Below are 72089 nucleotides of genomic sequence, written 5' to 3'. Positions count from 1 at the left end.
GGTGTCTCTGCTTCCCGGTGTCTCTACTTCCCGGTGTGTCTGCTTCCCGGTGTCCCTGCTTCCCGGTGTCTCTGCTTCCCGGTGTCTCTGCTTCCCAGTGTCTCTGCTTCCCAGTGTCTCTGCTTCCCAGTGTCTCTGCTTCCCGGTGTTTCTGCTTCTCAGTGTCTCTGCTTCCCAGTGTCTCTGCTTCCCAGTGTATCTGCTTCTCAGTGTCTCTGCTTCCCAGTGTCTAAGCTTCCCGGTGGCTCTGCTTCCCAGTGTCTCTGCTTCCCGGTGTCTCTGCTTCCCGGTGTCTCTGCTTCCCGGTGTCTCTGCTTCTCAGTGTCTCTGCTTCCCAGTGTCCCTGCTTCCCGGTGTCTCTGCTTCCCGGTGTCTCTGCTTCCCGGTGTCTCTGCTTCCCGGTGTCTCTGCTTCCCAGTGTCTCTGCTTCCCGGTGTCTCTGCTTCCCAGTGTCTCTGCTTCCCAGTGTCTCTGCTTCCCAGTGTCTCTGCTTCCCGGTGTCTCTGCTTCCCGGTGTCTCTGCTTCCCGGTGTCTCTGCTTCCCGGTGTCTCTGCTTCCCGGTGTCTCTGCTTCCCAGTGTCTCTGCTTCCCAGTGTCTCTGCTTCCCAGTGTCTCTGCTTCCCAGTGTCTCTGCTTCCCAGTGTCTCTGCTTCCCAGTGTCTCTGCTTCCCAGTGTCTCTGCTTCCCAGTGTCTCTGCTTCCCAGTGTCTCTGCTTCCCAGTGTCTCTGCTTCCCAGTGTCTCTGCTTCCCAGTGTCTCTGCTTCCCAGTGTCTCTGCTTCCCAGTGTCTCTGCTTCCCAGTGCTTCCCAGTGTCTCTGCTTCCCAGTGTCTCTGCTTCCCAGTGTCTCTGCTTCCCAGTGTCTCTGCTTCCCAGTGTCTCTGCTTCCCAGTGTCTCTGCTTCCCTGCTCTGCTTCCCGGTGTCTCTGCTTCCCGGTGTCTCTGCTTCCCGGTGTATCTGCTTCTCAGTGTCTCTGCTTCCCAGTGTCTCTGCTTCCCGGTGTCTCTGCTTCCCGGTGTCTCTGCTTCCCGGTGTCTCTGCTTCCCGGTGTCTCTGCTTCCCGGTGTCTCTGCTTCCCGGTGTCTCTGCTTCCCAGTGTCTCTGCTTCCCAGTGTCTCTGCTTCAAAGTGTCTCTGCTTCCCGGTGTCTCTGCTTCCCGGTGTCTCTGCTTCCCGGTGTCTCTGCTTCACAGTGTCTCTGCTTCCCGTTGTCTCTGCTTCCCGGTGTCTCTGCTTCCCAGTGTCTCTGCTTCCCGGTGTCTCTGCTTCCCAGTGTCTCTGCTTCCCAGTGTCTCTGCTTCCCGGTGTCTCTGCTTCCCAGTGTCTCTGCTTCCCAGTGTCTCTGCTTCCCAGTGTCTCTGCTTCCCAGTGTCTCTGCTTCCCGGTGTCTCTGCTTCCCAGTGTCTCTGCTTCCCGGTGTCTCTGCTTCCCAGTGTCTCTGCTTCCCAGTGTCTCTGTTTCCCAGTGTCTCTGCTTCCCAGTGTGTCTGCTTCCCAGTGTCTCTGCTTCCCAGTGTCTCTGCTTCCCAGTGTCTCTGCTTCCCAGTGTCTCTGCTTCCCAGTGTCTCTGCTTCCCAGTGTCTCTGCTTCCCAGTGTCTCTGCTTCCCAGTGTCTCTGCTTCCCAGTGTCTCTGCTTCCCAGTGTCTCTGCTTCCCAGTGTCTCTGCTTCCCAGTGTCTCTGCTTCCCAGTGTCTCTGCTTCCCAGTGTCTCTGCTTCCCAGTGTCTCTGCTTCCCAGTGTCTCTGCTTCCCAGTGTCTCTGCTTCCCAGTGTCTCTCTTCAGTGTCTCTGCCCAGTGTCTCTGCTTCCCAGTGTCTCTTCTTCCCAGTGTCTCTGCTTCCCGGTGTCTCTGCTTCCCAGTGTCTCTGCTTCCCAGTGTCTCTGCTTCCCGGTGTCTCTGCTTCCCGGTGTCTCTGCTTCCCAGTGTCTCTGCTTCCCAGTGTCTCTGCTTCCCAGTGTCTCTGCTTCCCAGTGTCTCTGCTTCCCAGTGTCTCTGCTTCCCAGTGTCTCTGCTTCCCAGTGTCTCTGCTTCCCAGTGTCTCTGCTTCCCAGTGTCTCTGCTTCCCTCTGTTTCCCAGTGTCTCTGCTTCCCAGTGTCTCTGCTTCCCAGTGTCTCTGCTTCCCAGTGTCTCTGCTTCCCGGTGTCTCTGCTTCCCAGTGTCTCTGCTTCCCAGTGTCTCTGCTTCCCAGTGTCTCTGCTTCCCAGTGTCTCTGCTTCCCGGTGTCTCTGCTTCCCGGTGTCTCTGCTTCCCGGTGTCTCTGCTTCCCTGTGTCTCTGCTTCCCAGTGTCTCTGCTTCCCAGTGTCTCTGCTTCAAAGTGTCTCTGCTTCCCGGTGTCTCTGCTTCCCGGTGTCTCTGCTTCCCGGTGTCTCTGCTTCCCGGTGTCTCTGCTTCCCGTGTCTCTGCTTCCCAGTGTCTCTGCTTCCCAGTGTCTCTGCTTCCCAGTGTCTCTGCTTCCCAGTGTCTCTGCTTCCCAGTGTCTCTGCTTCCCAGTGTCTCTGCTTCCCAGTGTCTCTGCTTCCCAGTGTCTCTGCTTCCCAGTGTCTCTGCTTCCCAGTGTCTCTGCTTCCCAGTGTCTCTGCTTCCCAGTGTCTCTGCTTCCCAGTGTCTCTGCTTCCCAGTGTCTCTGCTTCCCAGTGTCTCTGCTTCCCAGTGTCTCTGCTTCCCAGTGTCTCTGCTTCCCAGTGTCTCTGCTTCCCAGTGTCTCTGCTTCCCAGTGTCTCTGCTTCTCTGCTTCCCGGTGTCTCTGCTTCCCAGTGTCTCTGCTTCCCGGTGTCTCTGCTTCCCAGTGTCTCTGCTTCCCGGTGTCTCTGCTTCCCAGTGTCTCTGCTTCCCAGTGTCTCTGCTTCCCAGTGTCTCTGCTTCCCAGTGTCTCTGCTTCCCAGTGTCTCTGCTTCCCAGTGTCTCTGCTTCCCAGTGTCTCTGCTTCCCAGTGTCTCTGCTTCCCAGTGTCTCTGCTTCCCAGTGTCTCTGCTTCCCAGTGTCTCTGCTTCCCAGTGTCTCTGCTTCCCAGTGTCTCTGCTTCCCAGTGTCTCTGCTTCCCAGTGTCTCTGCTTCCCAGTGTCTCTGCAGTGTTCCCAGTGTCTATGCTTCCCAGTGTCTCTGCTTCCCAGTGTCTCTGCTTCCCAGTGTCTCTGCTTCCCAGTGTCTCTGCTTCCCAGTGTCTCTGCTTCCCAGTGTCTCTGCTTCCCAGTGTCTCTGCTTCCCAGTGTCTCTGCTTCCCAGTGTCTCTGCTTCCCAGTGTCTCTGCTTTCCGATGTCTCTGCTTCCCGGTGTCTCTGCTTCCCGGTGTCTCTGCTTCCCGGTGTCTCTGCTTCCCAGTGTCTCTGCTTCCCAGTGTCTCTGCTTCCCAGTGTCTCTGCTTCCCAGTGTCTCTGCTTCACGGTGTCTCTGCTTCCCAGTGTCTCTGCTTCCCAGTGTCTCTGCTCTCCAGTGTCTCTGCTTCCCGGTGTCTCTGCTTCCCAGTGTCTCTGCTTCCCGGTGTCTCTGCTTCCCAGTGTCTCTGCTTCCCAGTGTCTCTGCTTCCCAGTGTCTCTGCTTCCCAGTGTCTCTGCTTCCCGGTGTCTCTGCTTCCCGGTGTCTCTGCTTCCCAGTGTCTCTGCTTCCCAGTGTCTCTGCTTCCCAGTGTCTCTGCTTCCCAGTGTCTCTGCTTCCCAGTGTCTCTGCTTCCCAGTGTCTCTGCTTCCCAGTGTCTCTGCTTCCCAGTGTCTCTGCTTCCCAGTGTCTCTGCTTCCCAGTGTCTCTGCTTCCCAGTGTCTCTGCTTCCCAGTGTCTCTGCTTCCCAGTGTCTCTGCTTCCCAGTGTCTCTGCTTCCCAGTGTCTCTGCTTCCCAGTGTCTCTGCTTCCCAGTGTCTCTGCTTCCCAGTGTCTCTGCTTCCCAGTGTCTCTGCTTCCCAGTGTCTCTGCTTCCCAGTGTCTCTGCTTCCCAGTGTCTCTGCTTCCCAGTGTCTCTGCTTCCCAGTGTCTCTGCTTCCCGGTGTCTCTGGTTCCCGGTGTCTCTGCTTCCCGGTGTCTCTGCTTCCCAGTGTCTCTGCTTCCCAGTGTCTCTGCTTCCCGGTGTCTCTGGTTCCCGGTGTCTCTGCTTCCCGGTGTCTCTGCTTCCCGGTGTCTCTGCTTCCCGGTGTCTCTGCTTCCCGGTGTCTCTGCTTCCCAGTGTCTCTGCTTCCCAGTGTCTCTGCTTCAAAGTGTCTCTGCTTCCCGGTGTCTCTGCTTCCCGGTGTCTCTGCTTCACGGTGTCTCTGCCCAGTGTCTCTGCTTCCCGGTGTCTCTGCTTCCCAGTGTCTCTGCTTCCCAGTGTCTCTGCTTCCCGGTGTCTCTGCTTCCCAGTGTCTCTGCTTCCCAGTGTCTCTGCTTCCCAGTGTCTCTGCTTCCCAGTGTCTCTGCTTCCCAGTGTCTCTGCTTCCCAGTGTCTCTGCTTCCCAGTGTCTCTGCTTCCCGGTGTCTCTGCTTCCCAGTGTCTCTGCTTCCCAGTGTCTCTGCTTCCCAGTGTCTCTGCTTCCCAGTGTCTCTGCTTCCCAGTGTCTCTGCTTCCCAGTGTCTCTGCTTCCCAGTGTCTCTGCTTCCCAGTGTCTCTGCTTCCCAGTGTCTCTGCTTCCCAGTGTCTCTGCTTCCCAGTGTCTCTGCTTCCCAGTGTCTCTGCTTCCCAGTGTCTCTGCTTCCCAGTGTCTCTGCTTCCCAGTGTCTCTGCTTCCCAGTGTCTCTGCTTCCCAGTGTCTCTGCTTCCCAGTGTCTCTGCTTCCCAGTGTCTCTGCTTCCCAGTGTCTCTGCTTCCCAGTGTCTCTGCTTCCCAGTGTCTCTGCTTCCCAGTGTCTCTGCTTCCCAGTGTCTCTGCTTCCCAGTGTCTCTGCTTCCCAGTGTCTCTGCTTCCCAGTGTATCTGCTTCCCAGTGTCTCTGCTTCCCAGTGTCTCTGCTTCCCAGTGGCTCTGCTTCCCAGTGTCTCTGCTTCCCGGTGTCTCTGGTTCCCTGTGTCTCTGCTTCCCGGTGTCTCTGCTTCTCAGTGTCTCTGCTTCCCAGTGTCTCTGCTTCCCGGTGTCTCTGCTTCCCGGTGTCTCTGCTTCCCGGTGTCTCTGCTTCCCGGTGACTCTGCTTCCCGGTGTCTCTGCTTCCCGGTGTCTCTGCTTCCCAGTGTCTCTGCTTCCAAGTGTCTCTGCTTCAAAGTGTCTCTGCTTCCCGGTGTCTCTGCTTCCCAGTGTCTCTGCTTCACAGTGTCTCTGTTTCCCAGTGTCTCTGCTTCCCAGTGTCTCTGCTTCCCAATGTCTCTGCTTCCCAGTGTCTCTGCTTCCCAGTGTCTCTGCTTCCCGGTGTCTCTGCTTCCCAGTGTCTCTGCTTCCCAGTGTCTCTGCTTCCCAGTGTCTCTGCTTCCCAGTGTCTCTGCTTCCCAGTGTCTCTGCTTCCCAGTGTCTCTGCTTCCCGGTGTCTCTACTTCCCGGTGTGTCTGCTTCCCGGTGTGTCTGCTTCCCGGTGTCTCTGCTTCCCGGTGTCTCTGCTTCCCAGTGTCTCTGCTTCCCAGTGTCTCTGCTTCCCAGTGTCTCTGCTTCCCTGTGTTTCTGCTTCCCGGTGTCTCTGCTTCACAGTGTCTCTGCTTCCCAGTGTCTCTGCTTCACAGTGTCTCTGCTTCCCAGTGTCTCTGCTTCCCAGTGTCTCTGCTTAACAGTGTTTCTGCTTCCCGGTGTCTCTGCTTCCCAGTGTCTCTGCTTCCCAATGTCTCTGCTTCCCAGTGTCTCTGCTTCCCAGAGTCTCTGCTCTCCAGTGTCTCTGCTTCCCGGTGTCTCTTCTTCCCAGTGTCTCTGCTTCCCAGTGTCTCTGCTTCCCAGTGTCTCTGCTTCCCAGTGTCTCTGCTTCCCAGTGTCTCTGCTTCCCAGTGTATCTGCTTCCCAGTGTCTCTGCTTCCCAGTGTATCTGCTTCCCAGTGTCTCTGCTTCCCAGTGGGTTTGCTTCCCAGTGGCTCTGCTTCCCAGTGTCTCTGCTTCCCGGTGTCTCTGGTTCCCGGTGTCTCTGCTTCCCGGTGTCTCTGCTTCTCAGTGTCTCTGCTTCCCGGTGTCTCTGCTTCCCAGTGTCTCTGCTTCCCAGTGTCTCTGCTTCCATGTGTCTCTGCTTCCCGGTGTCTCTGCTTCCCGGTGTCTCTGCTTCCCGGTGTCTCTGCTTCCCAGTGTCTCTGCTTCCCAGTGTCTCTGCTTCAAAGTGTCTCTGGTTCCCGGTGTCTCTGCTTCACAGTGTCTCTGTTTCCCAGTGTCTCTGCTTCCCAGTGTCTCTGCTTCCCAATGTCTCTGCTTCCCAGTGTCTCTGCTTCCCAGTGTCTCTGCTTCCCGGTGTCTCTGCTTCCCAGTGTCTCTGCTTCCCAGTGTCTCTGCTTCCCAGTGTCTCTGCTTCCCAGTGTCTCTGCTTCCCGGTGTCTCTGCTTCCCAGTGTCTCTGCTTCCCAGTGCCTCTGCTTCCCAGTGTCTCTGCTTCGCAGTGTCTCTTCATCGCAGTGTCTCTGCTTCCCGGTGTATCTGCTTCCCAGTGTGTCTGCTTCCCGGTGTCTCTGCATCCCAGTGTCTCTGCTTCACAGTGTCTCTGCTTCCCAGTGGCTCTGCTTCCCAGAGTCTCTGCTTCCCAGTGTCTCTGCTTCCCAGTGTCTCTGCTTCCCAGTGTCTCTGCTTCCCGGTGTCTCTGCTTCCCAGTGTCTCTGCTTCCCAGTGTCTCTGCTTCTCGGTGTCTCTGCTTCCCAGTGTCTCTGCTTCCTAGTGTCTCTGCTTCCCGGTGTCTCTGCTTCCCAGTGTCTCTGCTTCCCAGTGTCTCTGCTTCCCAGTGTCTCTGCTTCCCAGTGTCTCTGCTTCCCAGTGTCTCTGCTCTCCAGTGTCTCTTCTTCCCGGTGTCTCTGCTTCCCAGTGTCTCTGCTTCCCAGTGTCTCTGCTTCCCAGTGTCTCTGCTTCCCAGTGTCTCTGCTTCCCAGTGTCTCTGCTTCCCGGTGTCTCTGCTTCCCAGTGTCTCTGCTTCCCAGTGTCTCTGCTTCCCAGTGTCTCTGCTTCCCAGTGTCTCTGCTTCCCAGTGTCTCTGCTTCCCAGTGTCTCTGCTTCCCAGTGTCTCTGCTTCCCAGTGTCTCTGCTTCCCAGTGTCTCTGCTTCCCAGTGTCTCTGCTTCCCAGTGTCTCTGCTTCCCAGTGTCTCTGCTTCCCAGTGTATCTGCTTCCCAGTGTCTCTGCTTCCAAGTGTCTCTTCTCCCCAGTGTCTCTGCTTCCCAGTGTCTCTGCTTTCCGGTGTCTCTGGTTCCCGGTGTCTCTGCTTCCCGGTGTCTCTGCTTCCCTGTGTCTCTGCTTCCCAGTGTCTCTGCTTCCCGGTGTCTCTGCTTCCCGATGTCTCTGCTTCCCGGTGTCTCTGCTTCCCGGTGTCTCTGCTTCCCGGTGTCTCTGCTTCCCGGTGTCTCTGCTTCCCGGTGTCTCTGCTTTCTGGTGTCTCTGCTTTCTGGTGTCTCTGCTTCCCAGTGTCTCTGCTTCCCAGTGTCTCTGCTTCCCAGTGTCTCTGCTTCCCAGTGTCTCTGCTTCCCGGTGTCTCTGCTTCCCTGTGTCTCTGCTTCCCAGTGTCTCTGCTTCCCGGTGTCTCTGCTTCCCGATGTCTCTGCTTCCCGGTGTCTCTGCTTCCCGGTGTCTCTGCTTCCCTGCTTCCCAGTGTCTCTGCTTGCCCGGTGTCTCTGCTTCTCACTGGTAGGCGGGATTCCCCAGTGGAAGTAGGTCCTTCCCAAAGAGATGGGTTAGTTGTAGTAGTAGTTGTCGTAGTCGTGAAGGTTATCTACATGTCCTCAGAATTAAGATTCCATTATGTTGCAGTGTCTGACAAGTTGTGTACGAATGGTATATAATACCGACAAGATGAGAGTAAGACACATGTGCAACATCTGGGTATCATTATTGTAGACGTTTCGCCATCCAGTGGCTTTATCAATACAAATTCTAGGACATAACTTGAAGACAGTAGAACTATGTACAGAAGATGAGGTAATCAGTCCCTCAACCTAGGAGTAGGTGCGAACAGCACCATAGTCGTGGAGATTCTGAAGCAGAAGAAAGAATCCTGGCGCTTATATAGTAACGTCAGGTGTAGCAGACGAGGGCATATTCACTGGTAGGCGGGATTCCCCAGTGGAAGTAGGTCCTTCCCAAAGATATGGGTTAGTTGTAGTAGTAGTTGTCGTAGTCGTGAAGGTTATGTACATGTCCTCAGAATTAAGATTCCATGATATTGCAGTGTCTGACAAGTTGTGTACGAATGGTATATAATACCGACAAGATGAGAGTAAGACACATGTGCAACATCTGGGTATCTTTATTGTAGACGTTTCGCAATCCAGTGGCTTTATCAATACAAATTCTAGGACATAACTTGAAGACAGTAGAACTATGTACAGAAGATGAAGTAATCAGTCCCTCAACCTAGGAGAAGGTGCGAACAGCACCATAGTCGTGGAGATTCTGAAGCAGAAGAAAGAATCCTGGCGCTTATATAGTAACGTCAGGTGTAGCAGACGAGGGCATATTCACTGGTAGGCGGGATTCCCCAGTGGAAGTAGGTCCTTCCCAAAGAGATGGGTTAGTTGTAGTAGTAGTTGTCGTAGTCGTGAAGGTTATCTACATGTCCTCAGAATTAAGATTCCATTATGTTGCAGTGTCTGACAAGTTGTGTACGAATGGTATATAATACCGACAAGATGAGAGTAAGACACATGTGCAACATCTGGGTATCTTTATTGTAGACGTTTCGCCATCCAGTGGCTTTATCAATACAAATTCTAGGACATAACTTGAAGACAGTAGAACTATGTACAGAAGATGAGGTAATCAGTCCCTCAACCTAGGAGTAGGTGCGAACAGCACCATAGTCGTGGAGATTCTGAAGCAGAAGAAAGGATCCTGGCGCTTATATAGTAACGTCAGGTGTAGCAGACGAGGGCATATTCACTGGTAGGCGGGATTCCCCAGTGGAAGTAGGTCCTTCCCAAAGAGATGGGTTAGTTGTAGTAGTAGTTGTCGTAGTCGTGAAGGTTATGTACATGTCCTCAGAATTAAGATTCCATGATGTTGCAGTGTCTGACAAGTTGTGTACGAATGGTATATAATACCGACAAGATGAGAGTAAGACACATGTGCAACATCTGGGTATCTTTATTGTAGACGTTTCGCCATCCAGTGGCTTTATCAATACAAATTCTAGGACATAACTTGAAGACAGTAGAACTATGTACAGAAGATGAGGTAATCAGTCCCTCAACCTAGGAGTAGGTGCGAACAGCACCATAGTCGTGGAGATTCTGAAGCAGAAGAAATAATAATGGCGCTTGTATAGTAACGTCAGGAAAAACAGATGAGGGCATATTCACTGGTAGGCGGGATTCCCCAGTGGAAGTAGGTCCTTCCCAAAGAGATGGGTTAGTTGTAGTAGTAGTTGTCGTAGTCATGAAGGTTATGTACATGTCCTCAGAATTAAGATTCCATGATGTTGCAGTGTCTGACAAGTTGTGTACGAATGGTATATAATACCGACAAGATGAGAGTAAGACACATGTGCAACATCTGGGTATCTTTATTGTAGACGTTTCGCCATCCAGTGGCTTTATCAATACAAATTCTAGGACATAACTTGAAGACAGTAGAACTATGTACAGAAGATGAGGTAATCAGTCCCTCAACCTAGGAGTAGGTGCGAACAGCACCATAGTCGTGGAGATTCTGAAGCAGAAGAAAGGATCCTGGCGCTTATATAGTAACGTCAGGTGTAGCAGACGAGGGCATATTCACTGGTAGGCGGGATTCCCCAGTGGAAGTAGGTCCTTCCCAAAGAGATGGGTTAGTTGTAGTAGTAGTTGTCGTAGTCGTGAAGGTTATGTACATGTCCTCAGAATTAAGATTCCATGATGTTGCAGTGTCTGACAAGTTGTGTACGAATGGTATATAATACCGACAAGATGAAAGTAAGACACATGTGCAACATCTGGGTATCTTTATTGTAGACGTTTCGCCATCCAGTGGCTTTATCAATACAAATTCTAGGACATAACTTGAAGACAGTAGAACTATGTACAGAAGATGAGGTAATCAGTCCCTCAACCTAGGAGTAGGTGCGAACAGCACCATAGTCGTGGAGATTCTGAAGCAGAAGAAAGGATCCTGGCGCTTATATAGTAACGTCAGGTGTAGCAGACGAGGGCATATTCACTGGTAGGCGGGATTCCCCAGTGGAAGTAAGTCCTTCCCAAAGAGATGGGTTAGTTGTAGTAGTAGTTGTCATAGTCGTGAAGGTTATGTACATATCCTCAGAATTAAGATTCCATGATGTTGCAGTGTCTGACAAGTTGTATACGAATGGTATATAATACCGACAAGATGAGAGTAAGACACATGTGCAACATCTGGGTATCTTTATTGTAGACGTTTCGCCATCCAGTGGCTTTATCAATACAAATTCTAGGACATAACTTGAAGACAGTAGAACTATGTACAGAAGATGAGGTAATCAGTCCCTCAACCTAGGAGTAGGTGCGAACAGCATCATAGTCGTGGAGATTCTGAAGCAGAAGAAAGAATCCTGGCGCTTATATAGTAATGTCAGGTGTAGCAGACGAGGGCATATTCACTGGTAGGCGGGATTCCCCAGTGGAAGTAGGTCCTTCCCAAAGAGATGGGTTAGTTGTAGTAGTAGTTGTCGTAGTCGTGAAGGTTATGTACATGTCCTCAGAATTAAGATTCCATGATGTTGCAGTGTCTGACAAGTTGTGTACGAATGGTATATAATACCGACAAGATGAGAGTAAGACACATGTGCAACATCTGGGTATCTTTATTGTAGACGTTTCGCCATCCAGTGGCTTTATCAATACAAATTCTAGGACATAACTTGAAGACAGTAGAACTATGTACAGAAGATGAGGTAATCAGTCCCTCAACCTAGGAGTAGGTGCGAACAGCACCATAGTCGTGGAGATTCTGAAGCAGAAGAAAGAATCCTGGCGCTTATATAGTAACGTCAAGTGTAGCAGACGAGGGCATATTCACTGGTAGGCGGGATTCCCCAGTGGAAGTAGGTCCTTCCCAAAGAGATGGGTTAGTTGTAGTAGTAGTTGTCGTAGTCGTGAAGGTTATGTACATGTCCTCAGAATTAAGATTCCATGATGTTGCAGTGTCTGACAAGTTGTGTACGAATGGTATATAATACCGACAAAATGAAAGTAAGACAGATGTGCAACATTTGGGTATCTTTATTGTAGACGTTTCGCCATCCAGTGGCTTTATCAATACAAATTCTAGGACATAACTTGAAGACAGTAGAACTATGTACAGAAGATGAGGTAATCAGTCCCTCAACATCATGGAATCTTAATTCTGAGGACATGTACATAACCTTCAACGACAACTACTACTACAACTAACCCATCTCTTTGGGAAGGACCTACTTCCACTGAGGAATCCCGCCTACCAGTGACTATGCTCTCATCTGCTTCACCTGACGTTACTATACAAGCGCCAGGCTCCTTTCTTCTTTCTCCTTTCAGAATCTCCACGACTACGGTGCTCTTCGCACCTACTCCTAGGTTGAGGGACTGATTACCTCATCTTCTGTACATAGTTCTACTGTCTTCAAGTTATGTCCTAGAATTTGTATTGATAAAGCCACTGGATGGCGACACGTCTACAATAAAGATACCCAGATGTTGCACATGTGTCTTAATTTCATCTTGTCGGTATTATATACCATTCTTACACAACTTGTCAGACACTGCAACGTCATGGAATCTTGATTCTGAGGACATGTACATAACCTTCACGGCTACGACAACTACTACTACAACTAACCCATCTCTTTGGGAAGGACCTACTTCCACTGGGGAATCCCGCCTCCCAGTGACTATGCTCTCATCTGCTTCACCTGACGTTACTATATAAGCGCCAGGCTCCTTTCTTCTTTCTCCTTTCAGAATCTCCACGACTACGGTGCTCTTCGCACCTACTCCTAGGTTGAGGGACTGATTACCTCATCTTCTGTACATAGTTCTACTGTTTTCAAGTTAAGTCCTGGAATTTGTATTGATAAAGCCACTGGATGGCGAAACGTCTACAATAAAAATACCCAGATGTTGCACATGTGTCTTAATTTCATCTTGTCGGTATTATATACCATTCTTACACAACTTGTCAGACACTGCAACATCATGGAATCTTGATTCTGAGGACATGTACATAACCTTCACGGCTACGACAACTACTACTACAACTAACCCATCTCTTTGGGAAGGACCTACTTCCACTGGGGAATCCCGCCTACCAGTGACTATGCTCTCATCTGCTTCACCTGACGTTACTATATAAGCGCCAGGCTCCTTTCTTCTTTCTCCTTTCAGAATCTCCACGACTACGGTGCTCTTCGCACCTACTCCTAGGTTGAGGGACTGATTACCTCATCTTCTGTACATAGTTCTACTGTCTTCAAGTTATGTCCTAGAATTTGTATTGATAAAGCCACTGGATGGCGAAACGTCTACAATAAAGATACCCAGATGTTGTTAGGTAAGACACATATGCAACAGTTAGGTATCTTTATTATGAAACGTTTCGCCTACACAGTAGGCTTCTTCAGTCAAGTACAGAAAAGTTGATAGAAGCAGAAGATACTTGAAGACGATGTAATCAGTCCATCACCCTTAAAGTTTTGAGGTGATGGGACTGACCACCTCAAAACTTTAAGGGTGATGGACTGATTACATCGTCTTCAAGTATCTTCTGCTTCTATCAACTTTTCTGTACTTGACTGAAGAAGCCTACTGTGTAGGCGAAACGTTTCATAATAAAGATACCTAACTGTTGCATATGTGTCTTACCTAACAACCTGTCGGTATTTTATACCATTTTAATGTTCTACCCAGATGTTGCACATGTGTCTTAATTTCATCTTGTCGGTATTATATACCATTTGTAGATGAATGGTTCAGAGAACCGACATGTTGATAAATTAGACACATGTGCAACTCTTGGGTATCTTTATTGAGGAAACGTTTCGCCACACAGTGGCTTCATCAGTCCATACAAAGGAGAATCTTGAAGAACAGGAGGAGAATGAGGTAATCAGTCCCTCAACCTTGAGTGGATGTGGTCAGTCCATCAATCTTGAATAGAATACGGCATACGTGCTGAGAAGGAGCTTATAAACCGTTGGCAGGAGAGGTGCAGAAGTCATAGGTCGTGTAACATTTGTTCAATGTTGAAGTAGGTCGTGCCCAAGAATTAGGCAAGCGAAGAATTCCCTAGTATTAAGATCCCAAGAAGTTGCAGTGTCTGACAGGTTTGTAGATGAATGGTTCAGAGAACCGACATGTTGATAAATTAGACACATGTGCAACTCTTGGGTATCTTTATTGAGGAAACGTTTCGCCACACAGTGGCTTCATCAGTCCATACAAAGGAGAATCTTGAAGAACAGGAGAAGAATGAGGTAATCAGTCCCTCAACCTTGAGTCGATGTGGTCAGTCCATCAATCTTGAATAGAATACGGCATACGTGCTGAGAAGGAGCTTATAAACCGTTGGCAGGAGAGGTGCAGAAGTCATAGGTCGTGTAACATTTGTTCAATGTTGAAGTAGGTCGTGTAACAAATGTTACACGACCTATGACTTCTGCACCTCTCCTGCCAACGGTTTATAAGCTCCTTCTCAGCACGTATGCCGTATTCTATTCAAGATTGATGGACTGACCACATCGACTCAAGGTTGAGGGACTGATTACCTCATTCTCCTCCTGTTCTTCAAGATTCTCCTTTGTATGGACTGATGAAGCCACTGTGTGGCGAAACGTTTCCTCAATAAAGATACCCAAGAGTTGCACATGTGTCTAATTTTTCATTATATACCATTCTTACACAACTTGTTAGACACTGCAACATCATGGAATCTTGATTCTGAGAACATGTACATAACCTTCACGGCTACGACAACTACTACTACAACTAACCCATCTCTTTGGGAAGGACCTACTTCCACTGGGGAATCCCGCCTACCAGTGACTATGCTCTCATCTGCTTCACCTGACGTTGGAAATAAATGGTATAAAATACCGACACAATGGCAATATAAACACAAATGCAGTATAATGTGATCCTTTATTGACTACGTTTCGCCCACACAGTGGGCTTTTTCAAGTCACAAACAGTTCTGTTTGTGACTTGAAAAAGCCCACTGTGTGGGCGAAACGTAGTCAATAAAGGATCACATTATACTGCATTTGTGTTTATATTCACCTGACGTTACTATATAAGCGCCAGGCTCCTTTCTTCTTTCTCCTTTCAGAATCTCCATGACTACAGTGCTCTTCGCACCTACTCCTAGGTTGAGGGACTGATTACCTCATCTTCTGTACATAGTTCTATTGTCTTCAAGTTATGTCCTAGAATTTGTATTGATAAAGCCACTGGATGGCGTAACGTCTACAATAAAGATACCCAGATGTTGCACATGTGTCTTAATTTCACATAGGAAACTATTGGTTTGGAAATAGGGTAGTTGATGAGTGGAACAGTCTACCTAGTTGGGTTATTGAGGCTAGGACTTTGGGTAGTTTCAAATTTAGGTTGGATAAGTACATGAGTGGGAGGGGTTGGATTTGAGTTGGACTTGCACATCAGAGCTTGTTTCTAGGGTGGCATTGAAAATTGGGTTGGTCAAATGTTTGTTAGTGGGATGAATTGTAAAGGACCTGCCTAGTATGGGCCAACAGGCCTGCTGCAGTGTTCCTCCTTTCTTATGTTAAAGCTACCCAAGAAATAACTCCCGTACCCCATGACACTAATCAAACCCAGCCCCTCCCACTCATATATTTGTCCAGTCTCTTCTTAAAGCTACCCAAGGTCCTAGCATCTATCACCCCACTGGGAAGACTGTTCCACGCATCTACAACTCTGTTAGAAAACCAGTACTTACCTATGTCGGAAATATAAACACAAATGCAGTATAATGTGATCCTTTATTGACAACGTTTCACCCACACAGTGGGCTTTTTCAAGTCACACACGGATCTGATGGTATAAAATACCGACAGGTTGTTAGGTAAGACACATATGCAACAGTTAGGTATCTTTATTATGAAACGTTTCGCCTACACAGTAGGCTTCTTCAGTGAAGTACAGAAAAGTTGATAGAAGCAGAAGAGACTTGAAGACGATGTAATCAGTCCATCACCCTTAAAGTTTTGAGGTGGTCAGTCAATGCTGCATCTGATGATCTACCGGGTGGGGTTATAGAGTCTTGGGTAGCTTGGCAGGGGTATTGGACAAGTTGTGAGTAGACCTTCTGAGTTTGCTTACCAATAGAAAGCAGAGAGTTATAATTAATGGAGTGAAATCTGAGTGGGGATTAGTCACTAGTGGCGTTCCACAAGGATCAGTTTTAGGCCCTCTCCTGTTCATAATTTACATTAGTGACCTTGATGAAGGGATTACTAGTGACATGAGTAAGTTTGCTGATGATACAAAGATAGGCCGTATAATTGTGATGAATGGTTTGAAAAACCGACAAGTTGAAGATTGAGACACTTATGCAGCATATGGGAATCTTTATTCAGGAAACGTTTCGCCACACAGTGGCTTCTTCAGTCCAATACAAAGAGGAAGGCGTAAGGAGAGGAGGAGAATGAGGTAATCAGTCCCTCAACCTGGAGTCGATGTGTTCAGTCCATCAATCTTGTAGAATGTACAGCATAGGGCCGTAGAAGTGGCTTATATACTGAAGAGATGTGAGGTGAAGCAGGCGGAGGCGGGGTCATAGTGGTACCATCCACTAGTCGAAGTAGGTCTTCGTCCAAAGGTTGAACAAGTGTTGAAGAATTCTTTGTAACAAGATCCCATAATGCTGCAGTGTCTGACAGTTGTGATGAATGGTTTGAAAAACCGACAAGTTGAAGATTGAGACACTTATGCAGCATATGGGAATCTTTATTCAGGAAACGTTTCGCCACACAGTGGCTTCTTCTTGGACTGAAGAAGCCACTGTGTGGCGAAACGTTTCCTGAATAAAGATTCCCATATGCTGGCTTCTTCTTGGACTGAAGAAGCCACTGTGTGGTGAAACGTTTCCTGAATAAAGATTCCCATATGCTGCATAAGTGTCTCAATCTTCAACTTGTCGGTTTTTCAAACCATTCATCACAACTGTCAGACACTGCAGCATTATGGGATCTTGTTACAAAGAATTCTTCAACACTTGTTCAACCTTCGGACGAAGACCTACTTCGACTAGTGGATGGTACCACTATGACCCCGCTTCCGCCTGCTTCACCTCACATCTCTTCAGTATATAAGCCACTTCTACGGCCCTATGCTGTACATTCTACAAGATTGATGGACTGAACACATCGACTCCAGGTTGAGGGACTGATTACCTCATTCTCCTCCTCTCCTTACGCCTTCCTCTTTGTATTGGACTGATGAAGCCACTGTGTGGCGAAACGTTTCCTGAATAAAGATTCCCATATGCTGCATAAGTGTCTCAATCTTCAACTTGTCGGTTTTTCAAACCATTCATCACAACTGTCAGACACTGCAGCATTATGGGATCTTGTTACAAAGAATTTTTCAACACTTGTTCAACCTTTGGACGAAGACCTACTTCGACTAGTGGATGGTACCACTATGACCCCGCCTCCGCCTGCTTCACCTCACATCTCTTCAGTATATAAGCCACTTCTACGGCCCTATGCTGTACATTCTACAAGATTGATGGACTGAACACATCGACTCCAGGTTGAGGGACTGATTACCTCATTCTCCTCCTCTCCTTACGCCTTCCTCTTTGTATTGGACTGAAGAAGCCACTGTGTGGCGAAACGTTTCCTGAATAAAGATTCCCATATGCTGCATAAGTGTCTCAATCTTCAACTTGTCGGTTTTTCAAACCATTCATCACAACTGTCAGACACTGCAGCATTATGGGATCTTGTTACAAAGAATTCTTCAACACTTGTTCAACCTTTGGACGAAGACCTACTTCGACTAGTGGATGGTACCACTATGACCCCGCCTCCGCCTGCTTCACCTCACATCTCTTCAGTATATAAGCCACTTCTACGGCCCTATGCTGTACATTCTACAAGATTGATGGACTGAACACATCGACTCCAGGTTGAGGGACTGATTACCTCATTCTCCTCCTCTCCTTACGCCTTCCTCTTTGTATTGGACTGAAGAAGCCACTGTGTGGCGAAACGTTTCCTGAATAAAGATTCCCATATGCTGCATAAGTGTCTCAATCTTCAACTTGTCGGTTTTTCAAACCATTCATCACAACTGTCAGACACTGCAGCATTATGGGATCTTGTTACAAAGAATTCTTCAACACTTGTTCAACCTTTGGACGAAGACCTACTTCGACTAGTGGATGGTACCACTATGACCCCGCCTCCGCCTGCTTCACCTCACATCTCTTCAGTATATAAGCCACTTCTACGGCCCTATGCTGTACATTCTACAAGATTGATGGACTGAACACATCGACTCCAGGTTGAGGGACTGATTACCTCATTCTCCTCCTCTCCTTACGCCTTCCTCTTTGTATTGGACTGAAGAAGCCACTGTGTGGCGAAACGTTTCCTGAATAAAGATTCCCATATGCTGCATAAGTGTCTCAATCTTCAACTTGTCGGTTTTTCAAACCATTCATCACAACTGTCAGACACTGCAGCATTATGGGATCTTGTTACAAAGAATTCTTCAACACTTGTTCAACCTTTGGACGAAGACCTACTTCGACTAGTGGATGGTACCACTATGACCCCGCCTCCGCCTGCTTCACCTCACATCTCTTCAGTATATAAGCCACTTCTACGGCCCTATGCTGTACATTCTACAAGATTGATGGACTGAACACATCGACTCCAGGTTGAGGGACTGATTACCTCATTCTCCTCCTCTCCTTACGCCTTCCTCTTTGTATTGGACTGAAGAAGCCACTGTGTGGCGAAACGTTTCCTGAATAAAGATTCCCATATGCTGCATAAGTGTCTCAATCTTCAGGCCGTATAATTCACTCTGAGGAGGATATCAATGAACTCCAGGACGATTTGAACAAATTAAAGTCTTGGTCTGAAAAGTGGCAGATGGGGTTCAATGTGGATAAGTGTAGGGTACTTGCCCTTGGTAATGAAAATAACCCTCGAAGCTATAATCTAGGTGAAGTAGAGCTTGGTCATACAGAATGTGAAAAGGACTTGGGAGTCGTGGTGAGCAGAAATCTAAAGCCAAGACAGCAGTGCCTTAGTGTGCGCGACAAGGCCAACAGATTACTTGGATTTATCTCAAGAGACCTCCAAACACGTATTTCAGAACACCAATATGCAAGCAGGACTGACGATACAAGGAATGCCTGTGTACAACATCGCAATTCACACAACCATTTAATTAACTACAGAAACTCAAGATTTATAGCCACTGAAGACAACACTCAATACAGAAGAATCCTGGAATCATCGCTCATCTCTACAACCAACAATTTCAACCAGAACAATGGCTTCTATAACATAGCTGAACCACTCGCCAAGAAACTTCTTCATCGCTATCCCACATAAGAACATAGAACACTGCAGAAGGTCTACTCACAACTTGTCCAATACCCCTGCCAAGCTACCCAAGACTCTATAACCCCACCCGGTAGATCATCAGATGCAGCATTCTCCACCTGACCTCAACATTCTGAACATGACTATAAATACTCTCGTACCTTCCAACCCCAGGTTGGACCGTGAGGGTCATGACTTCAAGAATTGCACTACTGCTTCACCAACTAAATGCTTGAACTGCAAGAATGACCACCATACTCTTGCTGCCAGGTGCCCTACCAGAAGAGACATACTCAAGAAACAACAACAACAACAAAAGAAACCCAACCCACAAGCAACCACATATTCTGCTATCGCCAAGCTTCAAGCAGACACTACCAAGATACTACATGCCACGCAAGCTGCTCCCACCACTTCCCTGCCAGCACCTACTGCCGACTCCACCAAGATTCTTTGTTGCATTATGTATGCTCATGTACAGAATGCAGCTGAGCCTGGTTCCTTCAACACCACCATCAATGAACTTTTCAAACTAAATAATATGCCTGGCCTCACATTCCCTGCATCACCACCTTCCACTGAGATCCTAAAATCTACTGCAAATATTACCAGCATCACCGCTGCTCCACCGCTGTCACAACCTCCACTAGACACAGAGATGGACCAATCAGAGACCACTGAGACGTCGGCAAACCCCACTAATGAGAGTCCACTACCGCTTTCATCCACTGCTAGAGCAACTGACCAGTCGGAAATCTCGCCTTCACCAGTTCAGCCAGCAGCCAAGAAAGCAAAAACACAAGACACTGCGGATGCACCCCACGGTGCCACTGCCACTGACACTGCTGCACCACAACAAGTTCGATATCTGAAGGGTGTATACTTCTACACAACCAAGCAGTATAAGAACACAATGCTGTCTTCAGAAATCCATCATCACCTCCAGGACGGAACAGTCAAGTATACCTACGACCAAACTGCTACATACACCACTGCAGACATGACCAGACTACTCACTGCCAACACCCAACACCTTGTGGAAGTCGAGTACACCTCAAAGAGGAAATTCAGGATGCTTCAGAATGGGGACCTTGAAGACGGTACCCTCGTCTAGCACGACTATCCATGACCATTCACCCAGCACTTTGCTGTCCGCTAAAGCTGGGGTGTGGCTCCAATCGACCCTGTAACTGCTGCCTCTGCCCGACTGCGCTTCTCTTTGGGGAAGTCAGCGCAAGATAGAAGAAGATGACATCCTCCAAACGGAGGGCCAAGAAAGAAGAAAGATGATTATCGTCACCCCTCACCCGGGGGGCCACTGCCGGGTCACCATCTGGAGAAGACCTGGGCCAGAAGGACCTGCGAATCAACATGAATGAAAATGAACACCAACACACGACACTCCACACAGGAGAGCACAGCGCTAGCACGATCGACACCATGCATTGCCCTTCTAGGGCATGGTTGGTGCCAGAGCCCGAGTTTGTAGCTCACAAGATGAGGGGGGTACTTGTGCCTCCTCCCATGGGAGACATAGGTCTCAGACACTCCCTAGACAGGGAGCCAGTGCCGGGCCACCACTTGGAAGGGCCCGGGCCGGGAGAACACCGGCGAATCTTTAACAACAACAACAACAACCCCAGGTAGATCCGTGTGTGACTTGAAAAAGCCCACTGTGTGGGTGAAACGTTGTCAATAAAGGATCACATTATACTGCATTTGTATTTATATTTCCATTGTGTCGGTATTTTATACCATTTATTTCCATCTTTTCTGTACTTGACTGAAGAAGCCTACTGTGTAGGCGAAACGTTTCATAATAAAGATACCTAACTGTTGCATATGTGTCTTACCTAACAACACATGGGAATCTTTATTGAAGAAACGTTTCGCCACACAGTGGCTTCATAAGTCCAATACAAAGTAGAAATGGGTAAGGAGAGTAGAAGTATGAGGTAATCAGTCCCTCAACCTGGATTCGATGTGTTCAGTCCATCACTCTTGTAGTAAGTGCAGCATAGGGCCAGAGTGCCCTGTGCTGCACTTCCTACAGCACAGGGGCATCTTGGTTCAGTCCACGGGAGCACACAAGACACTTCTTCACAGAGTTAAGTACAGGTCACCACTGAGTTAAGTACAGGTCACCATTGAGAATTAAGTACAGGTCACCACTGAGAGTTAAGTACAGGTCACCACTGAGGTTAAGTACAGGTCACCACTGAGATGGTTTAGAAAGACACGTAAGCAAACACTATAACATATTTATTAGAAAACGTTTCGGTCCTGGGACCTTGATCACTTCTGACTATGATGAGGACGGGTAGACGATGAAATCACGTGACTCCTGTGTTGTTGGGATGGTGCTGCTTAAGTATCATGTATGCCAATGTTTTTGAAATTTTGTAGTTTCCAGTGTTGCGTTCTATAGTGTCGGTGACTGCGATTAGTGAGGCTTCTAGGCACCGTCGGCGTCTGAGGTCTGGTTCGGTGAGAACGAGTTGTGCCTCATCGTCACATCTCACTCTCCGCCTATATATATTATGTCTTTCTACCTCTGTATGTTAGAAGTGATCAAGGTCCCAGGACCGAAACGTTTTCTAATAAATATGTTATAGTGTGTGCTTACGTGTCTTTCTAAACCAAGAGAATAATTATCCCAGCGCTCTTATATGGGTATGAAACATGGGTGGTGAATGTTGCAACATGGAGAAAGCTGGAGGCATGGCAGATGTCATGTCTGAGGGCAATGTGTGGTGTGAATATAATGCAGTGAATTTGTAATTTGGAAATTAGGAGGAGGTGCTGGATTACCGGCATCTCCTATTATCCAGAGGGTTGAGGAGGGGTTGTTGAGGTGGTTCAGACATGTAGGGAGAGTGAATTAAAATAGAATGACTTCGAGTGTGTATAAATCTGTAGTGGAGGGAAGGCGGGGTAGGGGTCGGCCTAAGAAAGGCTGGAGGGAGGGGGTAGAGGGGTAGAGGAGATTTTGTGTGCGAGGGGCTTTGACTACTAGCAAACATGTGTGAACGTGTTAGATAGGAGTGAATGGAGACAAATGGTTTGTAGGACATGCCCTGCTGTTTGAATGTATGCAAGGAAACATTTATGAAGGGATTTAGGGAAACCGGCAGGCCGGACATAAGTCCTGGAGATGGGAAGTACATTGTCTGCACTCTGAATGAGGGGAGATAATGTTGCAGGTTCATAACTCTAGAGTAAGAGCGCTTCTGGCAAGCCAGTGGAGTGAATGATGATGAATCTTTTTCTTTTTCGGGCCACCTACCTTTGTGGTAGACGACCGATGTGTTAATAAATAAAAAAATACTACTCTTAACTCCTTAACATATAGTGGAGGTGAATTTTGTTATGAGATCCTTGAAAAGTTTTACACATTGTACTAGATCAATAAGTCTATAATCGTCCCTCACTATCCTGTCAGTAATTGTTTAGCTGAAAGGATACATAAGAGAGTATTCGAAGCCTTGCGAGCAACGATTAATCTTAACAGTGATACCTAAGATGAAATAATTCTTAAAGGTCAGCATGCGATCAATTCCCCATATAATGGCTTTATAAGCGATTCCCAGCATTATGCTCTGTATGATATAGACACTCGCCTACTCTACGAGTTGTTATATTATTTTCCAAAATCTAGTTAAAATGACGATGACCATGTAATAATTAGTAGTTGTTTAGCTCAAACTATTTTTAAACAAATCAAAGACACATTTCGAAACTCAACAGCGGAATTTAATAAAAATCACAGATGCTCGAACAAAGTCAACCACAGTTAAAGTCGGCTTGAGATTCAACAGCATATCTGCAATATCGAAATTTGACCAAAAGTTTGTTGGTATCTATCGATATGTTGAACATATAAGTGGTAATAATTCAAAAGTTAGAGAAATTATCAGTGACCAGTACAGAAAGTCACATCTAAATCACATTTAGTTAGTTTATGATATAAGATTTCCGGCACCCAGACTGGTGAGACAGACCTTGGCTTTCCTTTTGACCACGAACGGTCCACCTTTAAGCACCTGACTGGCTTACGATGCACCTTAAGAACACGACATCTCAAGTTTCAGCCAATACATTATTATTATAATCAAAAAGAAGCGCTAAGCCACAAGGGCTATACAGCGCTGCAGGGTAGGGAAGGAAGCAAGGGAATTGGATGGCAGAAGGGAGGGGGGATGATCAGCAGGTTACAGAAAACAGCGGGGCAGGGGATAGTACGGGGGTAGAGGGTAGCAAGAGATTCAAGTAGAAAGGGCTGAAAGTATCAGAATTTGTGAAGTAAGTCAGTCGTTGTCAAAAAGTCAATGAGAGAGTCCGGATGAAAGGTGGGTCCATCAGCGAGAAGGGAAGGTAAAGAGAGAGCAGCGGGGCGAAGACGACGACAGAGGTAAATTCTGCGTGCTCGTTGATAAAGTGGGCAGTCCAACAGAATGTGGCTGACTGATAATGGAGCTTGGCAATTCTCACAGAGAGGAGCAAGACGCCTCTCCATGAGATATCCATGAGTAAGACGAGTATGGCCAATGCGAAGACGGGAGAGAGTAGTCTCCCAACCTCGACACTGGTGATAAGAAGACGGCCAGTAACCTATACTCGGTTTAATAGACTGAAGTTTGTTGCCGAGCATAGTAGACCAACGTTGTTGCCAACGGGTGTGAAGGTGGGAAGATATTACAGCAAAATAGTCCGTACATGGAATACCTCTATAAGAAACTGGTAGGTCATGTACTGCTGACCGCGCAGCAGTGTCTGCCTGTTCATTGCCCTGTACGTCGACATGACCAGGGACCCAACAAAAAACAATATCTTTATGCTTAGTAAAGATGCGGCGTAGCCAAAGTTGGATACGGAGGACTAAGGGGTGAGGTGTATCAAATTTTTGTATAGCCTGTAAAGCACTAAGGGAGTCTGAGACAACCACAAATGATGACACAGGCATAGATGCAATACGGATAAGCGCTGTAAGGATGGCATATAATTCAGCAGTAAAAATACTAGCTGAAGATAGTAAATGCCCTTGTACGACGCTGTCCGGAAACACTGCTGCGAATCCTACGCCGTCAGAAGACTTAGAGCCATCTGTGTACACAGCAATGGCATGAGAATGAGAGTGAAAGTGGTCAAGAAAAAGAGAGCGGGAAGCGACCGTAGACAGTTGGGCTTTCGAGCAAGGGAGGGAGAAAGAACAGACTTGAACAGCTGGAACTTCCCAGGGGGGTAGGGAAAAGTGAGATGCTACATGTACATAGAAAGGTGGTAGTTGAAGAGAAGACAAGAGCGAATGAAGGCGAAGAGAGAAGGGACGGAGTAAGCAGGGGCGGCGAACAAATAAAGAATGTCTACTAATATCAGTGACCATTCTATAAATGGAAGGATTGCGGAGATCATGAGAGCGTACATAGTAGCGCAGGCAATGGGCATCACGGCGATCGGATAAGGATGGAACGTTCGCTTCTGCATAGAGGCTTTCGACAGGGGAAGAGCGAAAAGCACCAAGGCATAAACGTAATCCTTGGTGATGAATGGGGTTAAGGCTAGAGAGAGTAGCAGGAGATGCCGCTGAATAGATCTGGTCACCATAATCAAGTTTCGATAAAATAAGGGTGGAATGTAGGTGAAGGAGGGTTCGACGATCAGCTCCCCACGAAAGATGAGCAAGGGTTTTAAGAAGGTTCAGCCGGCTGTGACAAGTTGCCTTCAGAGAGGTAATGTGAGGTTTCCAGGATAACCTACGATCAAAGAGGAGGCCCAGAAACTTGACTGTATCACGTTCAGGGATACGTGAGCCATAGAGGTACAAAGGATGATCGGAGATGACAGAGCGTCTAGTGAAAGTGATTTGGTGGGTTTTAGTGCTGGAAAATTTAAACCCATGTGTGGTGGCCCAATTGGAAACACGGTCGACTGCATGCTGGAGAAAAACTGTAAGGAGGTGACAGTCAGCGCCTGCACAGGCAATAGCGAAGTCATCAACATAGAGTGATGACCAAATATTTGATGGAAGACTAGAGGCCAAATCATTAATAGCAAGGAGAAAAAGTGTTGTGCTCAGAACACATCCCTGGGGGACACCTTCAGCTTGGATAAAGTCCGGGGAGAGCACATTATTAACCCGAACACGGAAATGCCTGTCAGTTAAAAAGTTCTTAAGGAAGGATGGTAGATTGCCTCGAAGGCCTAAGGAGTGGGCTTGGGCTAAAATATTATACCTCCAAGTTGTGTCATATGCCTTCTCAAGGTCAAAAAATATGGCAATAACTGAGTGGTTATTCGCAAAGGCATTACGAACATACGTATCCAAGCGCAGTAAGGGGTCTATGGTAGAACGTCCCTTACGAAAGCCATATTGACGAGTGGAGAGACTGTTGTGTGTCTCTAAATACCACACTAAACGTCTATTTACTAGACGTTCCATTACTTTGCAAACTGCACTGGTAAGAGCAATGGGACGATAGTGGGAGGTTTCATGTCCCGTAGTGCCTGGTTTGCGGAAAGGGAGAACAATGGCGGATTTCCACAGCTGTGGAAGAACTCCTTGTGACCAAATAAGATTGTAAAGGCGTAATAGGACTGCAAGGGCTGACTGATGTAAATGTTGTAGCATACGAATATGAATGTCGTCGGGCCCAGCTGCCGATGATCGACAAGCTGAGAGTGTTGCCTCCAGTTCTTGAAGTGTAAAAGGCACATTATACTGTTCTTCTCTGAGAGAAGAAAAGTCCAAGGGTGCTAACTCTCTGGCAGACTTTGAGGAAAGAAATGAGGGGCATAGATGGAGTCCCTGAGAAATACGGACCAGATGATTGCCAATTTCATTGGCAACATCTAGTGGGTTTGCTATATCAACACCGGCAACCCGCAGAACAGGAGCCGGGTCAGGAGAATATTTACCACTCAGTTTTCGTACTTTTTTCCAGACTGCACTCATAGAGGAAGCAGAGGTGATGGTGGAGACATAATCTCGCCAGCAAGTGCGTTTAGCGTCACGGATGACACGGCGAGCGATCGCACGCTTCTGTTTAAAATCAAGGAGTCGCTCTGTGGTTCTATTGTACCGGTACCTGCCCCATGCAGCGCGTTTCAAACGTACTGCACGAGCACAAGCAGGAGACCACCAAGGCACGCATTTCTGAGAATGCCTGCCCGAAGTTTGGGGTATAGAATGAGAAGCTGCGGTGAAAACGGAGGACGAGAAGAGGTGTAAAAGCTCATCGATGGAGGACGAAGAAGGAACCTCTTTAAAAACAGTCAGGTGTGAGTAAAGGTTCCAATTTGCCCGATTAAATTGCCAGCGTGGGGTGCGAAGAGGTGGCGAATATGAAGGGGAAGTAAGAATGATTGGGAAATGATCACTGTCATGTAAGTCCGGGAGAACAGACCAAGTAAAGTCTAATGCGGTGGAGGAAGAGCAAACTGAGAGATCGATGCAAGAGAGAGTATGAGTCCGAGGATCAAAATGGGTGTGAGTACCTGTATTTAAAACATGGAGGGGGTGGGTGGCAAGAAAAGCCTCTAACTGAATTCCTCGGGAATCACAGTGAGACCCTCCCCAGAGGAAATGGTGGGCATTAAAATCACCAAGTAACAGAATCGGTGGCGGTAATGACGAAACAAGGAAGGCAAAATCCGGAATAGATAATGCCCGAGAAGGAGAGAGATATAAAGAACAGAGCGTATACCACCTATGTAAGTGGATACGGGCTGCTGTGTAATGCAGCGAAGTATGAACAAATAGCTGATGGTACGGAATATCAGTGCGGAGAAGAAGGGCACTTTCATTAAAGGTCCCATCAGGAAAAGGATCTGGAGAATACAATAAATTATAGCCTGAGATGTGAGAAATAACAGCAGAGTGTAATTTTGGTTCTTGTAAGCAAACACCAACAGGGGCAAACTGGGAGAGTAACATCTGAAGCTCACCCCGATTACCCCTGAGGCCGCGTATATTCCACTGTAAAAAGGCCATGATTGGCAATGATAGAGATACTTGAAATCCGCAGGTAAGGGTTCCTACGGACTAGAAGGGTTAGAAAAGTCCACATGCGGAGGCAGTGGAAAATGTTCAAGCAGCGAAGGAACGGTGCACTGTGAAGAAAGGAGTTGCGCAGATGGAGCAGAGGAGAGAGAAAGAGCGGAAGGTGGATCAGTGTCCATTGATGGTTTGGTCTCTGCAATATATTCAGAGATTGCTTCAAGTGTTTCGGAATTCAGAGATGTCGTATGGGAGACAATATTGGGAATGGTAGGGGGAGGATGAGTAAAGATTGGAACTGTATTGGACTGTACCAAGGTAGGGGGGGGCGAAAGGGTGGAGGGAACTGGAGAAGCGTGGCAGGGGACAGAAGAGACAGGAACCTGGGAGGTGGCAGAAGAGGAAGAAACTTGGGAGGGAACAGGGGAGGAAGGTACATTACGAGGAGGAGGGTGAACCTCTGCACTTGTAACTGAGCCAGTGAGAGGGGAAGAACTAGGGACAGAGACAGGGAGGGTAAAATGAGGAGGTGGAAGATGGGTAGGAGGTGTTACCGGACCTTTTTTTGACTTTTGAGAAGTAGAGGGACGATTGGGAAGAGGTGTCGTACGAGGTCTCGTCGATACTGAGGCTTGTAAGAGAGAACTCGAAGAAGCGAGATTAGACTGAGGCATTGAAGTAGGGACGTCTGAGCCGAGGACAGCAAAAGGATTAGATACAGGAGTGATTATGGGAGAGGTAACCACAGAGGTGGGTGTAGAAGATGGGATACCAGAAGTGGGGGGACGTTTTGAAACACGGGAATAAGAAACACGTGGGAGTCTCCCTTGGAGGCGGAGATGAGAAACTGCCATGGCATAAGGGAGACCTTCTGTCTCTTTGAGGTAACGGATTTCCCGCTCGTTTAAATAGACCTGACAACGGCGAGAGTACGAAGGGTGAGCCTCGTGACAGTTAAGGCAAGAGGGAGATCGATTGCAAGACGTATTAGAATGGTCATCGGCACCACAGACTGGGCATTCGGCGATAGATCTGCAATATTTCGCTGGATGGCCAAATCGCCAGCAATTTCTACACTGTTGTGGTGTAGGGATCACCTTTCGAACTTGTAACCGATGTCCTGCTATATAAACTGAGAATGGGAGTTCTCGGCTGTCAAAAGTTAAACGAGCCACATTGCTAGGGTATCGTCTCCGCCCACGGGCAGGAAGAACGTAAGTGTCTACCTTGAGGATTGGGAGATCTTGGAGTTCCAGCTGTTCTAGAATGTCGGTGCCACATGTCTGGAAATTTTGTTGAACAATGGTATGGGGCAGAATAACGGTACCACTACAAGAATTGAGGGAATGATGTTTTTCAAGGGTGACAGGAACAGTATCTATATGGGAAAGACGAGAGAGCTCACGAGCCTGGGTAGCATTCTGTACGGTAATGATGCGCGTACCGCTCTTAAGAGCATGAAAAGAAATATCTTTACCAACATGGCGTAGGAGTGCCTTGCCAATACTATGGTCAGAAAGATAGGCAGTAGAGGAAGTTGGTCGTAAAGTGAAGAATTTAGTCCACTGTTCAGTCTGAAACTGAGCGTGGAAAGGTAGTGAAGGACGTGTCGATCGTTTCTGAGAAGAACGAGAAGGTGAAGGTGGAGAAGTATCATCAGCAGGTAATTGTCGTTGACGTTTAGGCGTGGGACCAGAGTTGGTCCGACGTGGAACGGGTCGGCGATTTGAAAATTGCCGCACCGTAGAGGGAGAGGCCGGAAGCATAGTCAGAGGAGAGCGAAGGTCTGATAAATCGAAGGAGTCAGTCGAGGCCTCAGTACCTGAAGCGGGTGAGGAAACAGCACCGGCAATAGGTACAGAGGCATGAGGAATGTCTGAAGAGTGGTCCAAAGACGAGGCGGGGTCAGAACGGGGTGCGGTATCAAGAAGGGGCCCGGGGGTACCAGGTTCATGGACTAGGGCTGCCATGGTTAGGTTACTTCTTTCTTTTTGTTTTTAAGAAAAAAAAAGAAAGAAGAAAAGAAAATAAAAATAAAAAAAAGAAAAAAAAAGGGGGGACCGGGGAGGGATAGTTCCTAGGAGGAATGAAAGGGCCAGAAATCTCCCTCCGCGCCCAAGAGGACTCGACACCGCTAGTAGCGCAGATGCAGCATGGAACCCGTGCCATACCCTACCCTTCATGCCAGTAAACCAGCAATCTGGGATAGCAACCTCACATCTGCCGAGCTACCTCGGTGGACAAAAGAGAGGGCGGCCGGATATCCGCCACAAAGCATACCTCCTTCAGCCACCACCCCCGGAATCCGAAAGGTGGCTTCCAGAGATACACCCGTCGCCCAAAAGACACCCAAAGCCACTCCGGGATACCGGAGAGGGATCGGGACATCCCTAGGCAATCCAGATTCCACGGCAAACTACGCCACCGCCAAGAAACCTCAACGGAATGGGATGGACCCCGGTGTCCTTTCCCCTACCTAGGAACTAGCGCGCCTGTGGGAGAAATCCCAAAGGACAAAAAGAGGAAGGGCAAAAGGGAGGAGTGGGGAGGAGGAGGAGGAAAGGAAAAAGGGGAGGATGGGGAGGATGGGATAGGGGAGGGGAGATTGGGGGGTAATTAGGTTCGGTCTGAGGAAGAAGACCGATAGGTCTAATTCCTCAGACCAAGAGCCTCTTCACCACGCCAAGGAGCCCCCCTTGAAGAGGTCAGCCAATACAACTTAAGTTGATTCCTCTCAGTCACAGTAAGTATTAGCCGTTGCCACTGAAATTCACCGTCCTTGATCTGATGAACACTGCAAAATAAATCTTATCCCAGCAGAGTTGGGGTTAAATATCAAAATCTGGTGTAGATAAAAACTTTACAACCCTTAGTTTTCTATATTTTGTCATTTTTGTCGATGTGTCACCTCACGTCTTAATGGAATATTGTCTAAATAACTTGATATTTATAAATGTTTCATTTTTTCGACTGTCGATATTAAAGCAAATATTGTTGTAGATGATTAGATGTTACGTGGTGCCCTGCACAACTGTGTCATATCTGACTGTGTCAAATATGAGTGTGTCATATTATCTATGTCATCTCTGTCATATTAACCGTGTGTCATATAAGCTGACTCTGTGTCATAATATCTAATTGTGTGTCATACCTGACTGTTTCATATTACATGGCTGTGTGTCACATTATCAGATTGTAAGTCATATTATCTGGCTGTGTGACACATTATCAAATATCTGTTGATTTCTTTACTGTGGATCAAATTTTTATATTGTACATAGTTTATTGAACTCCTCTCAAAGTTCTGAAACTGAACTTTTCAGACTTGTGTACACTAAGTTTCCCTTGTCTGTTACACACCTTTCTTTGGTATATAATTTTCCTAACAACCCGTAGACAACATGAATAACAATCACTCGTTCTCCCCGAAGTTTGCTATTGTTGTTTAACATTGTTCGATTTATACAGAGTCTTCACTTAATGTAATCACGTTCACTAACTCAGTTTTTGTATAATTAAACATCGCCTGGGCGAGCGCCAGTCAGAACCCAGGCTTAGGCGAGACAGATGTTACAAAGGCTACATATTTCACTCATCCAATAAAACCAGGAGCAATCGCCGAGAAGAATTATTCTAAAGCTATCACTCCAGAGAACCCACTACACACCTCCACGATACACTCATACACAGGTACAGGGCTATTGTCCAAAGGAGACATGGCATATGAAGCAGGTACAACCCTATCAAACGAGAGGCTCAATGGAAAAGAAGACAAGACTTACGCTAAGGCCCTATTTCATAGCAGACCTAGAGACTGTTGACTGGCCTACAGAATTCTCCAATGCCAATGGTATTGACGATTGGACAGACATTTTTCTTAACAAAATACTTAGACTATACAACAAACATTGTCCTCTGAAAACGAAACAGATCACGAATAAACGGCTTGGTTGCCCATGGCTAACCAGCAGCATTCTGAAATCCATTGATAAGAAACACCAATATGAAAAGCAATATAGACAGGGCTTATACACAAAGATATTCTTAAACAATATTCAACAGTTCTCACGAAATTAATAAAGAAAGCCAAACAACTGTACTACTCCAGCAGATTCACTGGCACAAGAGGAGATATAAAAAAGACCTGGAAAACACTTTCCCAGATTCTGGGGACCCACAAACTGAAAAAAACCAAGAATATTGTTTTATCTGAACCTCAAGAAACACCACTGCATCCCACTGATACAGCTAACAAGACAAGTGACTTCTTCTCAAACATAGAATCTAATCTCGCCAGTAAAATCCCACGTACCAATGCCGGTGCCGGGGACTACCTAGATGGGAATTTCCCAAATTGTACTGAGCCCACGTAAAGTCACCGCGATCATAAAGTCACTTAAAAATAACTCGGGGAATCTGTCTCACGTCCCACCATTATTGTACAAGCGAGCAGCCCATGTCCTTTTGCATGCTATTACATTACTTTTTAACAAGTCACTACAAACTAGCACTTTCCCGACACTACTCAAGACAGCAAGGGTTACACCAATACATAAAGGTGGTGACCCTACAGACATAAACAACTATAGGCCAATATCAAACTTACCATTGCTATCCAAAATCTTCGAGAAACTCGTGCACAGGAGACTATATTCATTTATAAAGTCACAAAACATACTCAACCCCTGGCAATTTGGATTCAGGAAAAATAAAAGCAAGGCTGAGGAATGAAAGGGGAGAGCTGCTGAGAGCAGGGATAACAATGAGGGGAGTGCAGGTAGACAAGATGACAGGTCCCCTGTAGAGGCAGGACCAAGCCACCAAGAGTCACAGGAAAAAAGAAAGGTTCTGATGGTATAAAATACCGAAAGGTTGTTAGGTACGACACATATGCAACAGTTAGGTATCTTTATTATGAAACGTTTCGCCTACACAGTAGGCTTCTTCAGTCGAGAACAGAAAAGTTGATAGAAGCAGAAGAGACTTGAAGACGATGTAATCAGTCCATCACCCTTAAAGTTTTGAGGTGGTCAGTCCCTCAGTCTGGAGAAGAGCATTGTTCCATAGTATGAAACAATATGGAGATGAAGTGACAGGATGGAGCCTTATATAGCGCCAAGAGGTGAGACGTAGGTCACTAGAAGAGGTAAGAACTCAGATGTTGGGAGGTCAGGTCCCTCTCAAATCCAGCCGTTCTCACTAGTAGAGCTTGTCGAAGTTGATTGCAGGTCTGTACCAAGATACCCTTGTGTTGCAGTGTCTGACAGATTGAACATTAAAATAGTATAAAATACCGACAGGTTGTTAGGTAAGACACATATGCAACAGTTAGGTATCTTTATTTTGAAACGTTTCGCCTACACAGTAGGCTTCTTCAGTCGAGTACATAAAAGTTGATAGAAGCAGAAGAGACTTGAAGACGATGTAATCAGTCCATCTCCCTTAAAGTTTTGAGGTGGTCAGTCCCTCAGTCTGGAGAAGAGCATTGTTCCATAGTATGAAACAATATGGAGATGAAGTGACAGGATGGAGTCTTTTATAGCGCCAAGAGGTGAGACGTAGGTCACTAGATGAGGTAAGAACTCAGATGTTGGGAGGTCAGGTCCCTCTCAAATCCAGCCGTTCTCACTAGTGGAGGTTGTCGAAGTTGATTGCAGGTCTGTACCAAGATACCCTTGTGTTGCAGTGTCTGACAGATTGAACATTAAAATGGTATAAAATACGGACAGGTTGTTAGGTAAGACACATTTTAATGTTCAATCTGTCAGACACTGCAACACAAGGGTATCTTGGTACAGACCTGCAATCAACTTCGACAACCTCTACTAGTGAGAACGGCTGGATTTGAGAGGGACCTGACCTCCCAACATCTGAGTTCTTACCTCTTCTAGTGATCTACCTCTCACCTCTTGGCGCTATATGAGGCTCCATCCTGTCACTTCATCTCCATATTGTTTCATACTATGGAACAATGCTCTTCTCCAGACTGAGGGACTGACCACCTCAAAACTTTAAGGGTGATGGACTGATTACATCGTCTTCAAGTCTCTTCTGCTTCTATCAACTTTTCTGTACTCGACTGAAGAAGCCTACTGTGTAGGCGAAACGTTTCAAAATAAAGATACCTAACTGTTGCATATGTGTCTTACCTAACAACCTGTCGGTATTTTATACCATTTTAATGTTCAATCTGTCAGACACTGCAACACAAGGGTATCTTGGTACAGACCTGCAATCAACTTTGACAACCTCTACTAGTGAGAACGGCTGGATTTGAGAGGGACCTGACCTCCCATCATCTGAGTTCTTACCTCTTCTAGTGACCTACGTCTCACCTCTTGGCGCTATATAAGGCTCCATCCTGTCACTTCATCTCCATATTGTTTCATACTATGGAACAATGCTCTTCTCCAGACTGAGGGACTGACCACCTCAAAACTTTAAGGGTGATGGACTGATTACATCGTCTTCAAGTCTCTTCTGCTTCTATCAACTTTTCTGTACTCGACTGAAGAAGCCTACTGTGTAGGCGAAACCTTTCAAAATAAAGATACCTAACTGTTGCATATGTGTCTTACCTAACAACCTGTCGGTATTTTATACCATTTTAATGTTCAATCTGTCAGACACTGCAACACAAGGGTATCTTGGTACAGACCTGCAATCAACTTTGACAACCTCTACTAGTGAGAACGGCTGGATTTGAGAGGGACCTGACCTCCCATCATCTGAGTTCTTACCTCTTCTAGTGACCTACGTCTCACCTCTTGGCGCTATATAAGGCTCCATCCTGTCACTTCATCTCCATATTGTTTCATACTATGGAACAATGCTCTTCTCCAGACTGAGGGACTGACCACCTCAAAACTTTAAGGGTGATGGACTGATTACATCGTCTTCAAGTCTCTTCTGCTTCTATCAACTTTTCTGTACTCGACTGAAGAAGCCTACTGTGTAGGCGAAACCTTTCAAAATAAAGATACCTAACTGTTGCATATGTGTCTTACCTAACAACCTGTCGGTATTTTATACCATTTTAATGTTCAATCTTCTCTGTTGTTGCTTAAATCAAGTTCGTTAACAAAGTTCAGTATTTACAAAGTTGTAAATAAAGTAACGTCAGTTCCATTTAATTATTATTATTATAATCAAGGGGGAAGCGCTAAACCCAGAGGATTATACAGCGCCTGGGGGGGGGTAGGATGTGGAAGGCATTCAGGCTTAATTCGGGGAACTGGAGCACAGATCCAATTCCCCAAATCAAGAGCCCCTCACCAACATCAAGGAACCTTCATTGAGGGGAGTTCCATTTAAGCAACTTTTTTTTTTTTTTTTTTTTTTTTTTTTTTTTTTTTTTTTTTTTTTTTTTTTTTTTTTTTTTTTTGCCAATGTGATAATAATAGTTAGTTCGTTAAGGGAATTACTTAGAAAATAACTTTGACAAGATGAGTAATTTGATGAAGCAACTTTTGTTGGTATCGATAATCATCGTCATCGTAGATGTTATCTATATAAGGCATCTGAGATAAAGCATCAAACAAGCGAATTGTAAGATGCGTTTGAGAATTCAGGACGCATTATAGCCCTGTTGGCTACAATCTACCAGACTGGGCGCCTGGTTGTTGGGACCCAGAATCCCCTTCTCCGACGATGACTTCGGAGACGTTACCAATTTCGTCAATTTCTTCGTTTTGCAGGAATTGGCAGAGGACAAGGGAGTCAGCCTTAGTGGTATTAGTAATCCATCAGGAAAGCTTATTGCCCTAGCCCTACTTGCCTTGCCTGTGTAAATCATTATTTTGATAGTAGGCCTCTATAACGTTATTATAGATCTTTATAATAAATTATAGAGCGAGGACGAACGCTTGTAGGGCGAAAAGAAACTTGAGGTTCGTTAGGCCAAGGTCAAACCCGATGAGTCGCCAGAGGCCGAACCTGAAGAGTCGCCCGAGACTGAGGCCGAACCCGAACCCGAACCCGAGGAGTCGTCCGAGGCCGAACCCGATTAGTCACTCCAGGCTGAGGCGGAATCCGAACCCGAGGAGTCACCAGAGACCGAACACGAACCCGAGGAGTCGCCCGAGGCTGAGGCCGAACCCGATCCCGAGGAATCTCCCGAGTCTGAGGCCAAACCCGAACCGGAGGAGTCGGCAGAACCCGAGCCCGATGAGTCGCTCGAAGCCGAACCCGAACCAGAGGAGTCGGCAGAGGCCGAGGCAGAATCCAAACCCGAGGATTCGCTCGAGGCTGAGGCTGAACCCGAACCCGAGGAGTCGTCCGTGGCCGAACCCAAGGAGTCACCCCAGGCTGAGGCGGAATCTGAACCCGAGGATTCACCCGAGACCGAACCCGAATCCGACGAGTCGCTCGAGGCCGAGGCCGAATCCGAACCCGAGGAATCTCCCGAATCTGAGGCCAAACCCGAACCCGAGGAGTCGGCCGAACCCGAGCCCGATGAGTCGCACGAAGCCGAACCCGAACCAGAGGAGTCGGCATAGGCCGAGGCAGAATCCAAACCCGAGGATTCGCCCGAGGCTGAGGCTGAACCCGAAATCGAGGAGTCGCCAGAGACCTAACCAGAAACCGACGAGTCGCTCGAGGCCGAGGCCGAACCCGAACCCGAGGAGTCGGCCGAACACAAACCCGAGGAGTCGTCCGAGGCCGAAGCCGAACCCGAACCCGAAGAGTCACCCCAGGCTGAGGCGGGATCCGAACCCGAAGATTCGCCCGAGACCGAACCCGAGGAGTCGCCCGAGGCCGAGGCCGAATCCGATCACGAGGAATCTCCCGAGTCTGAGGCCAAACCCGAACCGGAGGAGTCGGCAGAACCCGAGCCCGATGAGTCGCTCGAAGCCGAACCCGAACCAGAGGAGTCGGCAGAGGCCGAGGCAGATTCCAAACCCGAGGATTCGCTCGAGGCTGAGGCTGAACCCGAACCCAAGGAGTCGTCCGAGGCCGAACCCGAGGAGTCACGCCAGGGTGAGGCGGAATCTTAACCCGAGGATTCACCCGAGACCGAACCCGAATCCGACGAGTCGGCCGAACACAAACCCGAGGAGTCGTCCGAGGCCGAACCCGAACCCGAACCCGAAGAGTCACCCCAGGCTGAGGCGGGATCCGAACCCGAGGATTCGCCAGAGACCGAACCCGAGGAGTCGCCCGAGGCCGAGGCCGAATCCGAACCCGAGGAATCTCCCTAGTCTGAGGCCAAACCCGAATCTGAGGAGATGGCCGAACCTGAACCCGAGGAGTCGCCCGAGGCCGACGCAGAATCCAAACCCGAGGATTCGCCCGAGGCTGAGGATGAACCCGAACCCGAGAAGTCGCCAGAGATCGAACCAGAACCCGAGGAGTCGCTCGAGGCCGAGGCCGAATCCGAACCCGAGGAGTCTCCTGAGCCTCAGGCAGAACCCGTGGAGTCGCCCGAAGCCAAACCCAAACCAGAAGAGTCGTCCGAGGCCGAGACAGAATCAGAACCAGAGGATTCGCCCGAGGCTGAGGCTGAACCCGAACTCGAGGAGTCGCCAGAGACTGAACCAGAACCCGAGGAGTCGCTCGAGGCCAAGGCCGAATCCGAACCCGAGGAGTTTCCAGAGCATGAGGCCGAATCCGAATCCGAGGAGTCGCCCGAAGCTGAACCCGAACCAGAGGAGTCGCTCGAGGCCGAGGCAGAGTCCGAACCCTGGGATTCGCCCGAGGCTGAGGCTGAACCCGAACCCGAGGAGTCGCAAGAGACCGAACCAGTACCCGAGGAGTCGCTCGAGGCCGAGGCCGAATCCGAACTCGAGGAGTATCCTGAGCCTGAGGATGAACCCGAACCTGAGGAGTCGCCAGAGGCCGAACCAGAACCTTAGGAACATATCCGGGGCCTGAGAAGCTTATCCAGAGCCTGGGGAGCTTATCCCGGGCCCCGCATAAGCCTTGGGGAGCTTATCCATGGCCTGGGAGCTTATACACCAAGGGGAGCTTATTCCGGGCTTGGGTCACTTATTTGGGGCCTGGGGAGCTTATCCGGGGACTGGGGAGCTTATCCTGGGCTTAGGTAGCTTATTTGTGGCATGGGGAGCTTATCCGGGGCCAAGGAAGCTTATCTGCGGCATGGGGGGCTTATCCGTTGCCTGCGGAGCTTATCCGGGGCATGGTTCGGCCTCAGTCCGATGCCGAGGCCGAACCCGAATCCGAGGAGTCATTCGAGTCCTAACCCGAGCTCGGGGAATCACCCGAGGACGAGCCCGAGGATTCACTCGAGGCCAAGGTCGAACCCGAGGAATCGCTCAAGACAGAAGTCGAACCAGAACCCGAGGATTCACCCGAATTCGAGGCCGAACCCGAAACCGAGGAGTCGCCCGAGGCCGAACCCGAACCCGAGGAGTCAATCAGGGCTGAACCCGAACTCCAGGATTCACACGAGAACGAACCCGAGCCCGAGGAGTCGCTTGAGGCCGAGGCCGAACCCAAGTGACAGTGTCACTTTAGGAGGAATAGAGGGCAGAGGCCCCGCAGTAGGGCCAGGGGACAGTGTCACCCCAGAAGGACGAAGGGACAGTGTCACAACAGGAGGATCAAGGGACAGTGTCATCCCAGGAGGACCATGGGACAGTGTTATCCCATTAGGGTCAAGGGACAGTGTCACCCCAGGAGGAACAAGGGACATTGTCATCCCAGGAGGACCAGGCGGCAGTGTCACCCCAGGAAGGCTATTTGGAGGGGATAGACACATCTAGTAAACATTCCTCACTGTTAAACAGAGTTGTTAATATGGCACTCTGTGTTTATTCAGTGTTTCTCGTCCCTGTTGCACTGACATTGTTCAGCGTGTGAGGTGTTCCACTGAACAAAAATGACCCTTTCTACACAGTCCCTTATTATTTGTTCAAAGACTAATGAAATAATTTTTATTTTAAATTTTACTTTTAACTATTGTCCTAACATAAATGATTTTCATTTATACATATATATATATATATATATATATATATATATATATATATATATATATATATATATATATATATATATATATATATATGCAAAACAACCACTCTGAATGAATAGAGAAATTCCAAGCGCTTTCGTGACTACTCACATTAGTAGTCACGAAAGCGCTTGGAATTTCTCTATTCTCTCAGAGTGGTTGTTTTGCATATTTTAAAAACACCTGTTTACTGTGATCTTATTGCATATATATATATATATATATATATATATATATATATATATATATATATATATATATATATATATATATATATATATATACATATATATATACATAATTAACATTGTCTATACATCCACAGCAGGTCTCAAATCTGGTAACTCTGCATCAGAGTCCACAGTACCACAGACTCTGATACAGAGTTAGCAGGCTCGATTCCTGCTATGGACGTAGAGACATAAATAATTTTGCCTGTTTGCGAATTGTTAAGCATATATGCATATACATATATAATTTTTTTTTCAACAAGTCGGCCGTCTCCCACCGAGGCAGGGTGACTCAAAGAGAAAGAAATTCGCCAAAAAGAAAATACTTTCATCATTCAACACTTTCACCTCACTAACACATAATCACTGTTTTTGCAGAGGTGCCCAGAATACAACAGTTTAGAAGTATATACGTATAAAAATACACATATCTTTCCAAACTGCCAATATCCTAAACCCCTCCTTTAGAATGCAGGCATTGTACTTCATATTTCCAGGACTCAAGTCTGGTTATATAAAATAACCGTTTTCCCTGAATCCCCCTCACTAAATATTACACTGCTCACACCCCAACAGATCGTCAGGTCCCAAATACCATTTGTCTCCATTCACTCCTATCTAACACGCTCATGCACGCTTGCTGGAAGCTCAAACCCCTCGCTCACAACACCTCCTTTACTCCCTCCCTCAAACCTTGTCGAGGACGACCCCTACCCCGCCTTCCTTCCCCTACAGATTTATATGCTCTCCATGTCATTCTACTTTGATCCATTCTCTCTAAATGACCAAACTACCTCAAGAAACCTTCTTCAGTCCTCTGACTAATACTTTTATTAACTCCACACCTTCTCCTAATTTTCACACTCCGAATTTTCTGCATAATATTTACACCAGACATTGCTCTTAGACAGGACATCTCCACTGCCTCCAACCGCCTCCTCGCTGCAGCATTTACAACCCAAGCTTCACACCCATATAAGAGTGTTGGTACTACTATACTTTCATACATTCCCTTCTTTGCTTCCATAGATAACATTTTTTGCCTCCACATATACCTCAATGCACCACTCACCTTTTTCCCTTCATCAATTCTATGATTAACCACATCCTTCATAAATCCATCCGCTGACACGTCAACTCCCAAATATCTGAAAACATTCACTTCTTCCATACTCCTCCTCCCCAATTTGATATCCAATTTTTCTTATCTAAATCATTTGATATTCTCATCACCTTACTCTTTTCTATGTTCACTTTCAACTTTCTACCTTTACACACATTCCCAAATTCGTCCACTAACCTTTGTAATTTTTCTTTATAATCACCAATAAGCACAGCATCATCAGCAAAAAGTAACTGTGTCACTTCCCATTTTGTATTTAATTCCCCATAATTTAATCCCACCCCATAATATAATCCCAACCATAGTGAGATTATACATCCCTGTCTAAGACCTACTTTTACCGGGAAGTAGTCTCCCTCTCTTCTACACACCCTAACCTGAGCCTCACTATCCTCATAAAAACTCTCTACAGCATTTAATAACTTACCACCTATTCTATACACTTGCAACATCTGCCACATTGCTCCCCTATCCACTCTATCATATGCCTTTTCTAAATCCATAAATGCAATAAAAACTTCCCTACCTTTATCTAAATACTGCTCACATATATCCTTCAATGTAAACACTTGTTCTACACATCCCTTACCCACTCTAAAACCTCCTTGCTCATCCACAATCCTACATTCTGTCTTTCCTCTAATTCGTTCAATAATAACCCTACCATACACTTTTCCTCTTATACTCAGTGAACTTATTCCTCTATAATTTTTACAATCTCTTTTGTTCCCCTTCCCTTTATATAAAGGGACTATACACACACTCTGCCAATCCCTAGGTTCCTTCCTCTCTTTCATACATTTATTAAAAAAAAATACCAACCACTCCAACACTACATCCCCCACGCTTTCAATAATTATGTCATGATCCTGTCAGTTCCAGCTGCTTTACCCCCTTTCATTCCACGTAATGCCTCACGCAATGGTAAATATCGTCAACAGAGACTTTGTTCTTAGTACTGATATCTTTTATAAAGTCTTCTTTGTCAGTGTCATAGGCTGTCAGGAGAGAGTAGTCTACGTGTTTAGCAATGACTGTGCTTTTGGCACGGTGCTCAGGAGTCCAAATAATGGTGAAGCCTGCGTTGAGAAGTTTTTGTCTGGTATCGCTTGAAGTGTACGCTTCGTAGGAATGTTTGTCAAGAAGGAGTTTGAAGCCTGAGTTGGTTTTGAAGACTTTAAACTACAGATCAGTGTCATTGACTTGTGTAGTATGTAAAGTCTTGGAAAAGATTATGAGGGCTCATGATAATCAGCACAGCTTTAGAGATGGGAAATTTTGTGTCACAAATCTACTTGAGATCTAGTTACAATGACGATGACCATGTAATAATTAGTACTTGTTTAGCTCAAACTATTTTTAAACAAATCAAAGACACATTTCGAAACTCAACAGCGGAATTTAATAAAAATCACAGATGCTCGAACAAAGTCAACCACAGTTAAAGTCGGCTTGAGATTCAACAGCATATCTGCAGTACCGAAATTTGACCAAAAGTTTTTTGGTATCTATCGAGATGTTGAACATATAAGTGGTAATAATTCAAAAGTTAGAGAAATTATCAGTGACCAGTACAGAAAGTCACATCTAAATCACATTTAGTTAGTTTATGATATAAGATTTCCGGCACCCAGACTGGTGAGACAGACCTTGGCTTTCCTTTTGACCACGAACGGTCCACCTTTAAGCACCTGACTGGCTTACGATGCACCTTAAGAACACGACATCTCAAGTTTCAGCCAATACAACTTAAGTTGATTCCTCTCAGTCACAGTAAGTATTAGCCGTTGCCACTGAAATTCACCGTCCTTGATCTGATGAACACTGCAAAATAAATCTTATCCCAGCAGAGTTGGGGTTAAATATCAAAATCTGGTGTAGATAAAAACTTTACAACCCTTTCTATATTTTGTAATTTTTGTCTATGTGTCACCTGACGTCTTAATGGAATATTGTCTAAATAACTTGATATTTATAAATGTTTCATTTTTTCGACTGTCGATATTAAAGCAAATATTGTTGTAGATGATTAGATGTCACGTGGTGCCCTGCACAACTGTGTCATATCTGACTGTGTCAAATATGAGTGTGTCATATTATCTATGTCATCTGTGTCATATTAACCGTGTGTCATATAAGCTGACTCTGTGTCATAGTATCTGATTGTGTGTCTTACGTGACTGTGTGTCATAATATCTAATTGTGTGTCATACCTGACTGTTTCATATTACATGACTGTGTGCCACATTATCAGATTGTAAGTCATATTATCTGGCTGTGTGACACATTATCAAATATCTGTTGATTTCTTTACTATGGATCAAATTTTTATATTGTACATAGTTTACTGAACTCCTCTGAAAGTTCTGAAACTGAACTTTTCAGACTTGTGTACACTAAGTTTCCCTTGTCTGTTACACACCTTTCTTTGGTATATAATTTTCCTAACAACCCGTAGACAACATGAATAGCAATCACTCGTTCTCCCCGAAGTTTGCTATTGTTGTTTAACATTCTTCGATTTATACAGAATCTTTACTTAATGTAATCACGTTCACTAACTCAGTTTTTGTGTAATTAAACGTCGCCTGGGCGAGCGCCAAGGCAGTCAGTCAGAACCCAGGCTTAGGCGAGACAGATGTTACAAAGGCTACATATTTCACTCATCCAATAAAACCAGGAGCAATCGCCGAGAAGAATTATTCTAAAGCTTTCACTCCAGAGAACCCACTACACACCTCCACGATACACTCATACACAGGTACAGGGCTATTGTCCAAAGGAGACATGGCATATGAAGCAGGTACAACCCTATCAAACGAGAGGCTCAGTGGAAAAGAAGACAAGACTTACGCTAAGGCCCTATTTCATAGCAGACCTAGAGACTGTTGACTGGCCTACAGAATTCTCCAATGCCAATGGTATTGACGATTGGACAGACACTTTTCTTAACAAAATACTTAGACTATTCAACAAACATTGTCCTATAAAAACGAAACAGATCACGAATAAATGGCTTGGTTGCCCATGGCTAACCAGCAGCATTCTGAAGCCATTGATAAGAAACACAAATATGAAAAGCAATATAGACAGGGCTTAATACACAAAGATATTCTTAAACAATATTCAACAGTTCTCACGAAATTAATAAAGAAAGCCAAGCAACTGTACTACGCAAGCAGATTCACTGGCACAAGAGGAGATATAAAAAAGACCTGGAAAACACTTTCCCAGATTCTGGGGACCCACAAACTGAAAAAACAAGAATATTGTTTTAACTAAACCTCATGAAACACCACTGCATTCCACTGATACAGCTAACAAGATAAACTACTTCTTCTCAAACATAGGATCTAATCTCGCCAGTAAAATCCCACGTACCAATGCCGGTGCCGGGGGCTACCTAGATGGGAATTTCCCAAATTCCTTCTATCTTGTACTGAGTCCACGGAAGTCACCGCGATCATAAAGTCACTTAAAAATAACTCGGGGAATCTGTCTCACGTCCCACCATTATTGTACAAGCGAGCAGCCCATGTCCTTTCGCATGCTATTACATTACTTTTTAGCAAGTCACTAGAAACTAGCACTTTCCCGACACTACTCAAGAAAGCAAGGGTTACACAAATACATAAAGGTGGTGACCCTACAGACATAAACAACTATAGGCCAATATCAAACTTACCGTTGCTATCCAAAATCTTCGAGAAACTCGTGCACAGGAGACTATATTCATTTATAACGTCACAAAACATTCTCAACCCCTGAGGAAGCCTTCACAAGGTTCCAAGGTGGTAAATGCAATGATGTAAAATATCCCATCACAGAACATTATTATTATTATAATCAAGGGGGAAGCGCTAAACCCGGAGGATCATACAGCGCCTGGGGGGGGGATATGTGGAAGGCATTCAGGCTTAATTCGGGGAACTGGAGCACAGATCCAATTCCCTAAATCAAGAGCCCCTCACCAACATCAAGGAACCTTCCTTGAGGGGCCATCACAGAACAGTAGGAGGCCAAGGCAGGAATGAGATGAGAGTAACAGAGCTATGATTGACACACTGGTTGAAATGGCCAGAAGGGCTCATGCGAGCAGAGCAAAGCTACTGGTTGCGGGTGACTTCAATCTTAAGGAAATCGACTGGGAAATCCTGAAGCCACATGGGGGCCTGGAAATGTGGAGGGATAAGATGATGGAGGTGGTACTGGAAAACCTCATGTACCAATATGGAAGGGACACTACCGAGAGAGAGAGGACAGGATAAACCAGCAAGACTGGACCTTGTATTCACCTTGAGTAATGCAGCTATTGAGGAAATCACGTATGAAAGACGTTTTGGGGCCAGTGAACTCGTGGTTCTGAGCTTCGAATAAATAGTAGAGTTAGAAGTGGAGAGGGAAGCAGAAAGGGCAGGACGAATGAAGCCAAACTTCAAGAGGGGACTACACAGGCATGGAGAATTTCCAGCATGGGTTTCAGTGAGACAGAGAACTGACAGGGAAGTCAGTAAACGAGATGATGCTATATGTGACAACAATGTGCAAAGAAGCTGAGGAGAGGTTTGTACCCAAGGGTAACAGAAATAATGAGAAAGCCAGGATGATCACTAGGTTCACCCAAAGGTGTAGAGAGGCCAAAACCTTGTGTGTTAGAGAATGGAAGAAGTATAGAAGGCAAAGAACCCAGGAGAAATAAGGAGAGCAGTCTAGTTCAAGCCCCTCAAAGCGGTCATCGTGACTCACGAAATCGTAATGACACGTTTGAAAACAAATCATATCATGGTTGAGAACAGAACCCTCGATCAGCGACTCTTCAAACTCATGATGGACGCATTAGCCACTGGGCCAGGTGGCTACTGTAAGTGTGATGGAAAAGTTCAATAGATAGGAGTAGCGAGGGAGTATATAGTAACAATAGTTTCATTGTTGGAAACTTGTTAATGTAGGGTAAGTCAAGCTCACGCTATTCCCGTCTTTTTTCCCCCTCCCCGAAAGTGATAGTTTGTTTGCCGGCTACTTGTTAAGGTAAGGCAAGTCTAGCTCCCGCTATTCCTGCCTTTTTTCCCCCACCCCGAAAGTGATAGTTTGATTGCCGGCTGCTTGTTAAGGTAGGGTCAGTCTAGCTCAATCTATCCCTTCCCCTCCTTCTTGCCCCCCCCCAAAAAAAGGTGACGTGTGGGGCTCTGGTCCAAACAGTAATCACTAGGCTCACAGCTCCCAGCACTACTCTTGGATGACAGAGAGGGTCACCTGCCAATCAACGAGAAGAATTGATGGAGATGGACTAACGTCCTGAGACTTCCCCTTTTTGGATTTAATTACCCGTGCACCTGTATGAAATTGCAGGATGTAACCCCTTATCTTTGCAGTGGAAAAAACCTGCTTTCCTATCATCTGGACTGAGTATTCATGGATAGACTCTGTGAAGAACGACCCGGTGGGTTGTCATCAACACCTGCGACCCCCCCCCATCATCGGCAACGGCTACGATTTCAACAACAAGCAGTGTCACCGACACCAGACAACCAAGTTTTATATTAGCGTTGAATTCAGTTATCATTTACATTTTTCATTTTTCATTTTCTTTATTGTAGGATTAATATTTCATATTTAAGTGTTTTATATTTCATTTTTTCTAAATAATAAAGTGTTTATGTTTGTCAGTTTTTATTCTTTTTCTATTCATTAATTTTCCTGAGGAGGAGCCAGCCTTGGTAATACTGTCTGAAGTTGTTACAGGGCTGATTAAGCCTTTACAAGTGGCGACCTTGCCAGGATCAACTCTACTGAATCAAGATTCAACTCCATCTCGAATCTACCATTGGAACTTCATCGCCTCATACCACAGACGGTTACCACCAGCCATGAGTAATCATTCTCTATGGTAGGACTACAGTACAGGTATTTAAAAGATTTGGTGATTGTTATAGTCTCAATTTATTGTAAGTCAAGTCAAGGCAGGAATACTAGTTAATTCTGCCATCTATCTTTGTGTGAGCTTGAAACACTTTGGAGGATTAGACTCTAGGGATCCAAGATTTTCCAGTGACAATTTGTTTCATTGAGCTCTTTATTTTATCAAGGGAACTGTCGTTGGACACTCTTGATTTGTTGGTGAGAAGATTGGATGGTTAAGTGACCCCATTCTACTTACTGTTTGCTCGGAGCCGGCATAGAACCCTTCATTTTAATTAATACATATTGTTTAATTGGAGTAGGGATCGAGCGCTCTGATTTATTTACAGTTTGAGCAGAGCAGGAATTGAACCCTCCGTTTTGGTTAATACCCGTTTCATTTCCCCTGATAGTTTAAGTTATTCTTGCAAGTATGGAGGAATACCAGTTTTGGATGAACACTGGAAGTAAGTTAGGAATAACAGGGAAAAATTTAGAATCTTTCATTAGTGCTAAGATCCAGGAAAGACTTGAAAGAGAGAGAATTGAGAGAGAAGAGAGACAGCTAGAAAGGGAAAGAGAAGAGAAAAAGAAGAGAGAGAGAATTGAGAGAGAAATCCAAGAAACACGGTTAGAAAGAGAAAGAGAAGACAAAAAGGAGCGTGATAGACTTGATCGTGAAAAAGAGCTAGAGAACGTGAGGAACAGGCTAAAATACGTGAGGAACAGGCTAAAATAAGAGAACTTGAGGAAAGAGCAAAGGATAGAGAAGTTGAGGAAAAAGCTAGAGAACGTGAGGAAAAAGCTAGAGAACTTGAGTTAATAGAGAGAGAAAAGGATCGCGAGCTCGAAAAATCTCGCCTTGAATTAGAGAATAAAAAGTTAACTCTTACACAACAACAATTAGAGGAAGGAGTAATTAAACATCATGCAGCTAGTGCACATATTCCAACACCTAATTTACCTCCCTTCACAGAGGGGGAATACATAACTTCAAACATTATCAGGCTTGAAAATACCGCTACCCTCTGTGAATGGCGTGCTGACACCTGGGCTACTAGGTTAGCAATGTTATTTTCTGGTACCGCTTTGAAAATCTATGCAACTTTGTCGCAGGATATTATATGTAATTATAACCTACTGAAGAAGGCAATCCTTAAAGCATATCAAAAAACCACTAATTCTTACAGGAAAGATTTCAGGTATGCCACCTTACAGCCTGGCCAGAACTTTCAACAGTTACAGGTAACACTCTTTCGTTTGTTCCACTTTTGGATAGAGAGTTCGGGAATTGATCACAGTTATGAATCTCTTAGAGACTTCATGGTTGCTGACCAGTTCCTGAAAGCTCTTCCTCACCAGATACGAACATTCGTTAGAGAACGTAACCTGATTAAAGCTGAGGAAGTTGCTGAGGCTGCTGACCTGTATGCTGAGGCTCACAATTCCTATAAAGACCTAAAGGGATCGAACCCTAAGGGCAAGGGTTCATCAGACCTTAAGAAATCAAAGCCTCTAGTGGAAAGGGACATAAACGTCCAGATTGTCATTCTAAGAAGGTCCAAAAAGTTGGAAGATGTTTTAAAGACAGCAATGACCAAGCACCCTTCTGTTCAGGAACAGTTAATGGACTTAATGTATCTACCATTTTACGAGACACATGTATAGTCATTTCTGATAAGCTGTTCCCTAATTTTAAAGAAACTCATTACTCTGCTATACTTTCAGACTACATGGGCCGTACAGACACTTTTCCTACCATCCGTTGTTACATTAGGTCTAAATGGTTCACAGGTTGGTCTGAAGCCGTACTAGCTCCCATCACTTCTTGCTCCGTACTAATAGGTAATGTAAAAGATGCCATTCTTCCGTCTGAGGTTGACCTTTCATCACCAAAGATGGACATAAGTGTTTCAGATCCTCTTCCTATAGAGTCGAAGAAGCCCCTCGAAAGTACAGATGAGACAATGTCTCGTGAGATTCATGTGGGATTAAAAACCAGTGATATTACTCTCGAAAGCGAGGTAGTAGGATCACCGGGTCACTTGTTAGATGAAAGTGAAGACATCACCTCCGATACTATAAATGTCTTGACTAGGGCTCAGACCAAAGCCCAGGCTTCTTCTACCTTGTATTGTGCCAAAACAAAAACATTCACATTGCTAAACTCACAAATTATAATGTAGTCACTTAGCCTTAATACCATAATCTGTAAGGACTTAATGTTGAGAATTAATCTAAGTCTTCCCAAAATGCCTAGCCATGCTAGGTGTTCTAGTGGCCCCCAATGCAATTAGTATTTTATAACATGTAACCCACACAATATCCAAATCCTGTAAACCCCACATTGTAACCCTTATAGAGAATAAACTTAATTTGACTTGATTTGATTGTGTTGCCAAAGAGTTAAGCTATTTTTCTATAAGAATAACTCAATTTCCATAATTTTTCGATTTTTTTTAAAGAGCGCAAAATTTTTTACGGTCGGCCCCTTCACATATGCTTATCTTCATTACTAAATGCACATCTTTACTACTAAATGCACATCTTCACTACTAAACGCACATCTTTACTACTAAACGCGCATCTTCACTAGTAAAGGCACATCTTGAATCCTAAATACTCACCTTCACATGTATATGCCTATCTTCTCTAGTAAAGGCACATCTTCACTAATAAATGCACGTATTCACTGCTAAATGCACATCTCCGCTATGAAACAGACATCTTCACTACTAAATGCACATCCCCAATATGAAACACATATCTTCACTACTAAACGCACATTTTCACTAAGAAACGCACATATTCACTACTAAACGCACATCTCCACTAAGAGGCGCACGTCTTCACTAGTAAATCCACATCTTCACTAATAAAGGCACATCTTCACATATAAACACTCATCTTCACATATAAACGCCCATCTTCACTACTAAGTATACATCTTCACTAATAAACGCACATCTTCACTACTAAACGCACATCTTCACTAAGAAACAGATACATGTTCACTGCCATACACTCACATGCACATATTTACCATTACACTGGGATATACATATTCGTAATTCAGTGTAACAAGTTGATGTTCCAAGGGTGACCGAAACGTCGTCACAAGTATCTTCTCTGTTGTTGCTTAAATCAAGTTCGTTAACAAAGTTCAGTATTTACAAAGTTGTAAATAAAGTAACGTCAGTTCCATTTAAGCAACTTTTTTTGCCAATGTGATAATAAAAGTTAGTTCGTTAAGGGAATTACTTAGAAAATAACTTTGACAAGATGAGTAATTTGATGAAGTAACTTTTGTTGGTATCGATAATCATCGTCATCGTAGATGTTATCTATATAAGGCATCTGAGATAAAGCATCAAACAAGCGAATTGTAAGATGCGTTTGAGAATTCAGGACGCATTATAGCCCTGTTGGCTACAATCTACCAGACTGGGCACCTGGTTGTTGGGACCCAGAGTCCCCTTCTTCGACGATGACGTCGGAGACATTTCCAATTTTGCTAATTTCTTCGTTTTGCAGGAATTGGCAGAGGACAAGGGAGTCAGCCTTAGTGGTATTAGTAAACCATCAGGAAAGCTTATTGCCCTAGCCCTACTTACCTTTCCTGTGTAAGTCATTATATTGATAGTAGGCCTCTATAACGTTATTATAGATGTGTGTAATAAATTATAGAGCGAGGACGAACGCTTGTAGGGCGAAAACAAACTTGAGGTTCGTTAGGCCAAGGTCAAACCCGAAGAGTCGCCAGAGGTCGAACCCGAGGAGTCGCCCGAGACTGAGGCCGAACCCCAACCCGAGGAGTCGTCAGAGGCCGAACCCGAGGAGTCACTCCAGGCTGAGGCGGAATCCGAACCCAAGGAGTCACCCGAGACCGAACCCGAACCCGAGGAGTCGCCCGAGGCTGAGGCCGAACCCGAACCCGAGGAATCTCACGAGTCTGAGGCCAAACTCGAAAACAATGAGTCGGCCAAACCTGAGCCCGATGAGTCGCACGAAGCCGAATCCGAACCAGGGAAGTCGGCAGAGGCCGAGGCAGAATCGAAACCCGAGGATTCGCCCGAGGCTGAGGCTGAACCCGAACCCGAGGAGTCGCCAGAGACCGAACCAGAAACCGAGGAGTCGCTCGAGGCCGAGGCCGAATCCGAGCCCGAGGAGTCTCACGAACCTGAGGCCGAACACGAACCGGAGGAGTCGGCCGAACACAAACCTGAGGAGTCGTCCGAGGCCGAACCCGAACCCGAGGAGTCACCCCAGGCTGAGGCGGGATCCGAACCCGAGGATTCGCCCGAGACTGAACCCGAGGAGTCGCCCGAGAGCGAACCCGAGGAGTCGCCCGAGGCCGAGGAAGAATCCGAACCCGAGGAATCTCCCGAGTCTGAGGCCAAACCCGAACCTGAGGAGATGGCCGAACCCGAACCCGAGGAGTCGCCCGAGGCCGAGGCAGACTCCAAACCCGAGGAGTCTCCTGAGCTTCAGGCCGAACCCGAGGAGTCGCCCGAAGCCGAACCCAAACCAGAGGAGTCGCCCGAGGCCGAGACAGAATCCGAACCAGAGCATTCGCCCGAGGCTGAGGCTGAACCCGAACCCGAGGAGTCGCAAGAGACTGAACCAGAATCCGAAGAGTCGCTCGAGGCCAAGGCCGAATCCGAACCCGAGGAGTTTCCAGAGCCTGAGGCCGAATCCGAACCCGAGGAGTCGCCCGAGACCGAACCCGAGGAGTCGCCCGAGGCCGAGGAAGAATCCGAACTCGAGGAATCTCCCGAGTCTGAGGCCAAACCCGAACCTGAGGAGATGGCCGAACCCGAACCCGAGGAGTCGCCCGAGGCCGAGGCAGACTCCAAACCCGAGGAGTCTCCTGAGCTTCAGGCCGAACCCGAGGAGTCGCCCGAAGCCCAACCCAAACCAGAGGAGTCGCCCGAGGGCGAGACAGAATCCGAACCAGAGCATTCGCCCGAGGCTGAGGCTGAACCCGAACCCGAGGAGTCGCCAGAGACTGAACCAGAATCCGAGGAGTCGCTCGAGGCCAAGGCCGAATCCGAACCCGAGGAGTTTCCAGAGCCTGAGGCCGAATCCGAACCCGAGGAGTCGCCTGAAGCTGAACCCGAACCAGAGGAGTCGCCCGAGACCGAGGCAGAGTCCGAACCCTGGGATTCGCCCCAGGCTGAGGCTGAACCCGAACCCGAGGAGTCGCAAGAGACCGAACCAGAACCCGAGGAGTCGCTCGAGGCCGAGGCCGAATCCGAACCAGAGGAGTATCCTGAGCCTGATGCCGAACCCGAACCTGAGGAGTCGCCAGAGACCGAACCAGAACTCTAGGAGCATATCCGTGGCCTGAGGAGCTTATCCAGGGCCTGGGGAGCTTATCCCGGGCCTCGGATAAGCCTTGAGGAGCTTATCCGTGGCCTGGGGAGCTTATCCACCCTAGGGAGCTTATCCCGGGCTTGGGGCGCTTATTTGGGGCCTGGGGAGATTATCCGGGGCCTGGGGAGGTTATCCGGGGCCTAGGGAGCTTATTTGGGGCATGGGGAGCTTATCCGGGGCCTAGGAAGCTTATCCGTGGCATTGGGAGCTTATCCATAGTCTGCGGAGCTCATCCGGGGCCTGGGTCGGCCTCGATCCGATGCCGAGGCCGAACCCGAACCCGAGGAGTCAATCGAGTATGAACCCGAGCTCGGGGAATCACCCGAGGACGAGCCCGAGGATTCGCGCGAGGCCGAGGTCGGACCGGAGGAATCGCTCGAGGCAGAAGTCGAACCCGAACCCGAGGATTCACCCGAAGTCGAGGCCGAACCCGAAACCGAGGAGTCGCCCGAGGCCGAACCCGAACCCGAGGAGTCAATCAGGGCTGAACCCGAACTCGAGGATTCACACGAGAACGAACCCGAGCCCGAGGAGTCGCTTGAGGCCGAGGCCGAACCCGAACTCGAGGTGCACCAAGTGACAGTGTCACTTTAGGAGGAATAGAGGGTAGACGCCCCGTAGGAGGGCCAGGGGACAGTGTCACCCCAGAAGGACGAAGGGACAGTCTCACAACAGGAGGATCAAGGGACAGTGTCATCCCAGGAGGACCAAGGGACAGTGTTATCCCATTAGGATCAAGGGACAGTGTCACCCCAGGAGGAACAAGGGACATTGTCATCCCAGGAGGGCCAGGCGGCAGTGTCACCCCAGGAAGGCTATTTGGAGGGGATAGACACATCTAGTAAACATTCCTCACTGTTAAACAGAGTTGTTAATATGGTACTCGGTGTTTATTCAGTGTTTCTCGTCCCTGTTGCACTGACATTGTTCAGCGTGTGAGGTGTTCCACTGAACAAAAATGACCCTTTCTACACAGTCCCTTATCATTTGTTCAAAGACTAATGAAATAATTTTTATTTTAAATTTTACTTTTAAGTATTGTCCTAATATAAATGATTTTCATATTTATATTATATATATATATATATATATATATATATATATATATATATATATATATATATATATATATATATATATATATATATACCTGTCTATACATCCACAGCAGGTCTCGAATCTGGTAACTCTGCATCAGAGTCCACAGTACCACAGACTCTGATACAGAGTTAGCAGGCTCGATTCCTGCTATGGACGTAGAGACAATATAAATGATTTCGCCTGTTTGCGAATTGTTAAGCATATATGCATATATATATAATTTTTTTTTTCAACAAGTCGGCCGTCTCCCACCGAGGCAGGGTGACTCAAAGAGAAAGAAAGTCCCCAAAAGTAAAATACTTTCATCATTCAACACTTTCACATCACTAACACATAATCACTGTTTTTGCAGAGGTGCCCAGAATACAACAGTTTAGAAGTATATACGTATAAAAATACACATATCTCTCCAAACTGCCAATATCCTAAACCCCTCCTTTAGAGTGCAGGCATTGTACTTCCCATTTCCAGGACTCAAGTCCGGTTATATAAAATAACCGGTTTCCCTGAATCCCCTCACTAAATATTACTCTGCTCACACCCCAACAGATCGTCAGGTCCCAAATACCATTTGTCTCCATTTACTCCTATCTAACACGCTCACGCACGCTTGCTGGAAGTTCAAACCCCTCGCCCACAACATCTCCTTTACTCCCTCCCTCAAACCTTGTCGAGGCCGACCCCTACCCCGCCTTCCTTCCCCTACAGATTTATACGCTCTCCATGTCATTCTACTTTGATCCATTCTCTCTAAATGACCAAACCACCTCAACAAACCCTCTTCAGCCCTCTGACTAATACTTTTATTAACTCCAAACCTTCTTCTAATTTTCACACTCCAAATTTTCTGCATAATATTTGCACCAGACATTGCTCTTAGACAGAACATCTCCACTGCCTCCAACATCCTCCTCGCTGAAGCATTTACAATCCAAGCTTCACACCCATATAAGAGCGTTGGTACTACTATGCTTTCATACATTCCCTTCTTTGCTTCCGTAGATAACATTTTTTGCCTCCACATATACCTCAATGCACCACTCACCTTTTTCCCTTCATCAATTCTATGATTAACCACATCCTTCATAAATCCATCCGCTGACACGTCAACTCCCAAATATCTGAAAACATTCACTTCTTCCATACTCCTCCTCCCCAATTTGATATCCAATTTTTCTTTATCTAAATCATTTGATACTCTCATCACCTTACTCTTTTCTATGTTCACTTTCAACTTTCTACCTTTACACACATTCCGAAATTCGTCCACTAACCTTTGTAATTTTTCTTTAGAATCACCAATAAGCACAGCATCATCAGCAAAAAGTAACTGTGTCACTTCCCATTTTGCATTTAATTCCCCATAATTTAATCCCACCAATCTCCCGAACGCCCTAGAATTTATTTCTTTTATAACCCATCTATAAATATATTAAACAACCATGGTGACATTATACATCCCTGTCTAAGACCTACTTTTACCGGGAAGTAGTCTCCCTCTCTTCTACACACCCTAACCTGAGCCTCACTATCCTCATAAAAACTCTTTACAGCATTTAATAACTTACCACCTATTCTATTCACTTGTAACATCTGCCACATTGCTCCCCTATCCACTCTATCATATGCCTTTTCTAAATCCATAAAAGCAATAAAAACTTCCCTACCTTTACCTAAATACTGCTCACATATATCCTTCAATGCAAACTCTTAATCTACACATCCCCTACACATTCTAAAACCTCCTTGCTCATCCGCAAACCTACATTCTGTCTTACCTCTAATTCGTTGAATAATAACCCTACCGTACACTTTTCCTCGTATACTCAGTAAACTTATTCCTCTATAATTTTTACAATCTCTTTTGTCCCCCTTTTCTTTATATAAAGGGACTATACACACACTCTGCCAATCCCTAGGTACCTTCCCCTCTTTCATACATTTAATAAACAAAAATACCAACCACTCCAACACTACATCCCCACATGCTTTTAATAATTATGTCATGATGCCGTCAGTTCCAGCTGCTTTACCCCCTTTCATTCCACGTAATGCCTCACGCAGTGGTAGAGTTTTCGGGTCTGTAAATATCGTCAACAGAGACTTTGTTCTTAGTACTGATATCTTTTATAAAGTCTTCTTTGTCTGTGTCATAGGCTGTCAGGAGAGAGTAGTCTACGTGTTTAGCAATGACTGTGCTTTTGGCACGGTGCTCAGGAGTCCAAATAATGGTGAAGCCTGCGTTGAGAAGTTTTTGTCTGGTATCGCTTGAGGTGTACGCTTCGTACGAATGTTTGGCAAGAAGGAGTTTGAAGCCTGAGTTGGTTTTGAAGACTTTAAACTACAGATCAGTGTCATTGGCTTGTGTAGTATGTAAAGTCTTGGAAAAGATTATCAGGGCTCATGATAATCAGCACAGCTTTAGAGATGGGAAATTTTGTGTCACAAATCTACTTGAGATCTAGTTACAATGACGATGACCATGTAATAATTAGTACTTGTTAAGCTCAAACTATTTTTAAACAAATCAAAGACACATTTCGAAACTCAACAGCGGAATTAAATAAAAATCACAGATGCTCGAACAAAGTCAACCACAGTTAAAGTCGGCTTGAGATTCAACAATCTGACCAAAAGTTTGTTGGTATCTATCAAGATGTTGAACATATAAGTGGTAATAATTCAAAAGTTAGAGAAATGATCAGTGATCAGTACAGAAAGTCACATCTAAATCACATATAGTTAGTTTAAGATATAAGATTTCCGGCACCCAGACTGGTGAGACAGACCTTGGCTTTCCTTTTGACCCCGAACGGTCCACCTTTAAGCACCTGACTGGCTTACGTCCCGAATAACGATGCACCTTAAGACCACGACATCTCAAGTTTCAGCCAATTCAACTTAAGTTGATTCCTCTCAGTCACAGTAAGTATTAGCCGTTGCCACTGAAATTCACAGTCCTAGATCTGATAAACACTGCAAAATAAATCTTATCCCAGCAGAGTTGGGGCTAAATATCAAAATCTGGTGTAGATAAAAACTTTACAACCCTTAGTTTTCTATATTTTGTAATTTTTGTCGATGTGTCACCTCACGTCTTAATGGAATATTGTCTAAATAACTTGATATTTATAAATGTTTCATTTTTTCGACTGTCGATATTAAAGCAAATATTGTTGTAGATGATTAGATGTCACGTGGTGCCCTGCACAACTGTGCCATATCTGAGTGTGTCAAATATGAGTGTGTCATATTATCTATGTCATCTGTGTCATATTAACCGTGTGTCACATAAGCTGACTCTGTGTCATAGTATATGACTGTGTGTCTTACGTGACTGTGTGTCATAATATCTAATTGTGTGTCATACCTGACTGTTTCATATTACATGACTGTGTGCCACATTATCAGATTGTAAGTCATATTATCTGGCTCTGTGACACATTATCAAATATCTGTTGATTTCTTTACTGTGGATCAAATTTTTATATTGTACATAGTTTATTGAACTTCTCTCAAAGTTCTGAAACTGAACTTTTCAGACTTGTGTACACTAAGTTTCCCTTGTCTGTTACACACCTTTCTTTGGTATATAATTTTCCTAACAACCCGTAGACAACATGAATAGCAATCACTCGTTCTCCCCGAAGTTTGCTATTGTTGTTTAACATTCTTCGATTTATACAGAATCTTTACTTAATGTAATCACGTTCACTAACTCAGTTTTTGTATAATTAAACATCGCCTGGGCGAGCGCCAAGGTAGTCAGTCAGAACCCAGGCTTAGGCGAGACAGATGTTACAAAGGCTACATATTTCACTCATCCAATAAAACCAGGAGCAATCGCCGAGAAGAATTGTTCTAAATCTATCACTCCAAAGAACCAACTACACACCTCCACGATACACTCATACACAGGTACAGGGCTATTGTCCAAAGGAGACATGGCATATGAACCAGGTACAACCCTATCAAACGAGAGGCTCAAAGGAAAAGAAGACAAGACTTACGCTAAGGCCCTATTTCATAGCAGACCTAGAGACTGTTTACTGGCCTACAGAATTCTCCAATGCCAATGGTATTGACGATTGGTCAGACATTTTTCTTAACAAAATACTTAGACTATACAACAAACATTGTCCTATAAAAACGAAACAGATCACGAATAAACGGCTTGGTTGCCCATGGCTAACCAGCAGCATTCTGAAATCCATTGATATGAAAAGCAATATAGACAGGGCTTAATACACAAAGATATTCTTAAACAATATTCAACAGTTCTCACGAAATTAATAAAGAAAGCCAAACAACTGTACTACTCCAGCAGATTCACTGGCACAAGAGGAGATATAAAAAAGACCTGGAAAACACTTTCCCAGATTCTGGGGACCCACAAACTGAAAAAACCAAGAATATTGTTTTATCTGAACCTCAAGAAACACCACTGCATCCCACTGATGCAGCTAACAAGACAAGTGACTTCTTCTCAAACATAGAATCTAATCTCGCCAGTAAAATCCCACGTACCAATGCCGGTGCCGGGGACTACCTAGATGGGAATTTCCCAAATTGTACTGAGCCCACGGAAGTCACCGCGATCGTAAAGTCACTTAAAAATAACTCGGGGAATCTGTCTCACGTCCCACCATTATTGTACAAGCGAGCAGCCCATGTCCTTTTGCATGCTATTACATTACTTTTTAACAAGTCACTAGAAACTAGCACTTTCCCGACACTACTCAAGACAGCAAGGGTTACACCAATACATAAAGGTGGTGACCCTACAGACATAAACAACTATAGGCCAATATCAAACTTACCTTTGCTATCCAAAATCTTCGAGAAACTCGTGCACAGGAGACTATATTAATTTATAACGTCACAAAACATACTCAACCCCTGCCAATTTGGATTCAGGAAAAATAAAAGCAAGGCTGAGGAATGAAAGGGGAGAGCTGCTGAGAGCAGGGATAACAATGAGGGGAGTGCAGGTAGACAAGATGACAGGTCCCGTGTAGAGGCAGGACCAAGCCACCAAGAGTCACAGGAAAAAGTAAAGGAGACAATCGCTATGTACAAATGGGACCCAAAGACATAGAGGGAAAGGCAATGGAAGGAGAGAGGGAGAGGTCAGTCTTAATACATGGGCTTCAGGAGAACCAAAGGAGGACACACAATGAAAAACAGTAGAAATAAAAGCATGAGATTGAAAACATCATCATAGAAATAGGCGAGGAGGACAGGACTGAGATAACAAATTTTCAAAGAATAGCGGGAGGTACTCGAAGAGGAGAAATCAGTCTTTCAAACTGATTTTCAAGAGAAAAATGGTGCGGGACAGGATCCTGCAAGAGAAATTTAGGCTGAGGAAGTCATCAGTATAAAAGAGGGTGTTACTACACCATGATAGAATATAAAACAGTATAATGTATTATAATATAATATATTTATTTACTGTTAGTTAAAGCACAAGGTATACAGGTCTAGTTGACTTCAACGACATACTACTATATAGAAAGTCACTTGTTATGCAGAGCATTTAGGAAAAATTAGGTCAGTTTCGTCCTAGGATGAGACTCACGCCAGTCGACTAACACCCATGTACTTATTTTACTGTGGGTGAACATAGACAACCGGTGTAAAGAAACATTCCGATTGCTTCTACCCTCGCTGGGAATCGAACCAAGACCCCTCAGAGTATGAAGTGAAAGCTTTACTCAACAGGCCATGGGGCACCAAGAGCAAGAACAAAATGGCAGCAGCTGAGAGGACACATATACGAAAGGGACTAGAAAGAGAGACAAGGACAGAGTCAGTAGAGGACAGCCAGAGCCAATCAGAGCAACAAGCTCAAGCACACACAAAACTCCCCTCAGAACCCCACAGCAAAAAACACTATCCCAATACAAACAACACTCCACACTCACAGCCCCCCCCAACTATGCAGTAGAATCCCACAGCACACTGTGAGATTCTACTGCAACCCCCCAGGTGTGGTACACCAAAGATGATAGAATAATTGATAAATGGGAGGAGTGACACGAAAGAATCAAAGAGCCATCACCGAATATCATAGCTCTCACAGAAACCAAGCTCACAATAGCGATAACACATGCTATCTTTCTAACGGGATATGATATCCTTAGGAAAAGATACCACGGGTGTGACTGAACCCGTGGGAAGAGAGGGGGTGGAGGAGTGGCACTGCTAATTAAAAACCAATGGGAATTTGATGAGCTGGATAGAGGAGACATAGCAGAAACAAAAAACTACATAATAGGAACACTTCAGTTTGGAGGTTTGTGAGGGAAAAGTTCAATAGATAGGAGTAGAGAGGGAGTGTATAGTAACAATAGTTTCATTGCCGGCTACTTGTTAAGGTAGGGTAAGTCCAGCTCCCGCTATTCCCCAGCCCTTTTTTCTCCCCTCCCCGAAAGTGATAGTTTGATTACCGGCTGCTTGTTAAGGTAGGGTCAGTCTAGCTCCCGCTATCCCTTCCCCTCCTTCTTCCCCCCCCCCCCCCGGGAAAGGTGACGTGTGGGGCTCCGGTTAAAGAGTAAATCATTCGACTCACAGCTACTGTAAGTACACGCCTAATCATATTTTAGTGGACTTATTGGTTGAAAGCTTCACTTTTGACTAATAATTAACTTAGTCCTTTCAGTCTTTATCTGTTAAATGTTTTAATAATCACCACATCTTTTAGGTATTGTACTTATCGTGGAGAGTGATTTCTTAAGCAGTGGGCAATCTGTCTCTCTTTACAGCTTGGAATGACAGAGAGGGTCTGCTGAAAACCAACGGGAAGAATAGAAGGAGACGGACTAACGTCCTGAGACGTCCCATGTTTAAATCTACTTACCTGTTGTGTAAGCTAACACTGGACCTAACCCTTCATCATAGCAGTGGTAACGAACCTGTTTTCCTGTCATCTGAAGTAATTATTCATGGCTACACTCTGTGAAGAACGAGGCGTTGGTGGTCACCAACACCTGCTCCCCCCCCCTCCCCACATCAGCAAAGGCTACGATTTCAACAACACGCAGTGTCACCAACACCTGACACCCCATTACCACGATATACCTATATTAGCGTTGAGTTCAAATGCAATTTTTTTTCATTTCATTTTTCATTTTTCTTTCAAATAGGATACCCATTCATGTTTTATTGTTTTACATTTTCCGTTGCAAAATAATAAAGTGTTTATCACTGTCTGTTATTATTTTTTTTTTCTATTCATTAATTTTCCTGAGGAGGAGCCAGTCTTGGTAATACTGACTGAAGTTGTTACAGGGCTGAGTAAGCCTTCACAAGGTTCCAAGGTGGTAAATGCAATGATGTATAATATCCCATCACAGAACAGTAGGAGGCCAAGGCAATAATGTGATGAGAGTAACAGAGCTATGATTGACACACTGGCTGAAGTGGCCAGAAGGGCTCATGCGAGCAGAGCAAAGCTACTGGTTGTGGGTGACTTCAATCTTTAGGAAATCGACTGGGAAATCCTGAAGCCACATGGGGGCCTGGAAATGTGGAGGGATAAGATGATGGAGGTGGTACTGGAAAACCTCATGTACCAATATGGAAGGGACACTACCAGAGAGAGAGAGGACAGGATAAACCAGCAAGACTGGACCTAGTATTCGCCTTGAGTAGTGCAGCTATTGAGGAAATCACGTATGAAAGACCTTTTGGGGCCAGTGAACTCGTGGTTCTGAGCTTCGAATACATAGCAGAGTTAGAAGTGGAGAGGGAAGCAGAAAGGGCAGGACGAATGAAGCCAAACTTCAAGAGAGGGGACTACACAGGCATGGAGAATTTCCAGCATGGGTTTCAGTGAGAGAGAGAACTGACAGGGAAGTCAGTAAACGAGATGATGCTATATGTGACAACAATGTGCAAAGAAGCTGAGGAGAGGTTTGTACCCAAGGGTAACAGAAATAATGAGAAAGCCAGGATGATCCCTTGGTTCATCCAAAGGTGTAGAGAGGCCAAAACCTAGTGTGTTAGAGAAATGAAGAAGTATAGAAGGCAATGAACCCAGGAGAATAAGGAGAGCAGTCTAGTTCAAGCCCCTCAAAGCGGTCATCGTGACTCACAAAATCGTAATGACACGTTTGAAAACAAACCACATCATGGATGGGAATAGAACCCTCGATCAGCGACTCTTAAAACTCCTGATGGACGTATTAGCCACTGGGCCAGGTGGCTACAGTAAGTGTGATGGAGAAGTTCAATAGATAGGAGTAGCGAGGGAGTATATAGTAAAAATAGTTTCATTGCCGGTTACTTGTTAATGTAGGGTAAGTCAAGCTCCCGCTATTCCCGACTATTTTCCCCCTCCCCGAAAGTGATAGTTTGTTTGCCGGCTACTTGTTAAGGTAAAGCAAGTCTAGCTCCCGCTATTCCCGACTTTTTTCCCCCACCCCGAAAGTGATTGTTTGATTGCCGGCTGCTTGTTAAGGTAGGGTCAGTCTAGCTCCATCTATCCCTTCGCCTCCTTCTTTCCCCCCCCAAAAGGTGACGTGTGGGGCTCTGGTCCAAACAGTAATCACTAGACTCACAGCTCCCAGCACTACTCTTGGATGACAGAGAGGGTCACCTGCCAATCAACGAGTAGAATTGATGGAGATGGACTAACGTCCAGAGACTTCCCCTTTTTGGATTTAATTACCCGTGCACCTGTATGAAATTGCAGGATGTAACCCCTTATCTTTGCAGTGGAAAAAACCTGCTTTCCTATCATCTGGACTGAGTATTCACGGATAGACTCTGTGAAGAACGACCCGGTGGGTTGTCATCAACACCTGCGACCCCCCCCCCCATCATCGGCAACGGCTACGATTTCAACAACAAGCAGTGTCACCGACACCAGACAACCAAGTTTTATATTAGCGTTGAATTCAGTTATCATTTACATTTTTCATTTTTCATTTTCTTTATTGTAGGATTAATATTTCATATTTAAGTGTTTTATATTTCATTTTTTCTAAATAATAAAGTGTTTATGTTTGTCAGTTTTTATTCTTTTTTCTATTCATTAATTTTCCTGAGGAGGAGCCAGCCTTGGTAATACTGTCTGAAGTTGTTACAGGGCTGATTAAGCCTTTACAAGTGGCGACCTTGCCAGGATCAACTCTACTGAATCAAGATTCAACTCCATCTCGAATCTACCATTGGAACTTCAACGCCTCATACCACAGACGGTTACCACCAGCCATGAGTAATCATTCTCTATGGTAGGACTACAGTACAGGTATTTAAAAGATTTGGTGATTGTTATAGTCTCAATTTATTGTAAGTAAAGTCAAGGCAGGAATACTAGTTAATTCTGCCATCTATCTTTGTGTGAGCTTGAAACACTTTGGAGGATTAGACTCTAGGGATCCAAGATTTTCCAGTGACAATTTGTTTCATTGAGCTCTTTATTTTATCAAGGGAACTGTCGTTGGACACTCTTGATTTGTTGGTGAGAAGATTGGATGGTTAAGTGACCCCATTCTACTTACTGTTTGCTCGGAGCCGGCATAGAACCCTTCATTTTAATTAATACATATTGTTTAATTGGAGTAGGGATCGAGCGCTCTGATTTATTTACAGTTTGAGCAGAGCAGGAATTGAACCCTCCGTTTTGGTTAATACCCGTTTCATTTCCCCTGATAGTTTAAGTTATTCTTGCAAGTATGGAGGAATACCAGTTTTGGATGAACACTGGAAGTAAATTAGGAATAACAGGGAAAAATTTAGAATCTTTCATTAGTGCTAAGATCCAGGAAAGACTTGAAAGAGAGAGAATTGAGAGAGAAGAGAGACAGCTAGAAAGGGAAAGAGAAGAGAAAAAGAAGAGAGAGAGAATTGAGAGAGAAATCCAAGAAACACGGTTAGAAAGAGAAAGAGAAGACAAAAAGGAGCGTGATAGACTTGATCGTGAAAAAGAGCTAGAGAACGTGAGGAACAGGCTAAAATACGTGAGGAACAGGCTAAAATAAGAGAACTTGAGGAAAGAGCAAAGGATAGAGAAGTTGATAAAAAAGCTAGAGAACGTGAGGAAAAAGCTAGAGAACATGAGTTAATAGAGAGAGAAAAGGATCGCGAGCTCGAAAAATCTCGCCTTGAATTAGAGAATAAAAAGTTAACTCTTACACAACAACAATTAGAGGAAGGAGTAATTAAACATCATGCAGCTAGTGCACATATTCCAACACCTAATTTACCTCCCTTCACAGAGGGGGAATACATAACTTCAAACATTATCAGGCTTGAAAATACCGCTACCCTCTGTGAATGGCGTGCTGACACCTGGGCTACTAGGTTAGGAATGTTATTTTCTGGTACCGCTTTGAAAATCTATGCAACTTTGTCGCAGGATATTATATGTAATTATAACCTACTGAAGAAGGCAATCCTTAAAGCATATCAAAAAACCACTAATTCTTACAGGAAAGATTTCAGGTATGCCACCTTACAGCCTGGCCAGAACTTTCAACAGTTACAGGTAACACTCTTTCGTTTGTTCCACTTTTGGATAGAGAGTTCGGGAATTGATCACAGTTATGAATCTCTTAGAGACTTCATGGTTGCTGACCAGTTCCTGAAAGCTCTTCCTCACCAGATACGAACATTCATTAGAGAACGTAACCTGATTAAAGCTGAGGAAGTTGCTGAGGCTGCTGACCTGTATGCTGAGGCTCACAATTCCTATAAAGATCTAAAGGGATCGAACCCTAAGGGCAAGGGTTCATCAGACCTTAAGAAATCAAAGCCTCTAGTGGAAAGTAAAATGACTTCTTTTAATCCTGTTTGTCATTTGTGTGGTGTAAAGGGACATAAACGTCCAGATTGTCATTCTAAGAAGGTCCAAAAAGTTGGAAGATGTTTTAAAGACAGCAATGACCAAGCACCCTTCTGTTCAGGAACAGTTAATGGACTTAATGTATCTACCATTTTACGAGACACATGTATAGAGGAGGCAGTTAGGGTAAGATATAAACAGCTATTGGAGGATAGATGGGCTAATGAGAGCATAGGCAATAGGGTCGAAGAGGTATGGGGTAGGTTTAAAAATGTAGTGTTAGAGTGTTCAGCAGAAGTTTGTGGTTACAGGAAAGTGGGTGCAGGAGGGAAGAGGAGCGATTGGTGGAATGATGATGTAAAGAGAGTAGTAAGGGAGAAAAAGTTAGCATATGAGAAGTTTTTACAAAGTAGAAGTGATGCAAGGAGGGAAGAGTATATGGAGAAAAAGAGAGAGGTTAAGAGAGTGGTGAAGCAATGTAAAAAGAGAGCAAATGAGAGAGTGGGTGAGATGTTATCAACAAATTTTGTTGAAAATAAGAAAAAGTTTTGGAGTGAGATTAACAAGTTAAGAAAGCCTAGAGAACAAATGGATTTGTCAGTTAAAAATAGGAGAGGAGAGTTATTAAATGGAGAGTTAGAGGTATTGGGAAGATGGAGGGAATATTTTGAGGAATTGTTAAATGTTGATGAAGATAGGGAAGCTGTGATTTCGTGTATAGGGCAAGGAGGAATAACATCTTGTAGGAGTGAGGAAGAGCCAGTTGTGAGTGTGGGGGAAGTTCGTGAGGCAGTAGGTAAAATGAAAGGGGGTAAGGCAGCCGGGATTGATGGGATAAAGATAGAAATGTTAAAAGCAGGAGGGGATATAGTTTTGGAGTGGTTGGTGCAATTATTTAATAAATGTATGGAAGAGGGTAAGGTACCTAGTGATTGGCAGAGAGCATGCATAGTTCCTTTGTATAAAGGCAAAGGGGATAAAAGAGAGTGCAAAAATTATAGGGGGATAAGTCTGTTGAGTGTACCTGGTAAAGTGTATGGTAGAGTTATAATTGAAAGAATTAAGAGTAAGACGGAGAATAGGATAGCAGATGAACAAGGAGGCTTTAGGAAAGGTAGGGGGTGTGTGGACCAGGTGTTTACAGTGAAACATATAAGTGAACAGCATTTAGATAAGGCTAAAGAGGTCTTTGTGGCATTTATGGATTTGGAAAAGGCGTATGACAGGGTGGATAGGGGGGCAATGTGGCAGATGTTGCAAGTGTATGGTGTAGGAGGTAGGTTACTGAAAGCAGTGAAGAGTTTTTACGAGGATAGTGAGGCTCAAGTTAGAGTATGTAGGAAAGAGGGAAATTTTTTCCCAGTAAAAGTAGGCCTTAGACAAGGATGTGTGATGTCACCGTGGTTGTTTAATATATTTATAGATGGGGTTGTAAGAGAAGTAAATGCGAGGGTCTTGGCAAGAGGCGTGGAGTTAAAAGATAAAGAATCACACACAAAGTGGGAGTTGTCACAGCTGCTCTTTGCTGATGACACTGTGCTCTTGGGAGATTCTGAAGAGAAGCTGCCGAGATTGGTGGATGAATTTGGTAGGGTGTGCAAAAGAAGAAAATTAAAGGTGAATACAGGAAAGAGTAAGGTTATGAGGATAACAAAAAGATTAGGTGATGAAAGATTGAATATCAGATTGGAGGGAGAGAGTATGGAGGAGGTGAACGTATTCAGATATTTGGGAGTGGACGTGTCAGCGGATGGGTCTATGAAAGATGAGGTGAATCATAGAATTGATGAGGGAAAAAGAGTGAGTGGTGCACTTATGAGTCTGTGGAGACAAAGAACTTTGTCCTTGGAGGCAAAGAGGGGAATGTATGAGAGTATAGTTTTACCAACGCTCTTATATGGGTGTGAAGCGTGGGTGATGAATGTTGCAGCGAGGAGAAGGCTGGAGGCAGTGGAGATGTCATGTCTGAGGGCAATGTGTGGTGTGAATATAATGCAGAGAATTCGTAGTTTGGAAGTTAGGAGGAGGTGCGGGATTACCAAAACTGTTGTCCAGAGGGCTGAGGAAGGGTTGTTGAGGTGGTTCGGACATGTAGAGAGAATGGAGCGAAACAGAATGACTTCAAGAGTGTATCAGTCTGTAGTGGAAGGAAGGCGGGGTAGGGGTCGGCCTAGGAAGGGTTGGAGGGAGGGGGTAAAGGAGGTTTTGTGTGCGAGGGGCTTGGACTTCCAGCAGGCATGCGTGAGCGTGTTTGATAGGAGTGAATGGAGACAAATGGTTTTTAATACTTGACGTGCTGTTGGAGTGTGAGCAAAGTAACATTTATGAAGGGATTCAGGGAAACCGGCAGGCCGGACTTGAGTCCTGGAGATGGGAAGTACAGTGCCTGCACTCTGAAGGAGGGGTGTTAATGTTGCAGTTTAAAAACTGTAGTGTAAAGCACCCTTCTGGCAAGACAGTGATTGAGTGAATGATGGTGAAAGTTTTTCTTTTTCGGGCCACCCTGCCTTGGTGGGAATCGGCCAGTGTGATAATAAAATAAATAAAAAAATGTATAGTCATTTCTGATAAGCTGTTCCCTAATCTTAAAGAAACTCATTCCTCTGCTATACTTTCAGACTACTTGGGCCGTACAGACACTTTTCCTACCATCCGTTGTTACATTAGGTCTAAGTGGATCACAGGTTGGTCTGAAGCCGTACTAGCTCCCATCACTTCTTGCTCCGTACTAATAGGTAATGTAAAAGATGCCATTCTTCCGTCTGAGGTTGACCTTTCATCACCAAAGATGGACATAAGTGTTTCAGATCCTCTTCCTATAGAGTCGGAGAAGCCCCTCGAAAGTTCAGATGAGACAATGTCTCGTGAGATTCATGTGGGATTAAAAACCATTGATATTACTCTCGAAAGCGAGGTAGTAGGATCACCGGTTCACTTGTTAGATGAAAGTGAAGATATCACCTCCGATACTATAAATGTCTTGACTAGGGCTCAGACCAAAGCCCAGGCTTCTTCTACCTTGTATTGTGCCAAAACAAAAACATTCACATTGTTAAACTCACAAATTATAATGTAGTCACTTAGTCTTAATACCGTAATCTGTAAGGATTTAATGTTGAGAATTAATCTAAGTCTTCCCAAACTGCCTAGCCATGCTAGGTGTCCTAGTGGCCCCCAATGCAATTAGTATTTTATAACATGTAAACCACACAATATCCAAATCCTGTAAACCCCACATTGTAACCCTTATAGAGAATAAACTTAATTTGACTTGATTTGATTGCGTTGCCAAAGAGTTAAGCTATTTTTCTATAAGAATAACTCAATTTCCATAATTTTTCGATTTTTTTTAAAGAGCGCAAAAATTTTTACGGTCGGCCCCTTCACATGTGCTTATCTTCATTACTAAATGCACATCTTTACTACTAAATGCACATCTTCACTACTAGACGCACATCTTTACTACTAAACGCGCATCTTCACTAATAAAGGCACATCTTCAATCCTAAATACTCACCTTCACATGTATATGCCTATCTTCTCTAGTAAAGGCACATCTTCACTAATAAATGCACGTATTCACTGCTAAATGCACATCTCCGCTATGAAACAGACATCTTCACTACTAAATGCACATCCCCAATATGAAACACATATCTTCACTACTAAACGCACATTTTCACTAAGAAACGCACATATTCACTACTAAACGCACATCTCCACTAAGAGGCGCACGTCTTCACTAGTAAATCCACATCTTCACTAATAAAGGCACATCTTCACATATAAACACTCATCTTCACATATAAACGCCCATCTTCACTACTAAGTATACATCTTCACTAATAAACGCACATCTTCACTACTAAACGCACATCTTCACTAAGAAACAGATACATGTTCACTGCCATACACTCACATGCACATATTTACCATTACACTGGGATATACATATTCGTAATTCAGTGTAACAAGTTGATGTTCCAAGGGTGACCGAAACGTCGTCACAAGTATCTTCTCTGTTGTTGCTTAAATCAAGTTCGTTAACAAAGTTCAGTATTTACAAAGTTGTAAATAAAGTAACGTCAGTTCCATTTAAGCAACTTTTTTTGCCAATGTGATAATAAAAGTTAGTTCGTTAAGGGAATTACTTAGAAAATAACTTTGACAAGATGAGTAATTTGATGAAGTAACTTTTGTTGGTATCGATAATCATCGTCATCGTAGATGTTATCTATATAAGGCATCTGAGATAAAGCATCAAACAAGCGAATTGTAAGATGCGTTTGAGAATTCAGGACGCATTATAGCCCTGTTGGCTACAATCTACCAGACTGGGCACCTGGTTGTTGGGACCCAGAGTCCCCTTCTTCGACGATGACGTCGGAGACATTTCCAATTTTGCTAATTTCTTCGTTTTGCAGGAATTGGCAGAGGACAAGGGAGTCAGCCTTAGTGGTATTAGTAAACCATCAGGAAAGCTTATTGCCCTAGCCCTACTTACCTTTCCTGTATAAGTCATTATATTGATAGTAGGCCTCTATAACGTTATTATAGATGTGTGTAATAAATTATAGAGCGAGGACGAACGCTTGTAGGGCGAAAACAAACTTGAGGTTCGTTAGGCCAAGGTCAAACCCGAAGAGTCGCCAGAGGTCGAACCCGAGGAGTCACCCGAGACTGAGGCCGAACCCCAACCCGAGGAGTCGTCAGAGGCCGAACCCGAGGAGTCACTCCAGGCTGAGGCGGAATCCGAACCCAAGGAGTCACCCGAGACCGAACACGAACCCGAGGAGTCGCCCGAGGCTGAGGCCGAACCCGAACCCGAGGAATCTCCCGAGTCTGAGGCCAAACCCGGAAACAATGAGTCGGCCGAACCTGAGCCCGATGAGTCGCACGAAGCCGAACCCGAACCAGAGGAGTCGGCAGAGGCCGAGGCAGAATCCAAACCCGAGGATTCGCCCGAGGCTGAGGCTGAACCCGAACTCGAGGAGTCGCCAGAGACCGAACCAGAAACCGAGGAGTCGCTCGAGGCCGAGGCCGAATCCGAGCCCGAGGAGTCTCACGAGCCTGAGGCCGAACCCGAACCCGAGGAGTCGGCCGAACACAAACCTGAGGAGTCGTCCGAGGCCGAACCCGAACCCGAGGAGTCACCCCAGGCTGAGGCGGGATCCGAACCCGAGGATTCGCCCGAGACCGAACCCGAGGAGTCGCCCGAGGCCGAGGAAGAATCCGAACCCGAGGAATCTCCCGAGTCTGAGGCCAAACCCGAACCTGAGGAGATGGCCGAACCCGAACCCAAGGAGTCGCCCGAGGCCGAGGCAGACTCCAAACCCGAGGAGTCTCCTGAGCCTCAGGCCGAACCCGAGGAGTCGCCCGAAGCCGAACCCAAACCAGAGGAGTCGCCCGAGGCCGAGACAGAATCCGAACCAGAGCATTTGCCCGAGGCTGAGGCTGAACCCGAACCCGAGGAGTCGCCAGAGACTGAACCAGAATCCGAGGAGTCGCTCGAGGCCAAGGCCGAATCCGAACCTGAGGAGTTTCCAGAGCCTGAGGCCGAATCCGAACCCGAGGAGTCGCCCGAAGCTGAACCCGAACCAGAGGAGTCTCCCGAGACCGAGGCAGAGTCCGAACCCTGGGATTCGCCCCAGGCTGAGGCTGAACCCGAACCCGAGGAGTCGCAAGAGACCGAACCAGAACCCGAGGAGTCGCTCGAGGCCGAGGCCGAATCCGAACCAGAGGAGTATCCTGAGCCTGATGCCGAACCCGAACCTGAGGAGTCGCCAGAGACCGAACCAGAACTCTAGGAGCGCATCCGTGGCCAGAGGAGCTTATCCAGGGCCTGGGGAGCTTATCCCGGGCCTCGGATAAGCCTTGGGGAGCTTATCCGTGGCCTGGGGAGCTTATCCACCCTGGGGAGCTTATCCCGGGCTTGGGGTGCTTATTTGGGGCCTGGGGAGCTTATCCGGGGCCTGGGGAGCTTATCCGGGGCCTAGGAAGCTTATTTGGGGCATGGGGAGCTTATCCGGGGCCTAGGAAGCTTATCCGTGGCATTGGGAGCTTATCCGTGGTCTGCGGAGCTCATCCCGGGCCTGGATCGGCCTCGATCCGATGCCGAGGCCGAACCCGAACCCGAGGAGTCAATCGAGTATGAACCCGAGCTCGGGGAATCACCCGAGGACGAGCCCGAGGATTCGCGCGAGGCCGAGGTCGAACCCGAGGAATCGCTCGAGGCAGAAGTCGAACCTGAACCCGAGGATTCACCCGAAGTCGAGGCCGAACCCGAAACCGAGGAGTCGCCCGAGGCCGAATCCGAACCTGAGGAGTTTCCAGAGCCTGAGGCCGAATCCGAACCCGAGGAGTCGCCCGAAGCTGAACCCGAACCAGAGGAGTCTCCCGAGACCGAGGCAGAGTCCGAACCCTGGGATTCGCCCCAGGCTGAGGCTGAACCCGAACCCGAGGAGTCGCAAGAGACCGAACCAGAACCCGAGGAGTCGCTCGAGGCCGAGGCCGAATCCGAACCAGAGGAGTATCCTGAGCCTGATGCCGAACCCGAACCTGAGGAGTCGCCAGAGACCGAACCAGAACTCTAGGAGCGCATCCGTGGCCAGAGGAGCTTATCCAGGGCCTGGGGAGCTTATCCCGGGCCTCGGATAAGCCTTGGGGAGCTTATCCGTGGCCTGGGGAGCTTATCCACCCTGGGGAGCTTATCCCGGGCTTGGGGTGCTTATTTGGGGCCTGGGGAGCTTATCCGGGGCCTGGGGAGCTTATCCGGGGCCTAGGGAGCTTATTTGGGGCATGGGGAGCTTATCCGGGGCCTAGGAAGCTTATCCGTGGCATTGGGAGCTTATCCGTGGTCTGCGGAGCTCATCCCGGGCCTGGATCGGCCTCGATCCGATGCCGAGGCCGAACCCGAACCCGAGGAGTCAATCGAGTATGAACCCGAGCTCGGGGAATCATCCGAGGACGAGCCCGAGGATTCGCGCGAGGCCGAGGTCGAACCCGAGGAATCGCTCGAGGCAGAAGTCGAACCTGAACCCGAGGATTCACCCGAAGTCGAGGCCGAACCCGAAACCGAGGAGTCGCCCGAGGCCGAACCCGAACCCGATGAGTCAATCAGGGCTGAACCCGAACTCGAGGATTCACACGAGAACGAACCCGAGCCCGAGGAGTCGCTTGAGGCCGAGGCCGAACCCGAACACGAGGTGCACCAAGTGACAGTGTCACTTTAGGAGGAATAGAGGGTAGACGCCCCGTAGGAGGGCCAGGGGACAGTGTCACCCCAGAAGGACGAAGGGACAGTCTCACAACAGGAGGATCAAGGGACAGTGTCATCCCAGGAGGACCAAGGGACAGTGTTATCCCATTAGGATCAAGGGACAGTGTCACCCCAGGAGGAACAAGGGACATTGTCATCCCAGGAGGGCCAGGCGGCAGTGTCACCCCAGGAAGGCTATTTGGAGGGGATAGACACATCTAGTAAACATTCCTCACTGTTAAACAGAGTTGTTAATATGGCACTCGGTGTTTATTCAGTGTTTCTCGTCCCTGTTGCACTGACATTGTTCAGCGTGTGAGGTGTTCCACTGAACAAAAATGACACTTTCTACACAGTCCCTTATTATTTGTTCAAAGACTAATGAAATAATTTTTATTTTAAATTTTACTTTTAAGTATTGTCCTAATATAAATGATTTTCATATTCATATTTATATATATATATATATATATATATATATATATATATATATATATATATATATATATATATATATATATATATATATACCTGTCTATACATCCACAGCAGGTCTCGAATCTGGTAACTCTGCATCAGAGTCCACAGTACCACAGACTCTGATACAGAGTTAGCAGGCTCGATTCCTGCTATGGACGTAGAGACAATATAAATGATTTCGCCTGTTTGTGAATTGCTAAGCATATATGCATATATATATAATTTTTTTTTTCAACAAGTCGGCCGTCTCCCACCGAGGCAGGGTGACTCAAAGAGATAGAAAGTCCCCAAAAAGAAAATACTTTCATCATTCAACACTTTCACATCACTAACACATAATCACTGTTTTTGTAGAGGTGCCCAGAATACAACAGTTTAGAAGTATATACGTATAAAAATACACATATCTCTCCAAACTGCCAATATCCTAAACCCCTCCTTTAGAGTGCAGGCATTGTACTTCCCATTTCCAGGACTCAAGTCCGGTTATATAAAATAACCGGTTTCCCCTGAATCCCCTCACTAAATATTACTCTGCTCACACCCCAACAGATCGTCAGGTCCCAAATACCATTTGTCACCATTCACTCCTAACACGCTCACGCACGCTTGCTGGAAGTTCAAACCCCTCGCCCACAACATCTCCTTTACTCGCTCCCTCAAACCTTGTCGAGGACGACCCCTACCCCGCCATCCTTCCCCTACAGATTTATACGCTCTCCATGTCATTCTACTTTGATCCATTCTCTCTAAATGGCCAAACCACCTCAACAAACCCTCTTCAGCCCTCTTACTAATACTTTTATTAACTCCACACCTTCTTCTAATTTTCAAACTCCGAATTTTCTGCATAATATTTGCACCACACATTGCTCTTAGACAGGACATCTCCACTGCCTCCAACATCCTCCTCGCTGCAGCATTTACAACCCAAGCTTCACACCCATATAAGAGCGTTGGTACTACTATGCTTTCATACATTCCCTTCTTTGCTTCCGCAGATAACATTTTTTGCCTCCACATATACCTCAATGCACCACTCACCTTTTTCCCTTCATCAATTCTATGATTAACCACATCCTTCATAAATCCATCCGCTGACACGTCAACTCCCAAATATCTGAAAACATTCACTTCTTCCATACTCCTCCTCCCCAATTTGATATCCAATTTTTCTTTATCTAAATCATTTGATACTCTCATCACCTTACTCTTTTCTATGTTCACTTTCAACTTTCTACCTTTACACCCATCTCCCGAACACCCTAGAATTTACTTCTTTTACAACCCATCTATAAATATATTAAACAACCATGGTGACATTGTACATCCATGTCTAAGACCTACTTTTACCGGGAAGTAGTCTCCCTCTCTTCTACACACCCTAACCTGAGCCTCACTATCCTCATAAAAACTCTTTACAGCATTTAATAACTTACCACCTATTCTATACACTTGCAACATCTGCCACATTGCTCCCCTATCCACTCTATCATATGCCTTTTCTAAATCCATAAATGCAATAAAAACTTCCCTACCTTTATCTAAATACTGCTCACATATATCCTTCAATGTAAACTCTTAATCTACACATCCCCTACACACTCTAAAACCTCCTTGCTCATCCGCAAACCTACATTCTGTCTTACCTCTAATTCGTTCAATAATAACCCTACCGTACACTTTTCCTCGTATACTCAGTAAACTTATTCCTCTATAATTTTTACAATCTCTTTTGTCCGCCTTCTCTTTATATAAAGGGACTATACACACACTCTGCCAATCCCTAGGTACCTTCCCCTCTTTCATACATTTAATAAACAAAAATACCAACCACTCCAACACTACATCCCCCCTTGCTTTTAATAATTATGTCATGATGCCGTCAGTTCCAGCTGCTTTACCCCCTTTCATTCCACGTAATGCCTCACGCAGTGGTAGAGTTTTCGGGTCTGTAAATATCGTCAACAGAGACTTTTTTCTTAGTACTGATATCTTTTATAAAGTCTTCTTTGTCTGTATCATAGGCTGTCAGGAGAGAGTAGTCTACGTGTTTAGCAATGACTGTGCTTTTGGCACGGTGCTCAGGAGTCCAAATAATGGTGAAGCCTGCGTTGAGAAGCTTTTGTCTGGTATCGCTTGAGGTGTACGCTTCGTACGAATGTTTGTCAAGAAGGAGTTTGAAGCCTGAGTTGGTTTTGAAGACTTTAAACTACAGATCAGTGTCATTGGCTTGTGTAGTATGTAAAGTCTTGGAAAAGATTATCAGGGCTCATGATAATCAGCACAGCTTTAGAG

The 72089-nt window shown here is 45.8% G+C and overlaps 3 protein-coding genes across 3 annotated transcripts; all 3 read left to right on the top strand.

Moving 5' to 3' along the window:
• Positions 1 to 43641: 43641 nt before the first annotated feature.
• LOC138853604 (cell surface glycoprotein 1-like) lies at positions 43642 to 51170 on the top strand. Its single transcript, XM_070091267.1, has 3 exons — positions 43642 to 43747; positions 46579 to 46769; positions 48520 to 51170. The coding sequence occupies exons 1-3, from the start codon at positions 43642 to 43644 to the stop codon at positions 50113 to 50115; spliced, it is 1893 nt and encodes a 630-aa protein (XP_069947368.1). The 3' UTR covers positions 50116 to 51170.
• Positions 51171 to 53664: 2494 nt separating this feature from the next.
• On the top strand, positions 53665 to 68058 carry LOC138853603 (retinitis pigmentosa 1-like 1 protein). Its single transcript, XM_070091266.1, has 2 exons — positions 53665 to 53745; positions 66679 to 68058. Exons 1-2 carry the CDS (start codon positions 53665 to 53667, stop codon positions 67858 to 67860), a joined length of 1263 nt encoding a protein of 420 aa, XP_069947367.1. The 3' UTR covers positions 67861 to 68058.
• On the top strand, positions 68050 to 69707 carry LOC138853602 (protein TsetseEP-like; the record flags this gene model as incomplete). The annotated part of the gene is made up of 1 exon (XM_070091265.1): positions 68050 to 69707. A coding segment is annotated over one exon (597 nt), but the record flags the coding sequence as incomplete, so codon positions are not given.
• Between the last annotated feature and the right edge of the window lie 2382 nt (positions 69708 to 72089).

Source organism: Cherax quadricarinatus, chromosome 34 (assembly GCF_038502225.1).
Source record: "Cherax quadricarinatus isolate ZL_2023a chromosome 34, ASM3850222v1, whole genome shotgun sequence".
NCBI lineage: Eukaryota > Metazoa > Arthropoda > Malacostraca > Decapoda > Parastacidae > Cherax > Cherax quadricarinatus.
The sequence above is the reverse complement of the archived record's forward strand: the minus strand, read 5'-3'. Positions and strand labels throughout refer to the sequence as shown.

Bases quoted from the DNA above. Each gene is read 5' to 3' on its own strand.
- LOC138853604 (XM_070091267.1), top strand. From the start codon at position 43,642: ATGACACGTTTGAAAACAAATCATATCATGGTTGAGAACAGAACCCTC. The intron at 43,748-46,578 runs GTAAGTGTGATG...AATGGTTCACAG, and splicing joins CACTGGGCCAGGTGGCTACT to GTTGGTCTGAAGCCGTACTA. The intron at 46,770-48,519 runs GTGGGATTAAAA...GAGGTTCGTTAG, and splicing joins CAATGTCTCGTGAGATTCAT to GCCAAGGTCAAACCCGAAGA.
- LOC138853603 (XM_070091266.1), top strand. From the start codon at position 53,665: ATGATAATCAGCACAGCTTTAGAGATGGGAAATTTTGTGTCACAAATC. The intron at 53,746-66,678 runs GTAATAATTAGT...GAGGTTCGTTAG, and splicing joins GTTACAATGACGATGACCAT to GCCAAGGTCAAACCCGAAGA.